The following is a 69,303-nucleotide window of genomic DNA, read 5'->3' as shown; positions in this document are numbered from 1 at the left end:
CAAAATATGAGTGAGAAAAGAAAAAGATATTGTTCTGTACAAGATCACTTGGGCTTTGAGATACAAACATTGCCTCTCCAATGGATGCATAGCATAGAAAACTCCAATGAGGCTTTGGAGTGGTTGTTCCTCAACATAATTAGAGGGAAAAATATCTGCAGAGAGACATAGGAAAATGGAGAATCATAAGAAAATTTGAAACAAAAAATCCAATATTAGCATGTTGTTAAAGCTGTGTTTATGTTACACTGATAATTTGAAGGAAACCTTGGTCGTTGGCCTTGAATGTACAGGTCTCCAAGGGTATACACATGTTGCACTATGGAAACCAGTCCTTCCTTATTAGTATTCTTGAAGCCTTGTAGCCGCCCCTTCCAATGATGTAGCATATTCCCCAGTTGACGCACTCGATGTGGTCCCTTAGAGCTTGGTTGCATGTAGACCCAAGCCCCAACCTTGAATCTTGTTGGAGCCCAAACTCCATTCTCATCTCTTGTGTTATGCAGCACAAGCTCTTCCACCTTCTCCCTAGGTCTTCTCACATTACTGGATGAGGCCATGGTGGTAAGAAAAGAGAAGAAGGAAAAAGAAAAGCTTGTTTTACAACAGAGAAGTGGAGAGGAGAGAAAGTTCAGGGTTTTCAGTGCAGCAATGGAAAGATTAAAAGAGGGTTAGAGTTTGAGAATAAGCTTCCTGAACCTAGAGTAGACTAAAGAGGGATAGAGTTTCTGTAATGGAGAGGGAGGGAGCTTGAGAGAGAGAGAGAGAGAGGGAGATTGAGAGGGAGGGAGCTTGAGAGGGATGGAGTTTCTGCAGCAATGGAGAGCTTAGAAAAGGAAGAAAGAGGGAGAGGGAGCTTGAGACTAAGGGAGCTTGACAAGGAGGGAGAGCTTGAGAGGTATGGAGTTTGTGCAGCAATGGAGAGCTTAGAAGAGGAAGAAAGAGGTTCAAAATGAGATTTCCAAACCTAGAGTATGTTGGGGGGAAGTTTGAGAGGGAAAACACACTTTTGGGAAAAAAATTGACAATTTTTAATTTTTAGGGTTTTTAATCTACGCGTTTCTAGGTGGGGGGACCTCTAAGCTTGGGCCCAAGAGGTAGGGGGACAAGAATAGTAATTAGGCCCCATTAGCAAACCAAAGCCTAGGCCCCCTAGGGTCAAAGAAGTCAAAATGTACACCCAGCCCTCTTCCTATTGGTCCATTCCTAATCAAAAGTTAATCCAAGAGGCCCTCTTTGGGTCCAAAAAATTCCTAATGTAAAGAGAAGATAAATTGAGATGTTAAAAAAGGGCATTTTGTAGAAAGACCATAACCCTAGTTTTGTAAAGCTCAAAGAGCTCTTAGCTGTATCATGGAATGAGAATATCTTTACATTTAATGAAATTTTCTCTTCCTTTTGATACCCGAAAAATGTTCCAACAAGGTATTAAGTGTTTCATTTAATTGAGATATATCTATTTTTAAAATGTCCTAAACAAGTGTTTACATGTTGTCCTTTCACTCGAAAGTAAAATAAGCTGGTAGTTCTACTTCAATTTCATCGAGTCCATTCTAAGTTGGTGAGTTGTGCATTCACATCCCAATGACAAAGTTGTTTGATGCTCGTCATTCATCCACACATCAATGCCAATTATTGGATTATTGTCCATATTTCTAAGGTTTTTATCTAAAGCAACCAATTCTCCATTAACCCTATGAAATCTTTGATAATAGTATAATAAGATAAAGTTTTGACTTTTAATCATATATTTGACGGTAACACTCCTAAGGTCCACTTTATATTCAATTCCATTTGCAACCTTAAAGTCTGAGTCTAGGTCTTTTCAACCTTAAAGTCTGAGTCTAGGTCTTTGCAACCTTCTAGAAACTTTAATATTATATCTGAGTCTAGGTTTTTGCAAACTAGCATTTTGTTCTTGGGAAAGATAGGAAAATTAGCAAACATATCTACAAAAACATATATTGGTATACACACCTTAATTTTAACAAGCTTGCTTGCCTTTCTGCACCTCATGGAAGAGTTTGCATCTAAAGGAATCACTAATGTTAGAGCTAGGAAGTGGCCAGTCTATGGGTTTGAAACTTGGTACTGGTACCTTTTCTAAATAGCCTAAAAACAGATCTAAGTGTACATGGAAAAAATGATCATTAAAAAAAACCACACTCAGCTAGCTGCCTATGCAACCTTCCACTGTATTGTAGTTCTCTTATGGTAGCATGGTAGATGTTAATGACTCTTGTGATGCTTTCAATAGATTGCCATTCCTCACATGAGCTGAGGGGTAAACATCTGAGAAAATGAAACATAAAAGAATCATTAAGTTAGGAGGTTCTAAATTCCATGTGTATAGTCATGATTTGGTGCCTACTACTACTACTACTACTACTACTACTACTACCACACACACACACACACACACACACACACACACACAATTTTAGGCTTGAATAGTTAAAACATTAAAAAAATCCTTTCAGCTTTAGAAATACCTAAATTTAGTTTTTTCATAGTAGCAATATAAATTTACAAAATAAAAACCCACTGCTTGTGTGTGTGTGTGTGTGTGTGTACACACACACCCACATAAATATATATACATAAATCAAAATCAGCTACTTTGCACATCAAATCTTTAGCTCCCCATCAATAACCTTTTTGCTTATATCTGGAGGGAGCTAGTTGGGAAGTGCTTAAGTCACTAAAAAAGTGGTATTACGCGACTTTGTTGTTCTCTCTCTCTCTCTCTCTCTCTCTCTCTCTCTCTCTCTCTCTCACCCCTTACTCTCTCTCATGGGGAGAGGGAGAAGTGAGAGAGAGAAGAGAGTGAGAGGGAGGGTGGAGAGGGAGAAGTGAGAGAGAGACGAGAATCAGAGGGGGGAGAGAGAGAAGAGATCCATGCCTTAATCTCCTCTTGATTGGGTTATTCTTACAAATCCTTAAGCTGTTCATGTTTGCTTAAATTGAAATTTTTGGTTTTGGTGCACATTGTATTTTTTTTAAATTTTCTATGTTGATTTGGGAATTACATTTAGCTTTTCTTGCACATTCTTCTCTTCCTCATCATTGTCAACTCTCTCCATGAGGTGAAGCCCTTTTGCATGCAATGGCTTATGTGTTTTTTTATGTGGGGTTGCATTTCCAAAAGATATTTTTAATCTTTTTCTTCCCTTTGCAACTTGTGATGCAATTTCTTTCTAACTATATGCGACTTTGTTGTGTTGGAGTGAAGGTCTCTCGAGAATAACGAGGTAAGATTCTATGATTGATTACATGCAAAGATGACAAAGTTGATTTTGAGCTTGCAAGCAACAATTTCTACTTCTTCATTATGGAATATGCCAAGAGGCACTACTACCCACTACTCGGCCATGCAATTGTTGAATAGCACTGGTTGTGCCATTTGCTGATGCCAAGCTGATGCACAAAATCTTTTAAGATGGTATCAACCCTTGGACCTTTTTCAATCATAACTCTAGGGATTTCTTGCTTCTAGATGGTCAATATGACTTGTGGTGCTCCAAAATCCCTATCAAAGTCTGTTTCTATCCCATTGCATGACACTACATTATTACCCTATTGCTTCTTTAGTTTGATGTTGCATTCTTTATGCTTTTAAAGAATGTCTAAGAATCTTTTCATTGTGTTACATTCATCAAGTATTCTTGTATCTCTTTTCAAAAAGCATTCCCTTCATTCTTTTGCTTGTAGAGGTTGTATTCTTCAGAGTCCTCCCATCTATAATTCCATTCAACCCTTTTGTAAGCTCTATTTTTTTTATATTGAGTTGACTATGGTGACTCCTCAGTGGTGGTTTGTTTCTCTCTTTTTCCTCAATTATCTTGAGGTGATATACTTGGCTTCTCTCTTTAGTTTGGATGTACTTCTTGGACTTTTGGTGGACTAACTGTGGTGGCTTTGTGCCAAAATTGGCATGGTCTTCCAATGAAACATGTAGCTTCTCTTTATTTTTGCTCTATGTCTTTGGGATTTGTAGGGGCTTCTTCTTTGATTGTGTTTTTGTCTTTGTCTTACTCGGATGCTTTAGCCAAAATGTGGAGTCTCATCTTTGTTTAAGTTTTTGTAAGAGCTCAACCTGTCAGCCATTGTAAGTTATTGTGTGGATTTTTGGTCCTTATTTCTTTAACCAATGCCTTGTTATTCTTTATCAAATTCTTTTTTGGCTTTCTTAATTTGGGTAAACTTTTTATTTTTCTTAGTGACTTTTAAATCCTCGTCGTTGGAAACCTCTTCATCCATTTTGTAGATGTTATCCTTAAGCTATTTGTGTTGCTTAATGAGTTGAAATTGAACTTGTCATCAAAGATGACCTTTCTCTTCTTCTTGGTAGCTTTCTTTCTTTTTGTGTATCTTGCTACTGAGTGTTTTCTTTTCACAATCTTGGCTACTTGCACTAGGTTCTCAAATGTTGGTTCTTCTTACATCATTGCATGTCCCTAATCTGAGGTACTTGAGCTCTAGCATGTCCCTAATCTGAGGTACTTGAGCTCTAGCTATGTTAATATACCCAAGTGATATTCTTATCTAAAATCACATTTTTTAAAAACGTTTTCTTATTTTTTAAGATTTTGTGACGATCATATACTATTTTCTATGAACTTTACATGGTTTTTAGTCGATAAAAATTCTAAAAAAATGTCAAATGTTTTTTTTAAAACTAAAATCACCTAAATATCAGAGACCCCCAAATTTTTTAAAATTTTCCCAAAAAAACACAGGTTCACATCAGAGTTGGTGTGGATAGTGTAAGGCCATCAACCTTTGTCCTTCGTTGTTTCTAGTCAACAATCAGATCTTCTTATAAAAGGTATGGCTGGGAAGCGACCGCTATCTATTGTATCTACATGTAGTAGTCATAATTTATTTTATTCTCTATATTTTTTATCTATTCTTTTGTTTACAAAGATCTCTATTTTCTATTACATGTAATTCTTACATGGTATTAGAGCCTTAGACTGGACAAGGGATTTGTTAGAAATTTTGGAGAGAGAACTCAACTTGCTGCAAACACACCTTTTTATGTTTTCTTGATTCCCAACATGGGATACTAAAGGAAAGCTAGATGGCACTAACTACACTCTATGGAGGTTCAAGATGAAGGCCATCTTGAGTGCATATGAACAATGGGATACTACAATTGATAGGGATCAAAGGCTTGTGCTTACACAAGACCCTAAAAAAGCTGATATAACCATTTAGCCTAAATCGAATGCAGTGTTAACATGGCACTCTATACCAGTGTCAAAGATTCTTTTTCTACATTAGTTCAACATGTCAAAACTATTGGATATCAATGCTCCATCCTACATAGGTACTGGCTCACACTATCTTATGGTACCCCATATGATGATAAGGCATTTACGGAGCACAATTGGTAGGTCCCTATTTAAACATTAGCGGATGGTGGGGCTGATTGTGGTCAGATATGGCTAGAGATAATTCTAGAGAACGCTGGCACACAGCTAGCTAGGTTACAATCATGTCCTCACAATGGAGCTATTAAACCACGACCCCTTGATAAACTCAACACAATTACAAGGGTATGGGGGAATATGTGCCCTAACCAAAATTTTTGAGAAAATATTCCTTGGAATATTCCTACCACATCATATGCCCTAAAAATCATAAACATGAAAGCTACATTAGATGATGATGTTTTTTTGGCTTAGTTTTCCCTAGGCATTTTCCATAATTTTACAGCCCTTATGCTTGAGCATACAGCCTTCGCTCTCTCTTGTTTCTAGTCAGCCATCTAAGCTTCTTATCAAAGCACATGATTGGGAAGTGGCTACTATCTATTATAATCACATACAATAATCAAAATTTCGATTCTCCATGTTCTTTGTGTTAATCTTGTTTACAAAGTTTATGTTTTTTGCAGCGTATAATTCTTACAGAAACTACTGTAAAAGCATGGGAAATTCTCAAGGCCTAACATGAGACAAAAAATAAGACAAGGGAGCAAAACCTTGAGACTCAATTGGCTAATGGGAGGACGTCTGAGATAGAATTAGGGAAAAGTTCATCACAAGAGTGAAGGACTTGATAGATCAGATGGTGGTGATTCGTGTTTCTATTCCAAGTGAAGACCTTGCATGCATTTGGATTCTTCCACCAAAGTATGGTAGTCTCATCCCTACTTTGAATACTTAGGTAAGAGGTCCCTCACTCCCTTTGGAGAGATTTTGTTCCATATTGCAAGAAGAAGAACTACGTCAAAAAACACGCAACGTTAGAGCAGGGAGAGGATGTAGCTTTCTTTGTTGGTTTAAAGAAAGGAAAAGAGTTTGGCCCCTCTTATTCTACAAAAGATAAAAAGAAGAAGTGGATAAAATGCTTCTACTGCAAGAAATCTGGGCACAATTAGAGTGAATTCATGTCAAAAGAAAGGCGTAGATGAGAAGAATGACATGGTGAAGTCCTCTCGACACTAGCCCCCCAACAAGAGTCACATAACAACATTGCTCAAGATTACCCTAAAGCGAGAGTAATTCGCGTAACACTCATTCATCAGTGTGGGCTCGTAAGCGCTGTGAAGAACCTCCCTTTTATCATTTCTTTTCCTCATCCACGAACTTTGGCCCATGGTAGGAGGAGGAGAGGTGCTTGCTGTGTTGGAAGGAGAAAGGGGCCTTGGAAGCACGGGTTGACATGACATGACTGTGAGCAGAAGATGCAGCAGCGCACGGGACACCATAAATAAGAAGAAGAGAAGAGCTGCATGGGCATGACAGCACAAAAGCGGAGGACTGTGGAGCTTGTTGGCGCAGGGCCTCGAGTGATACCCCCTCTTCGTAGACTATAAAATAATGTCTAATTACGTCTGCTTAATCACCTTCTTGTTTTCCGCACACATCTTCCTTATTATATATGGACACACAGAATCAGTCTCACAGATGCGCACAGGCTTTCCTTTCTTTTGTTTTCTGGAATCCTCACCGTGACATCTTACAGAGAAAATTGGGGTTTTCCGGCCTGCATGCGTGCCTACGACGAAAACCGGGTTGCAGTCCAAAATTTTCCCGGCCTGCATATGAGTGCCGCCTCTTTCTATATCGTGCGCATGAACAATAATATGGTTCCCGAGGACCTGAGAGGCTACATGGCGTGATGGCACCACTTCTTTTTGTGCGACGAGAGAATATTCTTCATGGCCAGAGTATGAGACTTGGACCGCACCGACCTTCCTCTCTTGGTTTAGGAGCAAGACATTGGGGGGATTTTTGAAACTTGAGGTTTTCATCAAAGATCACCACCTAGTAGGAGGAAAGAGCCAAATAATTCCTTTGGCTTTGTTGCTCGCTCTTCTCGGCATGTTCTACAAACAAGGACTTCTTCTTGACTTCCTTCACAACATTAGAGCATCTTCTTGGGCAATCGTTGGCAATTGTCAATAGCTTGTTCTCCTCTTCAAGAGTGAGAAGTGAGCTGGAAAACCTTGGAACTAATCTTCGATTAATGTAATCAAAGAAATATGATTAAGCCATACCACACCATTTACAACACAATGAAAGCTGAAAATTAAAGTAGGCGACACTAGGGCCGACACATTAGCAAGGAGTTCTTGCAAGTAAAAGCATTCAAGGCCTCAATAGTCATATTTCCAAGTACACACAAAGTTATAAAAACATATCAAACATGAGTGTTTGTTGATGAAGTTATCACAAGAGTTTATCCTCAAGGCCTAACTAGGGCACCGTTGGTTCTTCAAACGATCTTCAAGGATCCTTACCCTGGCAAACCCTTCTCCCAACCCCAACATTCCCCTTAGCTTGGCAAAAGAAGCTCTTTGGAAACTTGTAGACTGTAACCATGTATATTTTTATGTTAATCTATAGCTTGAAAGTATGGTAGTGTGGGTGTGAATGCATTATGGAATTGAAAGCTGATAGGTTCTTGAAAAGGCACTTGTTTGGCAATGCCTTAGTTAAAATGTATGCCTTTTGTGGCTTTCTTGCAAAGGAAAATGCACCCTATATTGTTTTGAACATTTATAGCTTATAGATGTTTTCTTTTAGCATGAAGGCATTAGGTAAGTCCTATTGAATTTATGAGAAGTGAGTCTTTAGACTTAACACCCCCGGCCCCCCTTGAGAAAAGACACTCTGATTTGACATTAGTACACCTAAAGGCCAAAAATATTAAAATTTTTATATTTTTTCTAAGAAAAACAAGGCTAATGAAACATAGTAAATACGGCTTGACAATAATTATGTACCTCCCAAACCACAAGCCAAAAACCTAAGAATAACCCAAAAATTTGGTATAATCAATCAAGCGCAAACATGCGACATCTTGCCACAAGTGTCTAGACATACTTCAACGGCTACCCTATTTTATTGCCTTGTGGTTTTTAAGAAAGCAAGACAAGCTAAAAGCATACTTTAAGTTTATCATGCTCGATGAAGATGAAGACACAATTCTATTTCCTTCTCTTCTTCACATTGTAGTGCAAAAAACAACTCTTGGGTGGTGCTTGCCTAAAGAAAAAATGAAGCACAAATTAAAGAACAAAAATGGGTGAGTGCTAGCATTGAGATCTATTTAAGGATATGAGGAAGAAGTAGAAGATGGAGAAGAATGCAAAGCCATAGGGTGGGGTGCCGTATTTTATTGCCTTGTGGTTTTTTAAGAAAGCAAGACAAGCTAAAAGCATACCTTAAGAAGATGAAGGCACAGTCCTATTTCCTCTTCTTCACATTGTAGTACAAAAAACAACTCTTGTGTGCTTGCCCAAACAAAAAATGAAACATGGAGTTGTTGTTGGGAGAGCAACTAGAAGTAACAGCCTATATTAGCTTATAGGTTACAGTGCAAATGGTGGAGTGAGCACAAGCAAGCTATGGCATGAAAGGTGTTGTCATCTTAGCCTTATTGTCTTGAAGGAGATGTATAAATCTGGGATGCCAGAAGCATGTGAAGCTTGCATGATGAAAAGATGCAGGGGAGAAGAGAGCTTGATCTTGCAAGCACACACACACACTCACAAAACCCTAAAAAAGAACACACAAGGTGAGAGGCTGAAAATCTTCTTCATCTTCACTCAACACTCAACACACCATATACAAAGATAAGAGTACACACCTATGAGAAGGTACTCAACCAAATACATACTAGGGTTCTCTATAGTGTGAACCCAACTAAATAAGCTGGCGCTATAACTATGCCAGTCTCTAGAATGGTTGTCGCACAGCCTGTCATCCCACTGGCCGCATATCACCCATGATCTCACCAACCATGCCAGTGGTGTAAATGTGGGGCCTATCCCCAAGGCGGGTCATCAGTGTCCACCGTCTCACTAGATGAGCTCGATATCTCAACACTCCTCCTCGAGCTCAACTCCATCTCATGTACACTAAGTGAAGCCCTGAATCTGCGGAGCTTCTCTTTACCCAATGCTTTGGTGAAGATGTCAGCAACCTGATCCAGTGTGGTGCTGACATAAACAAGGTCAACGTCTCCTGCCAAGATCTTCTCTCTGACAAAATGGTAGTGGACCTCTATATGCTTCATGCGAGCAAGCATGAGAAACTGGGTTCCTGGTGGCCAATTGTATACTGCTAATGTTATCATAGAAAATGACAACTTGTCTATCCACTGATAGACCTAAGTAGCTTTCTCAACCAAGCTACCTCACATGCTACCATAGCAGCACCTCTGTACTTGGCCTCTATACTGGATAGAGCAACCGTAGGCTGCTTCTTGCTGCTCCAAGTCACAGCAGCACTCCCCAAAGAGAACATGAAGCCACTAGTAGATCTTCTGAGATATTACCAGCCCAATCAGCATGTGTGTATCCATGTACACATATCTCTGTCCCAGTTTCATAAAATAGTCCACAATGCAAAGTAGACCTCACATACCTCACAGTATGCGTCTCAATGCATCCAAATGCAGCTTTCGAGGAACCTGCATAAACTGACTCACCAACCCAACAGCATAACTCAAATCTGGCATGGTGATCGTCATGTAGATCAAGCTTCCTACTATGCGTCTATACATAGTAGGATCCTCCAAAATCTCTCCTGAATCTGCACTCAACTTGCCATTCTGATCCAATGGCACTGAGATAGGCTTATAGCCTGCCATACCATACTTGGACAACATGTCCAAGCCATACTATCTCTACAGTAATCCAATACCATGTGGTGACCTAATCACCTCAATGTCCAAAAAATATCTGAGCACTCCTAGATCCTTCATCTCAAACTTCTGTCTAAGTAAAATCTTTACATTAAAGATCTCTGCATCATGGTCCCCCGTAATGATCAAGTCATCTACATAGATGACAACAAGCACAACCCCTCTATCACTGTGTCCACATACAGCGAGAAATTTGCATTGGCTACATGAAAGCCAATAGTGACAAGATATTCAGAAATCTTGTCAGACCATGCTCTTGGTGCTTGTTTTAAGCCATACAAGGCTTTCTTCAACCTGAAAACATGCTCGGGGTGACACATCCTCATAACCAGGTGGCTACAACATATACACTTCTTCTTGCAAATCCCCATGAAAGAATGCATTCTTTACATCCATCTGATGATGTAAAGACCATTGCTTTGACGCAGCCACTGCTATCACAACTCTCACTGTTGCCACTTGGCAACTGGGCTGAAAGTTTCCTCATAATCAATGCCATATGTCTGCACATATCCTTTGGCTACCAATCTAGCCTTGTACCTGCTTATGCTTCCATCATCACTGTTATGTTTTACTTTGTACACCCACTTGCATCCAATGGCTTTCTTGCCTTCAGGCAATTGCACTAAATCCCAAGTCTCATTTCCATATAGTGCATCCACTCCTCATCCATAGCTTTCTCCCAACACACATTTCCAACAGCCTCATCAACGCATGTGGGCTCTACAACCTGCACAACTTTTGCCATGTATGCATAGTGATGTGCCACATAACCATCATAGGTAAACCTCTGCACAGGATTCTTCACTCTCCCAGATCTTCGTAGCTTTGCATTCATGGCTTTCATAGCCTTCTTTACACCAGGTGTTCTCATAGCTGGTATCCCAAGCTCCTCATCAAGGCTCATCTCTGAGCCATGAGAATGCCCTTCAGAAATGTCAGGCATACTAAGGGGCTCAACCACTTTCTCTTTACCTTTATGTGATATACTAATCACATTTGCAGGATTGGTATTATGACGCAGCCTGCCACTCCATGGTCTATCAACTGAACCACTAGATGAGGACTCTCTTGGTCTACACAAAGACTGTGATTGCTGACTTGCATTCTGTGCAACCACATTTCCACTCACATCAGCCCCAACAGCTTCTTTTTCAGCAGTATGCCAGCTGCTTATCTCATCAAAAACAACATCCCTGCTTACCCTCAACTCACGTGTAGCAGGGTTATAACACCTGTATCCCTTTTGCTCAAGGGAATACCCAATAAACACACATTTTTTAGCTTTTGGATCTAGCTTAGTTCTCAACTCATTTGGCACATGCACATATGCAATGCATCCAAAGACTTTCAGATGAGACAAATCAGGTTTTCTGCCAGTAAACCTTTCCTCTGGAGTTACATCATATATGGCTGCAGTTGGAGTTCTGTTCATGATGTAAACTGCTGTAAAAACAACACTAGCCCAAAAGCTATACGACAGATTCTTCTCTTCCATCAATGCTTGCGCAATCTCAACAATGTGCCTGTTTTTTCACTCAGCAACTCCATTTTGTTGCGGAGTGTATCTGCATGTAAAATGTCTCCGAATATCATTCTTCTTAAAAAATTCAGAGAACTCATTGGAGAAGTACTCTCCCCCTCCATTTGACCTTAGGCACTTTACATATTTCCATGTTTGCTTTTCAACCATAACTCTGAAATTCTGAAAATGAGTGAACACCTCACCCTTCTCCTTCATGGAAGTATACCCACACTCTCCTTGTGTGGTCATCTTAATAAATGTCACATAGTACCTGTAGCCTCCCATGGACATGGTCTTCGTAGGACTCCATACATCTGAATGCACAACATCTACTGCATTTCTGCTCACATTTCTGTTACGTGGAAATAGATGCTTTGTTTGCTTTCCAAATTGGCATGCGCAGCCCTGTCACAATTCCTTTAGTCTGCATAGACTTCATTCTCTACACATTCACATGTCCAATTCTTTTATGCCAAATGTCTGTGTCTGCAACAATTCCTAAACCATTTGCAAACATCGCAGCACTTACTTTAGGCATGTTTACATTCAATGTAAACATTCTGCCCACTCTGTTGGCTTTTGCAACCAATCTGCACTTTTCTTTAAAGTCTTCAACATAACAACCATCACGGTTAAACCGAACCTACAAACCCTGCTCAATCATCTGGCCAACTGAAACCAGATTCTTTGTTATCTTCGGAACATGAAGTACATCTACAAGGTACTTCACTTTGCCATCCTGCATAGACAATGGCACATCTCCAACATGGGCAATTGGATGAGTAGTGTCATCCCCTGTTTCCACAAAACCTGGTCTTTCAAGGTTTTTCATCTCCTTGAACCACTCCCCATGACTTGTCATGTGGTTCAAAGCACCTGAATCAACATACCATACATCATCTTTATGTGCTGCTTCAACATTTTCAGACATGGCATTCACGACATGCTGCATAACAAACAACCTTTCATTATCCTCATTGTTTCTGCTCGAGGATGCATAGTTGTTTTGCTGCAATTTTTCATTTTACATGTCAGTCTGCTTCTAATAACAATCTGCCTACACATGTCCAGGCTTACCACAATAAAAGCATCCACGTGTATCATTATGCTGCCTTTGCCAATTTCCACAACCTCTTTGACTCCCCCTGCCTCTGAATTGGCCTCTTCCACTTGCATGTTGTTGTTGTTGTGAATTCTGGGACTATTGTTTTGCTGCTGCTGCTGGCCATAATTCTGATTACTGCCCCCTTGGGGGACTTGCATGTGCCCAATCATGGTGTCGTGTACACTGATAGAGAGCCAATACATAACTTTTCTGGCTCCTTGGTTCCAATCCTTGAACTCTTTCACATCTGCAGCAGCAGCAGTCGGATTGATCTCCGATATCTCCGGTGCCTCTTCATGCTCACCTTCTATGTAGTCCTAGTAACCCTTTCCCATCAGGAAATTTATCAACCTGAACCTCCAAGCATGGAAGTTGTTCTTATCAAGCTTCTCAGCAACAATTTGGTTTATGCCATCATTTGACATCTTGCCAGACACTACAAATTTACCAGAAGCAGCACTCTGGTTTGTCCTGCACAAACTGCTGTATTTTCTGCAGCGGTACTGTACTACACTCAAATGTCACAACCAGTGACCTCAATGTGCATACATACACTCAATGGAAACTGTTGACCTCCTTGCAACATACACAGTGTCTGCACAACCAATCTTTCTTCCTGCAGTTCTTAAAACAGAGTTCTGCTGAGAATCGATGACTTACCCGCAGTGCTCGAAATCGCCTGCTTTCTGAAAAACAGAGGTCGTAACACGCTCGAAACGCATTTTTGGCTCGAAAAATGTCGTCTGATAGGATAGTATAGTTTCCCTATAGCTTTACTCCCACGAAGAAAGCTCCTCAACAATCAGAGATCGTTTGCCGGTGCCTCCCATAGAGCTCCCGACAAGGGTGTAGTCGCCAACACAAATAGGGAAGAGTAGTTGAAGCTCTTACCCTCGTACCGCTTCCTGTGCTTCTCTTGCTTGTAGCTCAGCCCTTAGCATGAACTAGGCTCTGATACCATGAAAAGATGCAGGGGAGAAGAGAGCTTGAGCTCTTGCAAGCACACACACACTCACAAAACCCTAAAAGCGAACACACAAGGTGAGAGGCTGAAAATTTTCTTCATATTCACTCAACACACAACATACTCAACACTCATATTCATATTCACTCAACACACAACACACTCAACACACTCAACACTCATATTCATATTCACTCAACACTCTAACACACCATATACAAACATAAGAGTACACACCTATGAGAAGGTACTCAACCAAATACATACTAGGGTTCTCTATAGTGTGAACCCAACTAAATGAGCTGGCGCTATAACTATGCCAGTCTCTAGAATGGCTATCACACATACCAAATGCTTGCACAAAAGAGGTTCACAAGCACTCCTTTTTAAGTAGATTTAAAGCATTCAAAAGAGGTTGCATCTGCATTGGTAGACAATGAGAGCCTTACATAAATCTTGTGGGAGATCTTATCTATTTGTGTAACACTCATCTAGATATATGTTAGGCCACATGTGTTTTAAGTAGGTTTTCCAATAAGCCTTAAGAAAGCTATTAGAAAGAAGGTAAGTGTGTACTGAGGTATGTCAGTGGGACATTGGACTATGTGATTACCTATATGAGGGGTGATGATAGCACCTTGACATGATTTTTGTGACTCGGATTGGGAAGGGGACATAGATGGCAGGAGATCGGTGATGATAGGATATTTTCTTTCACTTTGATCTAGAGTTATCTCATGGATCAGCAAAAAGAAACCTACAATTACTCTTTCTTCTACTGAGGGGCTGAGTACAAAGTAGCATGCTTTGCCTCTTGTGAAGCATTATGGTTGAGAAGGTAGGATTTTGGGAGACATGGGGCCAATTCAGGGCAGCCTACAAAGTTACAATGTGACAATGAGAGTTTCATGGTGATTGCCACAAATCATGTGTTTCATGCTTGCACAAAGCACTTTGAGGTTCAGTATCACTTTGTGCATGAGCTTATCATTGATGGAGAGGTGGATTTGTTCTACTATCCTCCGGAGGAAAATTATGTAGATATCTTCACCTAAGCTCTTAGGAGGAAGGTCTTGGAGTGACATCTTCATCAGCCCAACATTGGGTCGAAATGGTAGTTCACCTTTGGGGTGAACATTGAAGGGGGGGTTGTTGAATATCAATGCTCCACCCTTTGGTAAAAATTGCGTAGATACCGGCTACATAGTCCCCCATATGAGGAGAAAGAATTTATGAGATCGCTTGGTAGGTCTCAGTTTAAACACCAGATGGTGACCAACTATGGCCAGATGGCTAGAGACGATTGTGGAGAAAGCTGGCACATAGCTAGCTAGGCTACATGCAAGTGCAGTGAGTTATCTATGTACCTAGAGCACATGGGTTGTAAAAAGATGTGTTGTTGCGGTGCACAGTTGCACCAATAAGGTACCCCATCCCCCCCCATAGGGTGGCTAAGCCAAGGGGTGCAGGGGACATCACATGCCCCAAGGGGGCTTATCAATGCCCTCAGCCTAAAGGAGAATTATAGCATTCCCTATATAGTTTCCACCTCCCAATCGTTTGACCAGTTGGTTTGAGCAGTTGGTGGTCATTTAATGACCACGTGCCATAAAAGCATGCATGGAAGCTATATTAGGCAACAATGCTTTTTGGCCTATATTCATCACTTCGCCCTTGGTTTTCTGCATAGTTTTTATAGCCCTTATATTTGTGCATACAACCTTTGCTCTATGTTGTTTTGAGTCAGCTATTGAGGCTTCTTACCGAAGCACACAACAAGGAAGTGGCTTGTTATCTATTGTAATCACATACAGTAACAAAAATTATTTTTTATTCTCCATATTCTGTGTATCTCTTATTTACAAAGATTCTATTTTCCACTACCCGTAGCTCTTACAGAACATTCAAAAGAAAAAATTTCGGATTATTTATGCCTTTACCGCTACCTATACCTAATATGCACCTTGGGAGAGCATATCTCAATGAAATTCATTATTGGTTTTCTATCTACTTCTACACACAAAAATATGATATGGAACATAGTAGATAGATTCATTAAACAAGCATATTTTTTACCTTGTAATAAAACTCTAATTGCATCTAAAGCAAAAAATAATAATTTCATTACACAAATCGTCGTCGTGAATCATGGTTTACCTAAAGTTATTGTTTCTAATCGTGACTCAAAGTTATTATTTTTGATAATGACTCAAAGTTTTGTCATGATTTTTGAAAAACATTGTTATTTTATCTTGGTACTCATTCTACTTTTCATTTTGAATCTAATAAATCACAAAATAGCAACATTCTTGATTTATTAAGATCTTATGTTAATACTCAACCATAACTTTGGGATATGTATTTACACTTGTTTCAATTTGCATACAATAATTCACCACATAGCACCATAAGGAAGGAACCTTTTGAAATTGTAGATGGTAAATTGTTGCATGTTCTAGCTTAGACTCAGTCACTCACAAGAGGTCGCTAACTAATTCACCATAGTAGAATTATACAAAACCTATAAAAAAGTTAAAGAATCTATTCAAAAAGCTCAACAAAAATATATTAAAATTGCTAACCGTAAAAGGAAACCTTATTCTTGCAAAGAAGGAGATTCAAACTTTTACATATTAAAAAGTGTTGACTCAAAAAATTTAAAAAATGTTTAGTTATTGCCTTGTTTTTTTGGACCCTTTAAAATCATTCAACAGATAAATAATGCTACATGTAGATTAGATTTACCACCTCATTGGCATATTCTTAATTAATTTCACATTCATTTGCTGAAGCCCTTTAGAGGTATTGCACCTTGTATATGACGATCCACCATTATTAGAACAAGTTAAAGAAGTTTTATAACCACTTAAAATCATTGGTCATTATGAACTCACAACTACTAGAACTAGGAATATTACGTAAAATATTTACTCACTTTCAAAAATCATCCTAAAGAAGATGCCAAATGGATGCCTTAATTTTTCTTTCACACGCATCATCAAATTCATGACTTTTATATAGCCCACGGTTGAGGTCAGTTGCTAACTCAAGAAAGAGGGATGCCACATGATTATATTTTTTATGTCTTATTTTTAAGATACCTAGAGCTTGTGCACATTATAATATCCTTTACTTTTAAAAAATGAGTGAGCATAGTAATGTGTATGCTTTCAATTTTGTTTAGTATGTGTTACAGCAAGATGGCATGTGTATGGGCTATCCTACATGTGTCGTATGAAGTGATGTGTTCTTTTGTACTAGCATTCTCAAATGTAGGAGAAGAGGATTTGAAAGAAGCCCATTATGGAATATTTCTCAAGGGCCTTGCAATCTTAGCAATTTTGGCAGCATGGACATCATTTTCTTTTTGGTTTTTAAGTTTGAATACTCATGGTAGAGCATAGAAACTAAAATATAAGGGACCCATTTCTAACACTCTCAAAATCATGTAATAGTGAGCTTCTTCCTTTTTAGCTCTACTACTCCTATTTTAGTCTCTATTCTTATGCACAAGAGAGTTTTTGAGCTCGAGTGAATCACTGAGAGAGTGAAAGAGTAAGAAGAAGAGTGCCAGATAGCGATAAGCAATAGATGCAAGCTCAGGCTACTGTGCCAAGGCATAAACTACAAGAATTATAAGCATAAATAAACAAAATCTTTTCAAACATGAGAAACATAGAGAATAAGGAGAATTTTTTTAAAATTTTATTGTATGTGATTATAATAGATAGTAGTAAGCCATGTGATTATAATAGATAGTAGTAAGCCATGTGCTTTGGTAAGAAGCTTTGATAGTTGATTAGAAACAATGGAGAGTGAAGGTTGTATGCTAGTACCTATGTAGAAACCTAAGGATGGAGCATTGATATCCAACACCCCCCATCAATGGTCAAAGGTGAACTACCATTTTAGCCTCCTTAACCAAAGAACCTCACAAGAGGCAAAGCACGTTGCTTTTACTTAGTCTCTAGTAGAAGAAAAAGCAATGGTAGGTAGATTCTTTTGCTGATCCATGAAATAGCTCCATATCTAAGTGAAAAACAATATCTTGTCAATGATCTCCTCCCATCTATGTCTCTTGCCCAATTTGAGCCAAAAATCTTGATAGGTGCTATCACTGCCCCTTATGTAGGCAATGCCATAGTCTAAGGTCCCAGTGATGTACCTCAAAACGTGCTTACCTTATTTCTAATGTCTTTCTTGAAAAGACCTACTCAAAAGAAGTGTGGCCTTACAAATATCTAGACAAGAATTACACAAATAGATAAGACATCCCACAAGTTTTATGTACCACTCATTATCTACCGATGCAAATGCATCCTCGCGTGAAAGATTCTGCGCACTCATTTGCATTCAGGCATACCGAATGCTTTAAGCATTCCTTGACCATAATTTTTTTGTGAGATGAAGATCTTGTATGACTCTTACTAGATATGAATACTTAAAACAAAAATGTAAATGTCCAAGATCTATCATCTCAAACTCTGTACATAATGCTTCCTTTGTTTGAACAATATTCTCTTTATGATCTCCAAAAAAAGTTAGATAATCCACATATGTAGCAATTAACATGTACCTTCCATCCTCTTCAAAGATGTACAAACTTGCATTAGAGACTTTGTTTAAGACCAAAACTTAATAAGTACCTGTAAATCTGTTGATTCCATGCACGTGGGGCTCACTTAAGCCCATGTAATGCCTTTTGGACTCTAGAAACTTTGCCTTTTGAATCCGTAACCTCAAACCGAGGTTGTTGTTTTGCATACATCTCCTCCTTAAGCTAACATTCATAAAAACAAACTTCACATCCTTTTGCATGACTGACACCCTTTTTATGTTGCTAGGGCTAATGCAGACTTTAGTCAATCTAGTTGTGGAAGCAAATGTGTCTTTGTAGTCAAACTTCTATCTATGTAAATCCTTTTGCCACAAGTTGTGCTTTGTACTTATCCAATGAACCATCATATTTGTACTTACCATTATACACAATTGGTTCCAATTATCTTGTGTTTCTTTAGATAGTCTATAAGGTCCCAAGTGTGGTTTTTCTCGATGGAAGCATACTTCGTCTACTCGCTTTCATCCATCTAGGATTATCTTTTGCCTCCTCAAGGTTATTGGGCTCTTGCACCTTTCGAAATTCTGCCATAAGCACATAATTCACAATATGCTCTTAAGCTCGTCTTTGCTCCTCTATCCTTTTAAAACGCCATAATTTGGTAGGTGCATCATTAATGGCCAACAACCCCTTGCCATCTAAAAGATTAGTCACCCACTTAGGCAATGGCTTCTTCCTCTAAGGTTCATGAGGCTCATTTTGTTCTTCATCATCTTCTTATTCAACTTCATCTTACCTCCTAATCACCATAGGGGCTGGCTAACCTCATGCTACTAGTTGTGGTCAATCGGCAAGGGTTTCTTGGTTGTCTCTAAAGAAGGACCCTCCTCCATTCGATGTAATTGCTCCACAAACACATCTCAACTTATGATGATCTTCCTTTGAGTAGGGTTGTAGACAGTATCCCTTAGACTCTTCATTGTACCCAAGAATGATACATTTATGGCTCTTTACATCCCACTTGGTTCTAGAAGCATGTGGTACATGTACAAAACAATCACTTCTAAAACAAATTGAGCAAGTAAAGGTTTCTTACCAAAAAAGGATTATAGAGGGGTCATCCCCATCAGTGCTTTTGTGTAGCTAGAATTAAAGATTTATACCGCAATGTTTACTACTTCAATCCAAAAAGAACCTGGAAGATCTTTCCCTATGAGCATACTCCTTGCCATCTCAACAATAATGCGATTCCTGCATTCTACTATGCCATTTTTGGCCCTTAGAGAGTACTCTACAAATTTATTAGAAGTAAACTCTCCACCTCTATCTGATCTAAGTTTCTTCAGGTTCTTTCCACTTTCATTCTCTACCAAGAAATAAAGGGTTCTTCATTGTTCTTGAAGAAATATACCCACATCCTCCTACTGTAGTCGTTGATCAATACCATGAAATAAGAGGAAGCTCCCAGAGCTGTCGTGTTCATCTTTCCATAGAGATTTGTATCAATGAGAAATAGAGGAGCCAATGCTACTTGCCCCATCATGCAAGCTTCACATGCATCTGGCAAAACAATTAAAGCTAGTAGATTTTCCACCATCCCAAATTTATACATCTCCTTCAAGACAACAAGGCTAAAATGACTAAACCTTTCATGTCGTATCTTGTTTGTGCTCACTCGAGCATTTGCATTGTAAGCTGTAAGTTGATAGAAAATATTATTTCTAATTGCCCTCCCAAAAACTACCCCATCAAAATCCAAGATTTTTCACTACTGATGTCGAAGTGAACCTTCAAGTCATAGTCAATAATAAATGCCCAAATTGAAAAATGATTCCTTTTGATATATGGTACATAGAGCATCAACTATACTGAAAATATGTCTAAAGTTAGCACTTAAAATTGATCCCTAGACATGAGAGTGACACACACTAATTATGCCACCAATAGTGCTATCCTTCACACCACTCTCAACTATCACGATATTACTGGCATCTAATGTATTTAGTTGATTTCGTGTCATTTAAGTCCGTGACATCCTCACCCCCTTACAAGATTTATCATGACAAACCAAAGAATGCGCTTGACATAAACTTTACACACAATGTACCTGATCAACTTTTCAATGATATTTACATCTCTAAAGCTTAGCATAATCCTCAATTGCTTCATGTTTCGTCTCACCTCTTACAACAATAGATATGGCATTACAAACCTCATAGTCCACCCACGTTGTGTTCAAATCCTAGGAAATCAACTTGGCGTTTCAAGCATTTAGCATGCCATTGCTCATTCACATGCTACTTTATACAAGGTCTAGACAATAAGACAGACACGTCTGCTCAATTTTCCTTAAGTAAAAGAAACCTCAACTATTTATGATCACAATACTAGGACACCCAAGTTCTCCATGAGCTCAACCAAGTAACATTCTCTCTCTTTCTCTCTCTCTCTCTCTCTCTCTCTCTCACACACACACACACACTTTTTTTTTGTACAAATCTCTCTCTCTCTCTCTCTCTCTCTCTCTCTCTCTCTCACACACACACACACACACACACACACACATACACCCTTGCACTATGCACAAGGAATAAAGGAATTCCTTGAAATCAAACATATCACAAGAGATCTCAAAACATGTTGCTACTCATAACTAGTTTTCATAGGCTGGTACCATCCCAAGATCAATTCAAAGCATAGAACCTTTTGTATCAAAAGAAAATAAGTTCTCATATGTGTGAAGGGAACCTCGTTGCTTTCTCGACCTCTTTTGTCAGAAGGATTGAAATACCTTGCAATAGAAGATTCCAACAGGCACATGCCTCCCGCACTAAAATGTTCACTTTACATATCAAGTTGCACCACCCTATGGTTTAGTAAAAATCACAAAGTTTTAGCTCACTTGGGCCAAGATGTAAATCCAAAGAATCAACATAAGACAAACGTTTTCCCTATCAAAGAGAGGCACACTTCATTTAAGTTGAGGAGAAGTTGTGTACAGTTGAGTCTCATCTGACTCTTACAAATGTGGCTGCAAGAAGCAACATCTGTTTGGACTCAGTCAGAGGTCATTATTGTTTAAACCTAGTGAGAGGTCGACAGTACACTCTTATAAGGTACGCATGTTTATGATTGGTGCCATGCTAGATGTCTGGAAAGCGAAGTCAACTGGTTAAGACCTGATCACCAAGTGGGTGGACTGTGAGGCTTGAAATACAGTAGGTTGTCCTAAAAGTTGGAAGGAAACATAAAGAATTCAAAGCTTATGCTAAGTCTAGAGAATATATACCTAGATGAATCCAGGAACATGCCCAAATCCACCTTATAAGAAAGTGCAATTTAAGTCATCCACAAGACAATAAACCATCAAATCCATCATGCATAGTATGGACTAGATACTACGACATCCCCACTAACGTCATCAGTGCCCAATAGGAAAAGGTCATCAAGTGGATCATGTGTAAAGACCACCTCAGAAGGATGAGGTGTTAAAACCAAGGAGGCTGTAGGCTACTAAAGGCATTAGCTCCCAATAGCATGGTAAAAATTCTTGAGGAACATTAATCCAAAGGAAAGCATTGTGCTTGGGAACAAGTGGTCTAAAGGATAGCATTACTGGCGGCATGATTAGTGTGCAGTGTGCACTGTCACTTAGTCCTCTGGGAGTGAACGTTCACAGCCAAGGAAAGGCTAGGTTCATAAGTGAAGCCAAGCTGGCTAGAGATAAGATCTTTCTAAAATAAATGAATAAACCTAACTACCACACACCAAAACACCTTTTAAGCAATTGAAATAAAATCTCGATAACTGATTTAAGGCCATCAAAATATTTAACGATATGCTTTGGAAAACCTGAATTTCAAGCTAACTAGGTCATTAGTCGGGGCTATAAGAAAGCAATCCAGTTGTGGCTCTTGCCCTTTCCCAAAAATACTCATGTGCAGTAACTCAGTCCGCCCCCCTACGAGGGTATGATACTCGGGCAAGAGCCCACCGTGACAATACCCTCAGAGGGGCGGGCAGAGTTACTGGACAGGAGTACTCCTCTTGCTTGAATGGATCTATTGCTTTCAATTGGCCAATATTTGGAAGGATGATGACCCCTTGTGGTTTTTGGGGGGGTGTGGGGGAAGGACCTGTAGTTTGGAAAAAAAAAACGACAAAATTTTGCAAATTAATGTGCCATTGGAATCATCATGGTATGTCTCTACAAAAGAGTTTTTTGGGGTTGATCCAAAGAGGATTGCGAGTCAGCTCTTCCTCCACCCTCCACACATAAGCCCCTTGGTACCTACACCCCCCTCCCCCTCCCCCTCCCCCCCCCCCTCTCCCTCATCCCTCATTACACACACTAAAGCAACAAGTTGAGGCCAAGGAGCATAGGTGTCCCTCTGGGAGAGGCTAGAGGGGACTTGAACCTACAACCTCTCGATTGTGAGTCCAAGACTTTACCGCTAGACGAACTTGTGGGCGACTTGTGATGTGCGTCCTTTAGCAGCAACATCATGCAAGTCCACTCAAAAAAGATTTTGATGAGAGTTGCTGAGTAGAAGAAACAAAGTGATCCAGTTGAACTTCCTTGAGATGTTCCTTGGTGTTCAATGCTTATCAAAAGGCTTGGCTTGATCTAGTATTGGTTGACCCAAGGTTTTCCCATTGTGATCTCACTTTATCCTACCTATTTGTCTCTAAAAGGCAATGGAAAATCATTTTTCAACTCTTACAATCCCTCATGATATTGATTGGATGTGTATGACATTTTGATATAGCACCCTCTCATTTGCCATCTAGCCTTATTTCTGACAATTCATGTAATACCCCAGGTCCTTTCTCACCGCTTGTCATCCTTGACAAGGTGTTATGTTTGCAGTTTCCACAAAGTTAGATAGTGTTTGTACCATCTTGGTAGATTTCTCTCTTTTTTTGAGAAGTGTGATTGATGCATCAGGCAGTACGAGCTGGGCTCAAACTCAACACACACCACTACCCATGCAATTAAGTGACCAAATTGTGTTCCTCCTCTTAAGCTTTCAAGTTATCATATTCATCTTAAACTTTGTTTGGGCTCAGAACTTAAAAAACTAAAGTTCGCCCCACGGCCACATCAAAACGACCTATGGATGATGACACAGCGGATCCCAGTGGTACAATGGTTATACAGTAGTTGCAGTCCATATAACTTCAAAGCTGGTTCTTCTCTTTTAAGTGATGGTATAGATACATACTAACAAAACAATACCAGATACTTGAGGCACTTGAGTATGTACAATGCTATCTTAGCCATGCTGAGCTGAGCCCATACATCTTTATAATAGAGCTTGTGTGTAAATGTATAGAAACCGTACATAAACTAACACTGTTTCACACATATTTAAGACAGTGGAGGTGATTAACATCCAAAAAAGCAGGTGATGTGATGCACCAAGCTCGACGTTGCCAAGCTGCGCAAGTGAAACACATGACCTTTCCACTCTATGGGAATTCCTAGCCAGGCTTTGTAATTGTTGGCAAGCCTCAAAGACAAAGGAACAACATGACATACCTTATGCTGTGTTGTCAATAGGCATCGTCGCTTTTGTAACGCAGAGAAAAACATCATGAGAACCAGGCCAGCATGGAATCTCCATCTCTCTCTCCACATGCCAGCCCTCAAGCTTGTGCTCCTCCACCCATTGCGCCATGTCGAAGTTGTCTGCGTGCTCGCCAGTCTCACCAACGAAGAAGATGGTGTCACCCGGGAAGCAAAAAAGACATCTCTCTGCAAGGCAAGGCTCTGCATAACTTGACCTCTTGGAAGGCCGCAAGAAGAACAAGGCTTGTCTGCATGCCATGTTGTGCGTGAAAAACTTCTCCTCTTCAATCTGATTGATGCAAGGAAAGCCCTCATTGGCGAACGTGACAGAATAGGGTCCCTCTGTAACAATGACATTCTTGGCTCCAAGATGATGAAGCAAAGCTGCCCAATATAAAGACGAGCATGAGCCTATGTGCGCGATCTTCTTACCAGGAGCCCTATTTACCATGTATTCAAGCAAAGGGCGAATGGGCACGGCAGACGAGATGTATTGCTCTGCGGCAAGCTGGCGTAGCACCAGGCCTGTGGCACCGGCCTCGCTAACGAAGAGTCCCATGTCCTCGTTATGACAATACTCTGCATCAATGGCCCAGGGCAGCCACATGCTTTCAAAGAGGGGATTGAAGAAGTTACTGTCTTCCATAAAGGCATCGGGGTCGGGGCCATAGCCGCGAAAGCTCACCATTTTTGTTGCATGCAATTCCTTCCTGGTCTGTGTTTGCACACTGCACTTATACTCTTGCCAGCTCTCTCCCACCGGATCCATGTAGTAGCGATCTATGGCATCTATCAGAAAGTCCATCCTCTTGTTGGCCTCATACTGAAGTGCCATATCATGTATAGCTGCAATGTGCGTATCATAATCATCATCATCATCATCTTCTTCTTCTTCATCTTCACATGAGCCCTCAGAAAACCTGTGTGCACCTTCATCATCAGAAAACGTGTGTGCGCCTGCATCATCTGAAAAACCATGTGCAACATCATCATCTTCTTCTTCACATGCCCCTCCATGTGCATCATCATCATGCCCGTCCTCATGAAGTGCCCTATCATGCATAGCTTCATTGTACTTATCATAATCTTCTTCTTCTTCTTCTTCGTCTTCATCTTCACATTCACCCTCAGAAAACCCGTGTGCACCTTCATCATCAGAAAACCTGTATGCGCCTGCATCATCTGAAAACACATGTGCACCATCATTATCATCTTCTTGTTCTTCTTCACATGCGCCTTTGTGTGCATCATCATCATCCCCGTTCTCATAAGACTCTGTATCACCTTGGATTCTATGCACATCTTGATCTTCATTGTCATCTTCATCTTCTGTATCATCTCCATCTTCATCAAGCTTTTCTTGATGGACATCCTCATCAGCGTCATGGTTTTCTTCACTTTCGACCAGGTTTACTATGACCCAGTTTTGATCCCCTACTACCACCCACTCATCATCGCTTGTCATCTCCTCCACCTCTGCTTTAGGAACTGCCCCCTCGGTTGCCATAGCCTCCAAATAAGCCCTTGGAGCTGTACAACTTCGAATTCTTTCAAATCAGGCTGGGATGAAGGAAGACAGATAGACAAACTGTGTGTGTGTGTGTGTGTGTGAGAGAGAGAGAGAGAGAGAGAGAGAGAGAGAGAGAGATAAGGAGATTCCTTATTGTGCGTAAAGAAAATGCTCGCTTGACTCGCGTGAGGAACTTTCTCTCCTCTTTCTCTGGGAGGGGTTTTCTTTGTAGTTTCTGAAGTAAATAATTTCATATATTGATAGATTTATATACCTTCTTAAGTGTACTAGTTGTTCAAAAAGACGGCTCTTCCAAGGAGGCATCCTTTCATGCATAGATACCCTCTTCATCAATCACACAAGGATACACACACATATTATCACTAGTACATATTCAGCCATAGTGCCATATCAATTAATTGATAAGGTTAAGGTAGCTAAGGTTGATTAATTAACTGAATACTAAGGTTTATCAAAGCTTTCTCTCTATCAACGTAAACTCTCTCTCCGTCTTACAACGTTCGCTCGGTTACAACGTTCGCTTGTCAACGTAAGCTCTCTCTCGTTCGCTCAAGGTTCATTCAGCGTTCACTCTCTCCGTCACCATTCACGCTCTCTCTCTTGCGTTTGGGGCTTCTGCCCGGCTGATAAACGCGATGTAACCTCCTTTTTAAACCCCCGTAGAAGATTCAAGAATGGTGCATGTCAATGAAGAGTGGGAAGCATCGAGAAGAACAAAATTAAAAAAACCCAAAAAAGCAGGTGTCAACAATAAAAACCCTTTGGAGCCATTTAATTAAGCTAAGGTTTGGTCCTCTCACTAATTAATTAATAGCAAAGAAATATTTTGGTTCCATATTTAGTCCTACTTAGTATATGTTCAAATTAGTGATTTCCATGACACAACATCTTTAGCAAAAAGCTCATGCGTAGTTTCGCAAGAGCACTCACTTGGCATACATATGCATCAAGTGTAGTTTCAAGCACATACTTGTTCCCCCTAGTTAACTATTTTTATGTTGCCATATGCTTTTCAAAACTTTATCAAAGGTCTATCCATACAAAGAGCACTCACTTGGCATTCATATGCATCAAGTGTAGTTTCAAGCACATACTTGTTCCCCCTAGTTAACTATTTTTATGTTGCGATATGCTTTTTAAAACTTTATCAAAGGTCTATCCATACAAAGAGTGGCTTGACCAAGCCACCATAGACCAAAAGAAGATGCTTACATAAAATTATGGGAAACACACAATACACTCACAAATTTGCAATCTCTCTCCCACTTATTATGATTAGTTGTGTAAATGCACACTAAAAATATGTGTAGCCAAAAATACACATGACCAAGAATTGCAATATGATTTTTCCACTTAAAAGTATAAAAATTACCAAATTTGTTAAGAATATTTAAAGCAAATTAACCATTAACCATTAGATAGAAACAAAGCCGCAATATAAATAAATTTTTAGAATTTTATCTTACCGCGTGCAAAGGATGGGGCGATTCTGCTAAAAAGAAGCAACTCAATAGACCTATAAATCCTAAATTTAAAGTGACCATGTTGTCCATGGCCCATATATATACTCACAAGTTGCCAAACATGATAATAACCTTGAAGTGGATTTGCAATGGTCTTTAAAGTCAAATTATAAATACCAAGGATGCAAAGTTGCAAATTATAAATACCATGGTCCTCTCACTAATTAATTAGCAAAGAAATATTTTGGTCTCATATTTAGTCCTACTTAGTATATGTTCAAATTAGTGATTTCCATGAGACAGCATCTTGAGCAAAAAGCTCATGCGTAGTTTCGCAAGAGCACTCATTTGGCATACATAATATGCATCAAGTGTAGTTTCAAGCACATATTTGTTCCCCCTAGTCAACTATTTTTATGCTGCCACATGATTTTCAAAACTTTTGCAAGGGTCTATTCATGTAAAGAGTGGCTTGACCAAGCCACTCATAGTTACATAAAATTGTAGGAAACACACACTACACTCACAAATTTGCTATCTCTTTCCCACTTATTATGTGTAAATGCGCACCAAAAATATGTGTAGCAAAAAAATACACATGACCAAGAATTGCAATACTATTTTTTCACTTAAAAATATAAAAATTACCAAATTTGTTAACAATATTTAAAGCAAATTAACCATTAACCATTAGAAAGAAACAAAGCCACAATAGAAATAATTTAGTAGAATTGTATCTTACCACGTGCAAAGGATGGGGCGATTCTGCTAAAAAGAAGCAACTCAATAGACCTATAAATCCTAAATTTAAAGTGACCATGGTGTCCATGGCCCAAACATTACATATATATATTCACAAGTTGCTCGTAATCTACAAACATGATAATAACCTTGAAGTGGATTTGCAATGATCTTTAAAGTCAAATTATAAATACCAAGGACGCCAAAGTCACAAAAAGTCTAGTCAACATTTAGAAATCCCTGTGTGTGTGTGTGTGTGTGTGTGTGTGTGTGTGTGTAAAGGGACAATCTTAAAAATTTAGATCAAGCAGATTCAATGTTACAACAATTGCCTCTCCTTCAAATAGATCGGTTTACGTTTACATTTTAAATAAAACGTTTCCTTCTACCTTTTTTTAATAAAAAAACTAAATACAATAAGGATCATTCAATTTTTAAGGAGGCATTACTCTTTGAAACATTCGCCAAAGCACCACATAGTGTATAGTAAGGTGATATCCCACCTCCTATATCTTATTGCAGATACTCATCAATACTGAGGGCTTATGGTGATATTCACAAAAATTATATCATGTGTTAAAAATTATAATTTTAGGAATAAGCTTTTCTCATTCATAGGGACAAAAAAGCCCATATATTATTTTGTTTTTTTATTGTCCCTCTTTGGAGATGACATGGTGGACTCAAAAACATTTATATGATATTGTGATAAGCTCCACAGCCAACAACATGCCATCCGTGTAGAGGAGACCTACCCAAATAGGTCACATGAAATAAAATTATCATTGATGTCTCATAGCGTTGAACATGTAAAAGCCACGAAAAGTAAATAAATGATCCTCGCCATTGTTTGTGCGCTCAAAGAGACCATAGCAAACACAGGAACATTTCAAATACTCGTTCAAAAAGCAAACTTCAATCTCTTCTATCATAAAATAGAACATGTATTCTTATACATTCACTGTAACAACTATTAGCTCACTCAATGTTGCAAGATATTAAACTATGCATGTACTTAAGTTAATTCTTACAAGCAAAAAGCAAAAGAAGAAGAAGAAGACACATGCATGGGTACACTCTTCCCCCTACATGCTTGAGGGCTCACTTCTTTCCAAGGAAGTATATTTAAATGTATACAAGATAAACTTGTGAGCCAAAAGTAGACATTCCACTTTGGGCCTTCCCTTTTCACTTTGATAAAAATAGCATCCCACACACATGCTTCAATATTTCACTTATGTATAAAATATTTATATAAAAAAACAAACAAACTATAATGTCCACTGCACTTACCTAAACTTTAATGAAATAATAGTGGCGAGTTGGTGCAGAATAGTGGGATTAAAAATATTAAATAGTCGTTTAAATAATTAAAAGTCAATGGATCGATCACCCTATCCATGTTGAACATTTGCTTACACAATAAAGACAACATTAGTCTCGAGGGATTGTCTCCAATAAAGACGCAAAAAAAAATGGGAGGTTTAGGTAGATAATCAAATTATTTAAAAAAATCAATAAAATTTTAATAATTCTCAGTAATTCCCATTTTTATAAAATAAGCACGCGACAAAATCTGTGTCAAAAGCCAATGAACCACGCGGTGGATCAGCACACGATTGATATATGTACTATCTGACGTGGCAAATTTGTGTCTAACTCTTATTAGCCCTAACAGTCAAACAAAGTCTGCTCTGCTCTGGAATCCATTTGAGCTTTTTTAACAAAACTAGTGGGCAACTCGTGGTGCTTTGCACACTTCTTTTGAGACTTCAAATTCAAATTCTACCCAAACCTCCTCCTTCCCTTCTCTAACCTCCAAATTCTTGCCACATGGCAGCTTTGTGAAACTCTTCCTTAAGAGAATACTAGTTGGGAACCCGTGCTTCGCACGTCTTTTGAGGCTTCCAAAATTAAATTCTACCCAAACCTCCTCAAACCTCCTCCTCCCCTTCCCGAACCTCCAAAATCTTGCCACGTGTGGCAGCTTTGTGAAACTCTTCCTTAAGATAATATATAGAGATAGAGAAGAGATGGTTCTTGTATTTGACTAGATATCGATGAATTTAACCTATTTAGATCATTGTTTGGTCATGGTCAATTATGCACGTCGGTATACGTATCTCAGAAACTTCCTCAAGGAGAGGAGGATCATCTACAATGGTGTGTGTGGCTACATAAAGGACCTTTTAATGGTCACAGTAAACTAATATAAATCTTTAGGCAGGACAAAATCTTTAAACAAAAGGCATCGTCATTGATCTTCTTGATAATCTTGAATGGCCCATAATTTTTAGGTATGTCTAAAGTGTAAGATTATAAAATATCCATGATTGTACAATTTATTGCTTCGATTTGACCACCATTAGACTCTTGGTGAGATGATCTTAGAGCCTAAGTATGAAAATAGAGCAAGCAAAAAATGATTACAAATTAATCATGTGTGGCAAACCATGCCATGTAATAATGTGTTCAATGAAAAGTTTTGCTTGATGTGTAGCTATTTTTTTTTACATGCAATGAAATTAGATTGTTTTCTAAATCTATCAACTAGTGTTCATATCATGTCATTACCAAATGAATTAGTAGGTCAACCAGTTTTGAAGTCCATAGAAATTACTTTCCACTGACCATTAGGGATGGGATGTGCCATGAGTAAACCATATGCTTTGTTGTGATTGGAAGTGGCATGAGTAAACCATATGCTTTGTCATGATGCCATTTAACACACTGGAAAACATTACAAGAAGAAATAAAATTTGTAATATAATGCTTCATATTAGCCCAAAAGAAATATTCTTTACAAAAAGTGGTGAATGTAGAAAGGATGCGTCAATGACTTTTATAAGGGGGTTCATGCATTTCATGCAACATTAAGTCTCTAAAAGGTTGTGTCACACACAAATGTTGCTTGAAAAATACGAAACCATCATTGTATGAAAATTTGTCAAGAGGAATCTAGTTATTATGCAGTAATTTTCATAAAAAAACAATATGAACAATGGAAATATTATTCATAGATGATTTTCTACTTAATGCATCAACTACAACATTAGCCTTGCCTAGTTGATACTAGATCAATGAATAAAAACTTTGTATAAATGATGCCCATTTAATAAGGCTTATCTTAGATTAGGAGTTGGCTAAGCAAATGTTGATTCAAAATGCTTTGTTAATCGGTCTTGATTAAGAATTTTGATCTCATAAGATAATGTTTCCACATCTTGAGAGCGTGCACTATGGCTAAAAGTTCCTTATCATACGCATTACATTTCAACTCCATAGGCTTAAGTTTTTAGCTCTCAAAAGCAAGGGGATGGTCATCTTGCATGAGAATTGCAGCTATGCCTGAAGCACTAGCATTAGTGAAAACTAAAAATAAGGGTTTACTAAAGTTGGGGATTTGTAACAATGGGGCATGTGTGAGTAGGCACTTAAGTCTGTCAAAAGATAGTTGTTGACTCACCCCATTAAAAAACAACTTGTTTCTTCAATAACATGGTGAGGGATAACACAATTGATGATAATTGTTTTATAAAAAACTTGAAAGATGGTTGTTGACTCACCCCATTAAAAAACAACTTGTTTCTTCAATAACATGGTGAGGGATAACACAATTGATGATAATTGTTTTATAAAAAACTTGAAAGATTAGACCTCATGAGGGTTTAGAAGTAAGCCAGTTATTGATTGTTTGGACCTTTTTAGGATAAACCCATATACCATTGGGAAGACACAATGTGACCAAGGTATTTGATTTCTTCTAGAAAAAGAGACTCTTATATAGATTGGCATACAACTCATTTTTTTTCCAAATAAAATAAAATTTATCAATGCTTTTCATGCTTATGTTGTGAATGACTAAAAACAAGGATGTCATCAATGGTGAGGGATAACACAATTGATGATAATTGTTTTATAAAAAACTTTAAAGATTAGACCTCATGAGGGTTTAGAAGTAAGCCAGTTATTGATTGTTTGGACCTTTTTAGGATAAACCCATATACCATTGGGAAGACACAATGTGACCAAGGTATTTGATTTCTTCTAGAAAAAGAGACTCTTATATAGATTGGCATACAACTCATTTTTTTTCCAAATAAAATAAAATTTATCAATGCTTTTCATGCTTATGTTGTGAATGACTAAAAACAAGGATGTCATCAATGGTGAGGGATAACACAATTGATGATAATTGTTTTATAAAAAACTTTAAAGATTAGACCTCATGAGGGTTTAGAAGTAAGCCAGTTATTGATTGTTTGGACCTTTTTAGGATAAACCCATATACCATTGGGAAGACACAATGTGACCAAGGTATTTGATTTCTTCTAGAAAAAGAGACTCTTATATAGATTGGCATACAACTCATTTTTTTTCCAAATAAAATAAAATTTATCAATGCTTTTCATGCTTATGTTGTGAATGACTAAAAACAAGGATGTCATCAATGAAGACAATCACAAAGTCTGTGCTAAAAAGATGTGATATATCATATGACTAAATGTGGCAAGTGCATTGGCGAGTCCAAAAGGCATCATGAGAAACTTGTAATGACCGATTTGGGTGTGAAATGTAGTTTTACAAACATCAAGAACATCCATACGAACTTAGTGATAGCCTGCTCCTAAATCTACTTTGCTAAGGACAGATGCACCTTTCATTTATCTCAAGAAAATCATCATCAATACATGGAATCAGGTAACAGTTATTGACAATAACTTTATTTAATGTGCGATAGTAATTACACATTCTTTAAGTCCTTTTTTTAAAAACAAGTAAGGCAAGCGCGCCAAATGGAGAACTACTCGATCTTATTAAACCCTTATTAAGAAAATCAGTCACTTTGCATTGAGTTTCTTGTTGTTTAATAAGATTTGGTCTATATAGTGCGCTACATCTACTACCAAGCATAATATAGTGCGCTACATGGTGGTTGACTACTACCAAGCATAATCAGTCACTTTGCATTGAATTTCTTGTTGTTTAATAAGATTTGGTCTATATAGTGCGCTACATGGTGGTTGACTACTACCAAGCATAATAGCAATCTTGTGATCTTTGGGACAAGAGGGAGAAGGATGAGGTGGATAGTCATTAACAAAACAATCATTAAAATAAGAAAGAAAAGATTGCTCATGTGTTATGACAGAGTGAAAAGTCCTTTCACCTTTAGTGACATAAATAAGATAGCTTTATCACTCTTGTGTAGTGCTTGACAAGCTTGAGTATGGGAAATAAGAGCGAAAATTTCAAGAGAGGGGTCACTGAGATGAATAGAGAAATAGGCATATTGTCATGCGTTAAATAAATAGTATGAGTGGCATAATCAATAATAGGGTTATACTGATGATGGCAAGGCATACCAAGGATGATATCAATAGAGTTGAGAGGTAATAATTTCATTGATTCCTCATAGGGTTCAATTTAAATTTTAAGACTCTTAACTTCCTTAGAACCTCTACAACATGTGCCTTGGAAAGAAGATTCAACTTTGTAGGAAGAAGTAGAGGTTTGGAGTCTTAACTTTTTAATCAATTTCTTAAAAATATACACTTGCAAGCTTCCATCATCATGTATTAAACAGAAATAGTAGTACCATTGATCTCACCATCCATACAAAACAAAGAATGAAAATTATAAAGAGTAATTGGAGTTTTTCTTTAAACCTCATTTATTTTGTTTTGAAGAGTATCCTCCTCGAACCAATCTGGAGCCATGCCAAAGTCATCATTTGGAGTCTCCTCCTTGATGTAGTTCACCACAATAAAATGATGCCTTTGATTAGGCATCATGGTGTAGCACTTGGTGCGGGTATGACCCACATGTTTACAACAATGATAAAAAAGGATGAGAAGAGGAATTACATGTGCGATTATCATGCACACTATTGTGTGTAGGTTTAGGGAGTGAATTTACATAAGAGGGTCTAGACACATTTGAATTAGGTGTGTAAGAAACTAGGTGCATGTTAGTGTGGGAGCTGTGGAGAATAAGGGTTGTTGAAAAGACAAGCTAATTGATAAAAGAGGATTGCCAACTAGGGTAGAATCTTGTAGTAGAACAAAGAGCCTTGGTGATTATTTGAATCTTCTTTTTGGCATCATGAGCAAAAGATATTGCCTCATAAAGAGAAGATGGTTTAACCATGTTCAATTCAACTTGTTTACCTTCTTTGATACCATCTTTTGGTTGGAGAGAAGTTTTTGGGACATGTTCAAGCATGCAAAGATTGAGGAGCATTTGGCAAAAGCACTCTATATACTTGGGAACTATATTTCTATATGTCCATCCGAAGGTGTTCCATGCACACGTGCAAGAAGATGAAACTGGGGTAGAAAAAAATATTTGACTTTAATCTAAAAATTTGCCCATGTGCAGGGTATAATAATGTTGTTGCATACATATTCCACCAAAGAGCAGCCTTATCACTAAGATGGTTACTGGAACACTTGATTTTGTCTTTTAGAGAATGATTCACTAGTGAAATAATCATCAAATTGGTTGAGCCAAGCTAAGATATTTTCACCGTGCTTTTTATTATCAAACTTGAAAAACATAAAGGATCGACAGCTTATCTTTGATTCTTTGAGGGCTTGTTGATGTTTAAAAGTAGATCAAAGAATCTTTGTGAGGCAAGGACAATGCTTCTTTTAAGGAAACAATTTGGGGTTGTCCTTGATCCTTAGGCCATTTTCGTGCGTTTTTGACTTTTTTTAAAAAAAATTATTGCCTCAAAATCATTCAAAGTTAAAAAAATAGTTTATGGTCGTCAGAATTTCTCTAAAAAACAAGAAAAATTTTCTAAAAATATTTACCTTTATCCAAAAACACATGGATATATTAGCATAAGTAGGGTATAGGTGTAGTAGCTCGAGTACCTCAGATCGAGGCATGGTCGCCCAGTCAGGCTACAAATGCTTAAGGGGTCCTCCCAAAATGGAAAAAAAAGGGCATGGATTGTCCGAAGATAGGCGGCGGTTGTTAGGCTAGCCTTAAGCAATACAGGCTTTGAGTTACTATGGCATTTACATTGTTTAATGGCAAGTTACATCTTTAGAAGTTTGATAGTTTGTTCATTGGTGATGCTTGGAAGAGGGGGATTGTACTTGAAGGGTCCATAGACATTGTTATTATTACCGAATTCAATTTATATCATTATTAACAAGAGAAGCATCCATATTTGAAGAAATGTTTCACGACGAAAGAAAAAGAAATGCATCCTTCAAATGTTTCAAAAATGAAACTTCTATTTGTTGATCATAATACTTTCTAAGTAAAGGCTTTGGGTGAAGCCTTTTGAAAAGAAATAGAAATGCATCCTTCAAATGTTTCAAAAATGAAACTTCTATTTGTTGATCATAATACTTTCTAAGTAAAGGCTTTGGGTGAAGCCTTTTGAAAAGAACTAGTGGCATGACCCGTCCCTGAACGGGAAAGAGTATTCTTGCATGCATAAAAACAAAAGGCTCGTCCTCAGAGGTGAGTAGAGATAAGCCTTATATTTGAAGCCCATTTTGGGCCTCATGGTCCTCACATTGACAACCTATATATATATACACCAGGCTTGCCATATATATCCATGTAGAAGCTCCTAAAGCACTTACATTTCTTTGAATAAAGCACCAAACTTGGCATAAATATACATCTAGCATTCTAACCCAATATAGTGTTGACAATTTGAACACACCTGAGCAAGCATTAAAAGAATCCAAGGGCGATTGGATTATCTCTCCTTGGAAGCCTCTACTCCTCGCCTCCATCTGTCCAAAAAATATATTTAAGATAATAACATTAGCTATTGTGCAAGATTTAATGTATGGTGAGAAAAAAACAAAAAGCTAAAATCTTATAAAAATCATTCAATGGATCAACATTTGAGACGAATGGCATTTCAACAAGCTTGTAGATAGCAAATTGGAATATTCTATAATGTCCAGTGCCTATGCACCAAAAATCTAACTTATTAAGCTTTCCATAATCTACAAACATTACATGTACATGAAGCTGATCCGCAATCTTAGCTGGTAAATTCCAAGGAGCCCAAAATTGTCGTTGTAAGTGTCTTGACCATACAAATCTAGTTATAATGTAGGTTCTAAAAAGTAAAGATATTCCCTGTGCAAAAAATCAATAATAAATTTTATTGACATAAAACACAAAAGCTACATAAAAAGCTAGTTTTCATACCATAATGCACCTGTGCTCTCTATAATAGTTCAATTATTAGAGATGATGTTGCTTGTCCTTCCCAAAATGGGGGTCTACAATTGAACCATGAAAATTAAATAGATTATGGTATACAATGATGACTATATTATAGCGAACATCAAGAAGGATACCTTTGATATCTTGTCCATCACCATAATAGATTATGGTATACAATGATGACTATATTATAGCGAACATCAAGAAGGATACAATGATGACTATATTATAGCGAACATCAAGAAGGATACCTTTGATATCTTGTCCATCACCATAAATAAATGTAAATGATCTCATTTCCACATCCATGCTAAGCAATAGACCTATGATATCAAATCAAGATTTTTGAGGTCAGCCTCTCTCTCTCTCTCTCTCTCTCTCTCTCTCTCTCTCTCTCTCTCTCTATGGAACATTGATTATTTCAAATAAAGCAAGAAAAATAAATAAAGCCATTGTAAATGAAAGTAAGTCCAAAGAAAAACATTTGCTTATCCAAATGTTTTAAAAAAACAAACATAAACTCACCTAGCCCCTGCAGCCATATCAACAATTTAAACCATCCCTTGAGCAATAAATGGGGCACTCCATATTGTGGATCTGTATGGTGGTCAATCTCAACCATTTAATCCATAATGTAAGTAGATTTATATATTTTAATTAAATATTACCGGCGAGGATAGCGCCATTGTGCGATAAATTAAAGGAATTTTGCCATCCAACTCTAATTAAACTTCATGTCTTCGTATCACACTAAAATAGTTATCATTATAAAAGAAACATCAATCAACTTGAAAACTTATGCACACTTAAAAAGATAACATAGATAGCACATGCCACATCTTTGCAAGCATTCTCCATTCAAATGCTTACTTGATATACAAAGATATCTAGGAATGTAGTCTCTGCCATTTGTAGGCTATTGTATCAATAGCTCACTCTCTACCTTTTAGCCATAGATTACATTTACATTCTTCTACATGCCATTTGCATTCTTCTACATGCCATTTGCAATACCTCCTTATAGACAACATTGGCTATGTAGACTTTTTTTGAACCTTCTATGTTACTTTCATGTTCCACAGTATCCTTTACACAGACTTTCACTGCGTTAGATTAGATGATCTAACATGTGACATAATAACAACATACAATAGTCCATGTGTGAATACTTGTGTGGCCAAATAAAGTCCCAACACACTCAACATTTGTCCTTGGGACTTATTTATTGACATACAAAAAGCTAGCCTCACATGCAACTATCTTTTTCTCATGTCAAAAGGCAATTCAAGCATAGTTGGTATGAATGTAGGATTTGCCCTGAAGTCACCACACCAAAGAGCATAATTTTCCCACCAAACACAATATCACTTTGCATAATGTCCTGTCCAATGCTTCATAGGCATACCAGTGTTATCACTGGAGCCTCATCCCAAATGATCAACCTTGCAAGCTTCAACACCTCAGCCAATGGGCTATTACCTTTGATACCACATAGAAGCATTGAGAACCAATGGGATTTTGAAACATGAGTGTGCTGTACGATCATTTGTGTACGATCATTTGAAAGTAACAATGCAGCTATTTCGGACGATGCATATGCCAAAGCAACTTGATTCTCTCCACATAATCGAGATAGCAAGGCATTATAAAGATATGTTTTGCCTAATCCACCTGGTTCATCAAGGAAAAAAACACCACCATTGTTCAAAGCAACAACCTCAAGGATAGTATCAAATACTCTTGATTGACAACTATTTAGACTCCTTTCCATGGATACAGACAAACCAACCTGTTGAACTGAATTAAGCATCATCTCTTCCATCAGCAAACCATTGTTGATAGTAGTAACACTTGATCTATCAAGAATATGCAACCCTTGAAAATCATGTAGCCATTTGCTATATTGTTGTAAGAGCTCTTGCATGTGTAACATAGCTTGGTTCTTTGTATAGAAAGACAAACACCAACATCAACACACCCTTTCTACAAGCCATGAAAAAAATCATCTGAAAGTTTGGTGTAGAATTTGCTTCAAAGTTGTCCGGGGCATATAGGCTCACAAAAAACCAGTATAATGACAAATAGTTGACGTAGTTTGTTAACCCAATTCTAGGGTTAACAAAAAATACTGCCATTATCTTACATCAAGGAGTCATGATAGGTACACTAAAGGGTCCTATATTCAAGATATGAAGTAATAGTGTCCAAAGCTACAACTTGGACGGTGCCCGTAATGGTGTGACAGAGTATTTATGGCCATTCCTACTTCAACAAGAGCGTGTGATATCAAGTTAGGATGAAGTCCTAAGTGATATACTTCATGGATATATTATGAGAGTAGTCATTGCAATAACATTAGGCCTCAGCCTAAAGTGCCCAGACAACCATCATTTAAGTGAGTGTGAACACTTATGGCCATGTATATAAGTGAATTTCTCTCATAATACAAGGGACTCTCCCATTGTGCAATTGAGTCTTTCTCTTGCTAATCCTCTTGCTAATCTCTCTCCCTAATGCTAGTGAGTGTGTTTGAGTGAAGTGAGGTGAGAGGAGGGATGAGTACTCGTAGTGCAGTGCGACGGTGTGATAACACTCGCGGGAGGCGCGGTGGAATTGCAATTGAGTCTTTCTCTTGCTAATCCTCTTGCTAATCTCTCTCCAATGCATGCTAGTGAGTGTGTTTGAGTGAAGTGAGGTGAGAGGAGGGATGAGTACTCGTAGTGTAGTGCGACGGTGTGATAACACTCGCGGGAGGCGCGGTGGAATTGCTTCTCAAGGAGTTGTAGAGCTTGGAGACCTTAAGGGTTACGAGCTCGAACATTCTAAAGATCCTCAACTACAGTTGCGGTTCACCAGGTAATCTCTTTTTGGATGTGTTTCAAGGAGGGTTAGGGTGAGCAATAACATTTTTGGCACCGCTGCCGAGGAACCATCCCTTAGCTTTTTCAATCATTTTTCCTCTAATCTACACATTACCCATTTTCCATTCTCTTGATTAATGGTTTCCCATGAAAAATATATGGATTGGATGGTGATTTGTGTGAGATTTGGTGTAGAATAGCTCTCTTTTTTATTTTTGAGAAAAGAATGCTTTTTGCTTAATTTTTAGATTAATTTGTTGTTTTTGTTATTGTTTTTGTGGTTTTTCATGTTCTTAGGGCTTGCACATAGTTTTTATTAGGCTTAGTTTGCATCCATTGCATCAAACAATGCAATAGAATGTAATTTTTAGTGAATGTTAACTCTCTTTAGTGTTAAACATAGAACTAAGATAATTAATTTTAGTTTAATTGTGTGTTTGTTGTTGAAATTGTTTGGATTAGAGTGTTAGCAAGCATTAGGAGTAGCTTAATATTTCAAAAAAATTAAAACCATCAAAAAATCCTTGAATTTGACTAATTTCTCTTAATGGATTGGTTTTTATCATTAAGGGTGATTAATCTTGCTCAAGAGGTTAAAAAATTAGAAAATATGTTAATTGGAGTCTGAATTGATCATATGAGTAGTCAAAATTAGTGTTTTTGAGTGTTTTGAGAGCATCTAGATGCATCAAAACACCTAATCACATCAATTTTTCATCAATTGGAGAAATTTGACTCTCTTTGCTTAATTTTACCTCAAAAGAGGAGACCATAATTAAGAGTCTAATTAATCCCCTATTTTAGATTAATTTACACAATTATTGATGCACAAATATTAGCATTCCCTTGCTCTATCCAATGATGTGCTCAATTGTGTGAATTAATTAGAGATTAGTGGTTAATTAGAGTCCTTGATTAGTGTAAAAGAGGAAAAGATTAGTGAAATAATTAATTTTAGATTAATTCTTAATCACTTTTTTATATAACTCATTAAAGCTAATGAGCATTCAATGAGTAGATGCTCATGAGTTGTCAAATTGTCCATTTTGGGGGTCATTTATGAAGGGTGTAAGAGGTGTCATTAAAAGGTAGACTTTTTTGATTCTCGCTTATCTTTTTGGGAAAATGCCCATATCCCTTTCATTTTAAATTCAAAAAATATCCCCCCCAAAAAGGAAAATTCGTATTTCCCACTAAACTTAAAAAAAAACCAAATTTAATATTCCGTGAAGTCCGGTTCACGGCGTGAACCATTTCAACTTCATGCAACTTGAGTTCACGCCCAAAAGGTTCACGTCCTCAGGAACCGCACAAAAAATAATTTGAATTTAATAGTTTCGTGAAGTCCGGTTCACGACGTGAACCTTTTTGTGCAACTTTACGGGACTTAAGTTCACGTCCAAACTCGGGAACCATGCAAAAAGAAAGAATTTAATAGTTTCGTGAAGTCCTGTCATGGCATGCCAAAAAGTTCACGTCCAAAAGGTTCACGTCCTTGGGGACCACGCAAAAAAAAAAAACTGAATTTAATAGTTCCGTGAAGTCCGGTTCATGGCGTGAGGCATTTTCTACAACTTCACAGAACTTGAGTTCACGCCCAAAAGGTTCACGTCCTCGAGAACCGTGTAAATTTTTTTTAAAAAAATAATAGTTCCGTGAAGTCCGGTTCACGACGTGAACCATTTTCTAGAACTTCACGGAACTTGAGTTCACGCCCAAAAGGTTCACGTCCTCGGGAACCACAAAAAAAAATTGAATTTTCTAGTTCCGTTATAAGTCCGGTTCACGGTGTGTGAACCATTTTTTGCAACATGGAACTTGAGTTCACGCCTCCAAAAGGTTCACGTCCTCGCGAACCGCGTTAAAAAAAAAACAACGAATTTAATAGTTCCATGAAGTTCGATTTATGGCATGAATCATTTTCTACAACTTCACGGAACTTGAGTTCACACCAAAAAGGTTCACGTCCTCAGGAACCGCGCGCAAAAAAATAAATAAATTGAATTTAATAGTTCCGTGAAGTTTGGTTCATGGCGTGAACCATTTTCTGTAACTTCACGAAACTTGAGTTCACGGCCAAAAGGTTCACGTCCTTGGGAACCGTGCAAAAAAAAAAATTCAAAATTAATAGTTCTGTGAAGTCCATCGGCATGAAAAGGGATCCGTTGGCAAAGAAAAAAGACTCTAGAAAACACCCCTGTTTGGAGGTGTTACCGTATCTTCTAAACGGTATATCTGATGAAGGCGCTCTAGGGCTCATCATCGAAAAGCTGACATCGAGCTCTTTGACTTTGGACATGGTCGTTGAAGTCAAAATCGATCATTTTGGCCTCCAACTAGCAGCCTCAAAATTCAACCCGGATATCGAGGCAAAAAAAGCCCAAAAACCACGAAAATCGCAAAAATAGCACGAAAACGACGATGAGCTATATTCGGGCTATTTTTTGAAGATCTAAACGCCAAAATCACGGATGACTTAGGGAAACAAAGTTGTAGTACTCAAAAAATACTAGAAGTCTCTCATACAGAGTTTTTCAAAATTCCTTTTGGAACACCCTTAAAAACGTGCTTCTCATGAAATTTTTTCATCTTGAGACAGTGATGGAAAATAGGTTTTAGGACCTCACAAGACCTTGTGAGGCCCAAGACGAGTTGCTTCAATGCAACTTGCCTCACAAAATACAACTCTTAACATCTTAAGTGTACAAAACGGGCAATTGTCCACGGTGCCCTTGAATGTACTTACACGTTTACAAGCCAAGGCACAAGGAACAGTAAAAAATAATACAAAAGACAATACCTTAATATGGGTAGAAGAACATGCTTTAAAGCAGAACCCAAAAGAGAAAACAAAACCTTCTAAACCCAAGAAAGATAAGGGACTACAAACTATCGAAACCAAGGTCAAACTAAAAGGTAGGGAAAAGGAGCCTGTAAAGGACATAAACCCAAAAGGGGGACATAATTCCAAAAGAGCCAAAACCTATATAGGATGTAGAAGCATCCACCTCAAAGACCACCACACAAACCACAAAACCCATATGTGCGACACAGGATACAAAAGCCCAAAAGAAAATTCGATCTCGTCGCATAGGTAAACATAATGAAAAATTGACAATCCAAAGAAAGTCAGAAAATGAAACAAGTTCTAGTACGTCACTAAGTGAGGATGAAACAAGTTCTGACTCTTCACTCAGTGCACCACATAGACCAATCAAGAAACTAGAACCCACCTGACCACCCCAAACGGACAATAGTGATCACATGACATATGCAGAACGCAAAAAGCAAGCTTAGGAGAGCATGATTAGCTTGGTGGAATGTCTTACACGGTCATCGGTTGTGATTGAGCCTCATAATGCCAATCCTAAAAAAGAAACCAAAAAACAAAGCCCAGATGAGTACCGCTTCCCCTTTCAAGAGGAAGACATACTCTTTACTACAGAAGAGTCATTTGAGACAGATTGCACAAACTATACACTTGAGAAAGCACGTGAGGAATTTGATAATTCCCTTACAAGATTAAAACAATCTCTTAGAACCTCATTTGGTGGAATTCTCTTCTCTTATGGTGAAGCCAGCATAATATTCGCACGTGCACCATTAAGAGCTCAACCTAAGTTATACCAAGACATAAAGAACTCCATAGAATAGGACTGTGAGGATTTACAAGTTTCCAAACAGACCTCAATAAGAATTGTCAGAGGGCCAAGTGTGCCAGTGTATACACATTGGGCACTCTTGAAAAAGCTGAAAGCCAAACAAGGAATGAAAGTGAATGGGAATATGAAAAAGAAACAGGATCTAAAGCTGAAACAAAAATTGAAACATCCATGGTTTCTTTGGAAGATTCTATCATGGTATGGTTAGATTTCCCTACAGGTAAATGATCTTAAACCCAAACATGCATTGATTAGCCCTCGAGCTAGTCATAACATCATGACAATAGACACTTGGGTGTCATTGTTGGGACAACCTAAACTCATCCCTATAGACATTAGTGTTCTAGGTTACTTTAGATACACTACTCAAACAATCGATATGGTGGCGATATGGAATTCACATTCCATGTTACCCTAGATTCCCTTGAGTATGATGTCATCCTTGTGGAACTTGGATAGGTGAATCGTTGTATTCAATAGATACACTACTCAAACAATCGATATGGTGGCGATATGGAATTCACATTCCATGTTACCCTAGATTCTCTTGAGTATGATGTCATCCTTGGTGGAACTTGGATAGGTGAATCGTTGTATTCAATAGATGAATCCATGCAAACAATCACCTTGAACACTCTTGTAGGCAATGTACAATTGCTATTACAGGAGGAAGAAACCTTGCAGGAGCTGGAACTTCCAACATATCTTACTGAAAAGATCCCTAGGATTTTGGTTGGATTGGAAATTTCAAATAAAATCACCACAGCTCAAGCACAGCTTTATCCAACACGAGAACACAATCTTGTGACCCTCGAGCTATGGGATTTGTTAGGTCAACCAACACTCACAGCCCATCCAGAAAGAATAAACTTTACACAAGACTTGAACATGCCATGTTTGGGGTACTTTGAAACATACAATGTATATTGAAAAACTAACCCCCTTACTTGCAAGTTTTTTGTGGTTGAGTATGTGTTGGAAGAAGATTTGATCTTGTGGGACGTAAATGGACTATTGTTGCCCAAGTACCACTGTGCTTTGCTATCGATAGAGTCATCATGATGGTCAACAATAAAAAGTTGACAATACCATACTACAAGGAAGAGGATCCAACTTTAATGGATATCTATGATGCTGAACGCAAAAGGATACAAGCCTCTTCGACAAAAGCCCCTCTACACAATGATCTACCATTTGCGTCAACGACTGACTCCGATAAAGCATCTACTCCTTCAACCCTATCCTCACCTACGAAGTTCGATGCCAAAACCTTGCAAATCAAGAGCTATTCCTGAAGAAGTTCCCACAGTCCAACCATCTATCTCTAACAAGGAACTCAAAGTAAAGACCCCGAAACCTATGCATCTTCATCACAAACCTCACCAAAGGAGACAATCACATGCTCAAAGTCCTCGTCGCATCGACAGCCACTCCACAAGAGACTCTAGCCTCATCATCCTCAACAATGCCCATGAGTCTCAAATCTGTAGCCTTAGCATCAACCAAAGTCAAGGAGGGCCCCAAACCTTCCACATCAACCCAAAAGGAAACTCCACCAAGACAACCACAATCACGGTATCTTAATAGTATCAAGATGTGGGTGGAGAAGCAACTACTTATAACTCAAGACTACTATGAAGCTGCCAATCAAATTTGGGTGCCTCGATAGTCAAAGCCTCTTCCTCAACGCAGCACTCGGAGGCCAAGGAAAAATAAAAGTACTCCACAACACAGTCCACAAAAGCCTATGCGAGTTCCTCTAAAACTCCACCAAGTCATCAAGTGTGGGTACTAACAACACTACTGCAGGCATAAGGGTACTACCAAAGAAATACCAAAGCTTGGGTCCCCAAGTGTATCACAAAGTCCCCTAAGCTTGCATAAAGAAGGAAGCCTCAGCACCAAGCACATCAGCACCAGTTTTTAATGTTCATCAAGGATGGGTGCCTGTGCATGTGCTTCAACAACAAGAATACTATGATGGTAATTCCATCATATGGTGCCAAAATCGAACAATGTGAAGAAAACCTCACCACCGACTTCAACCCCAATAGCAGTTTGACAAGAATGGAGGCCCAAGCAACAACAAGCAAATCACTCAACCACTCTCGTGCATTCAGCACCACCAACACAAGAGCTTGTGTGTTCAAGTAAACAATCAGCAGTCTTACCTACTGCCTCAACAACATTTGAGCAAAAAATTCAAGAATCAATACCCATGTCTGCAATGGAGACTTATGAGCTCATCAAGGACAAAATGACAATGCTCTTGTCGCCCCTCTGAATGTGAGAAATAAGTGCATAAGAAGCTATTGCTCGCAAATCATGACCTAGCTGACCCATAAAATCAATTAAAGTAAAAAAAACTATCGAGGTCAAAACCTGCAACTTCACGAGGTCAAAACCTGCGATCTCACAGCCAAAACTTTCATGGAATTCCATCTCACGGAACTACACTTCATGGAATTCCATCTCACGGAACTACACTTCACGGAATTACCTCTCACGAAATTCCATCTCACAACTAGAACTTTCACGGAATTCCATCTCACGGAATTACACTTCACAAAATTCCATCTCACAGCCTGAACTTTCACAGAATTCCATCTCATGGCCTGCACTACGGGATTAGGCCATCTCATGGAATATCCATTCAGGGCCAAAAAACCTGCAATCTCACAAGTTCAAGTTTCTCACGAATTATAATCTCATGACTTAAAAACCTGCACTTTCACGATTTAAGCCTCATCACGGATTAAGCCATATCACGCATTAACACTTTCTCGACAATCTTCAATAGCCATTACATATTTGTTAAGCTTATTGCTTACTATTCTTTTGGCTAAATTAATGTAGCAGCTGGTCCATAAGTACATATCCATACTCATGCACTGGAGATCATTTGCACCACCATCGACAACTTCTAGGTACCTCTGGATGGGGAGGCCATGGTGGGCGAAAGCCTGGTCAATGGTACAACCCATTGCCTGGAATTTTCCTTCAAATTGCAAACCTCTCGAAATGATACTACCATCTTCACAAATCAATGATCTTCAATCCTTCCTGAAGATATCTATATTAGCCTTTCAAGTCGATGTAATTCTTTCAATCCTCACCAACAAGTGGCTAATTCAACACAGAGCAGTTCAATAAGAGTCTATATGACTCAATTCTTGTCCTTCATGTAAATCTACTTCATAAGAGTACTTAAATATACATAAAAGCATAAAAAGTACATGGGTAGAAGAAGACAGGGATAGGTCCTACTCAACTACATTTGACAAGAATCTTGCCACAAAGGGACATCATCAAAAGCCAATTACTTCAAATGATGAATGTCACCTTCAATGAATCAAATGAGGAACTAAGAATCCCTATCTCATTCTGATGAGTCTACGTTCCTCCGGATCCTTCCCTCTCTTCTCTCCCATTATTAACATCTCTTAGTGTCCCCATTAACAAAAATCACATATAACCTTGTCGATGATTTTCCAAAATAAATTGAGCCAAAAAAAAAACAAAGGCTCACACAAATATAAAAATGCAATCATTCGCACCCCACCCCCCAACCCCTTTGGAATTCCCAATACACCACTAACCTCTTCATTCATTAACTAGCTTTTCTTATTCCTCCCGAAGGAACAAAGACCATTAAACATCACTCAACATCAAAGCCATCGACAAATCTTGTTTATTCTCCCCACACAAAGGTCTTCAACGCAATCACGAGGACGCAATCGCCATCAAGAAGGGGGGGAGATGTTAACCCAATTCTAGGGTTAGCAAGAACTACCGCCATTATCTTACATCAAGGAGTCATGAAACGTACACCAAAGGGTCATACATTCAAGATATGAAGCAATAGTGTTCAAAGCTACAACTTGGATGGGCACCCATAATGGTGTGACAGAGTATTTATGGCAATTTCCGCTTCAAGAGCGTGTGGTAGCAAGTTAGGATGAAGTCCTAAGTGATATAATTCATGGATATATTATGAGAGTAATCATTGTAATAGCATTAGGCCTCTTATGAGCCTAAAGTGACCGGTTGGCCATAGCTTAAGTGAGTGTGAGCCTAAAGTGCTCGGTTGGCCATAGCTTAAGTGAGTGTGAACACTTATGGCCATGTATATAAGTGAATTTCTCTCATAATACAAGGGACTTTCCCATTGTGCAATTGAGTCTTGCTCTTACTAATCCTCTTGCTAATCTCTCTCCCTAATGCATGCTAGTGAGTGTGTTTGAGTGAAGTGAGGTGAGAGGAGGGACGACGAGTACCCATAGTGTAACGTGACGGTGTGACAGCGCTCATGGGAGGCGTGGTGGAACTGCTTCTCAAGGAGTTGTAGAGCTTGGAGACCTCAAGGGTTACAAGTTCAGCCATTCGAAAGATCCTCACGACAGTTGCGGTTCACTAGGTAATCTCTTTTTGGATGTGTTTTAAGGAGGGTTAGGGTGAGCCATAACATAGTTAGAATCCTGTTTTCTGAAATGCAAATTTTTGAAGACACATACACCACTTCTTTTCACTCTCCAGAATTACTATGGCTTTACATGCATCCTTAAAGCAAGGATACAATTTTCCACTCACAGTTTGTACATTCTTAAAAGATTTACAGCCTTTACACACTGTGAGTAACATGCCTGGGTAGTATTGCTCACCTATACTCAGGCTAACATTATATATATTTCCAGTCATATTCCCCCTTTTTCTTTTAGTCCATGATCGAAGAGCTGAATTCCAAACCCACTTGCAAGGGAAATCAACATATAGTAAGCTATTTGTATCTGCATGCAACTCATTGGCTCTGAACCATTTGCATCTGCATGCAACTCATTGGCTTTGAACCATTTAGTGAGAGTAGTTCTTTGGTTTCTCTCACAACTAATTACATCATGTAGATCAGAGCCAATGAGTTGCATCTGCATGCAACTCATTGGCTTTGAACCATTTAGTGTGAGTAGTTCTTTGGTTTCTCTCACAGCTAATTACATCATGTAGATCATCATGCTCATTGAATATCACATTATTTTGCATCAGAAGATGAATATGAAACCTTTGTATATCAAGCTTTTCATCATGTAAATCATATTGAATTACGTGCCAGCATGCCTCAGATGCACATGTACCGTGCATCCAGATATTGACTAAGCTTATCAATAACCCCATGTGTATCTTGTAACTCCATAGTATCTCTATCATGTCCTTTATATACATACTTATACAAATACTTCATTGATGTAATAGTAGAGGATACTTCTATGTTAATATGCACTTTGTATCTCATAGAGAGAAAAGGATTTTATGGAACAACCCATTGACTATCCACCCTACGATCCTTTACTTGGATGAAACTACCATCATCTCATCGCATGTAAGTTGGATACCCACTGTCATCAACAATAGTAGTCTCAAAAAACTTCCGAGGATAACGATGTTTGCAACTCCCATTAACCATGCAAGGAGAGCACATATTTAGTTCCCCACATGGTCCATGAATATTATAATAAATTATGTTATGCAACTCAGGAAACATCACCTTATCTAGAAGTTCAGCACATACCAACATATCATAATGCAATCTCAGTCGGTTTACATTCACTTTCCAATATCAATAATATATGTGTATGTGGCAAATGTCTTTTTTAAAATTCAATAATAGAAACAAATCCCACCACCCTTCCAAATAATGCTTTTTCACCAATAAGTGCATCATATCCTTATGCTTCTCATAGAAGACCCGTGTCGTCAAGTCAATCTTGGGCAGTCTGACCCGGCAGTAAAGCATTGCTTATTTCATCCCACTTAGAATTGCAAATAAAGGTAATAAAGAGGTCAGGCTTACCCATCTTCCTAACAGTTGCCATTGAATCCTGATACAATTGATGCATATATTTGAGACCCCTCCAATATATGTAGATGGTAGAAATATCTTGCGTCCAGCAATGCCTCCAGAGATTCTATTGACCCCATCGCTTGTATATTAACCATATCTACAAGCCCTTGGTATACTTCAGCATGCAATTCTTTCTGGTTATTACGTATCCATACTAATCTTGATTCTTCCATGCTACTATATGCATCAACGATGTACTGTTGCAAAAGTTGGCTACCACGCAGAAGGCAGTCATTTGTATCTTCCCTTATCTGTAATATAGATGCATTGAGTTACAGTCTTTAACTTCTCATTTAAACCTTGTCTATTCCTACCATAAAGTGGAATTCCAAGATGCCAACCATCCTCTCCTAGAGGAAACAGAAGAACATATAATAGAGGCATATATGAATGATGCAAGTTAGATATTCTTTTTATAGAACTTGTGCAATAAATTATTTGAATATCTCTATGACCTACATGAAAATCATCTCCAACATTTCTCTCATTGTACGAAGTGCACAGGCGTACGGATTATGTTCATACATCATTGTTTGTAACCTTTGAAGCACGATATGATTTAAAGAAGGCATTCCATGAAGTCTATTCTCCAATTCATGCTCCATATCATATGCATATAATTGGGCAAATTGAGGAGCCGCATCTTGTGTTTCATCAGGTATTACAGAACTAACATGATGATATGTAGTACCATGGAATAAAAAAATTAAATACTCCTTCCCCCTAGTGAATTGATTATCCAAGTGAGCACTGAGTGAAACAAATGCCAAGGGATTTTTATAAGAGCATATATTCTTTATATATTCCTTACTTGCATTATCATTACCAAGTAATAACTCAACCAATGTAGAAGGAGGATTTCCCAAAGGTAGTAAAGAGTTATTCCCACTTGCACAACAGTGTTTGCCCACATATTGTCCAAGCTTCCTTGACACCTCACATTTCCAAATTAGTGCACCACAAAAATAGCACTTATAATCAAGGGCTCCTAAAATGAGTGAAGAGTATATTCTCCAAAACATACCACCATAGTTACTGGGTGCTTAACATTCCAAGGAAATGAAAACACATGCCTTATAGAGTGACATTGGGATTTTATACCTTTCACATCGCCAACAACACAGCAAACAGGTTGAATATTATCAATAGAACCAATATCATCTATAGGTAGCTCAGTTAAATCAAAAGAAACAAGGTATTGTGCCATATCTCTATGTGCGTGAACATTCCTGATGTTCATTGATAGGTTCTTGAAGTACTGTAGCATTGGGAGTTGCTCTGTTACTCAAATCTAAGTGGATTCTACCATAGAATTCTCTATGCTCCTCCTCATCTTCAACCCTTCCAAATGTTTTGATTTTATTTTCGTTAAAGTACTTTGTTAAATTAGCAAAAATTTATTTTCGAATGCAAGTCCTTGTCCGTGAACAATTACGACGAGACACGCGTGTTGTTTCAAAAATTCGAAGCCGACGAACTTGGCTTGAACTTAGGTATATGCAACTCCTAACCATCTTCAACTTCCTTCGAAAAACAAAATAACAAATACTAAGAAGAGCGGGAGAACAAAATAGAAAGAGAGATGTAAATAATTTTAAAAAATAGAAAATTCATAAATATCACCCGGAGAGCCAGATCTGGAAAGTTGCAATAAAATTTGTCCCTTGAGCAAAAGCATCATTATTGTCACAAAAATACCCTAGTTTCCAACATACGGCTCATAATAGCATTGAGTCCTGTAACAAATATATTTAGACTCAATACCTCCAAGCCTAATTTACATACTTGCTCTTTTTAGAGAATAGACTTGTTCTTTACATTCCATATTACATCCACCTAGACGTTCCCCAATTTCAACATGCATATTTTCCATGAAAGAGATCATGTCTAGTTGGTTAGTCTTCCACTACTATCAATAACACGATGGCAACGAGGTATCTGCATATATATGGTGTTGGTATACAGTTGGGTTATTAGGGTTATGTTAAATGTTGGCAAAGATAAAAAGAGATGTTTGTAGATCCTTAAGATATTCATTTTGGATTTCAGTAAATGGAGATCTAGAATGATAACAATGGCTCCAATGCCATAGTGACAATCTACAAATGATGCTTCTGATGTCGAAGTAGCTTTTTGTACCCCACTTGAGTTGATGAATGTTCGATCTACGAAACACCTTTCTCGATCAAACACTCCATCTGGACAGCCAAGCTCCAATCGACTACAAACTATTACAGACATATACAAGCACACTGAGAAAAATTAGGTTGCTTGCAACAAGGACTACTTAGATGCTCTTTGGGATAAGATCCGTGGAAGTGGCAGCTAAAGGGGAGATACACTAAGAGATGAGTTGACTCATCACAATGATAACTCTTGGCAATACATATAATTGTCTCTCTAAAAGTCTAGTATTACCAAAACCATAAAGCCTAAGTTCTTTACTTTTAAGAACATTTCTCTGTTATTCTAAGGCTGCTATAGTTTGTATATTCTCTAAAGCCCATATATTCTCTCTCTAGAACTCTCTCTAGAATCTCAAAGACAGTGGTCTTATAAAGGAAAAGTTTAGAGCTTAGACAGCTAAGCATATCAATATTATAAAGTGTATTTATGTGCACACACTAAAGTATTAGACGTGGCAAAGATCGTAATTGCATAAACATTTGCCATAAAAATCATCAATATTAAAACACTCATTAGATAGAAAGAGATATAGAAAGTATTTTAATGTGCAATCTCTTCTCTCTCTCTCTCTCTCTCTCTCTCTCTCTCTCTCTCTCTGCTAACCAAACATATAAACATAAAAAAACTCTTTATCTATGCATCACATATTAACTGCAAACAAACAAATAGATTGTTATTGCTCACCCTAACTCCCCTTGATACAAGCTCTACAACTCCTTGAGAAGCAATTCCACCGTGCCTCTCGCGAGCGTTGTCATTGCACTACAGGTACTCATCCGGGTACTCATCCCTCCTCTCACCTCACCTCACTCACTCACCTCACCTCACCTCACCTCACTCACTCACACTCACTAGCATACATTAGGGAGAGAGATTAGCAAGAGCAAGACTCAATTGCACAATGGGAGAGTATGTTGTATTATGAGAGAAATTCACTTATATACATGGCCAGAAGTGTTCACACTCTTAAATTGTGGCCAGCTAGGCACTTTAGGCTCATAAGAGGCCTAATGCTATTACAATGACTACTATCATAATATATCCATGAAGTACATCACTTAGGACTTCATCCTAACCTCTTACCACACGCTCTCAAAGTGGGAATTGCCATAAATACTCCATTACACCATTATGGGCACCCGTCCCAGTTGTAGCTTTGGATACCATTGCTTCATATCTTGAATGTATGACCCTTTGGTGTATCTACTGTGACTCCGTGATGTAAGATAATGGCGGTAGCTCTTGTTAACCCTAGGAATGGGTTACCATAGATAGAGACAAAAAAGCGCAACAATAAAACTAGCCTCAAGTTGGAGAGAGAATGGTATTCGAAACCACCAACTTTGATGCTATCGTCCTTGTACTTGCCTCTACACAAACACACATAGACACCAAAATAATTAACACTTATGGTCTCTCTATTTTCCTCACCCTGTCCTCGCTACGTTTCACACCAAATACATAAAAAAAGGCGAGTAACTATATGTATATTACATGTGTGTGTGTGTGTGTGTGAGAGAGAGAGAGGGAGAGAGAGAGAGAGAAAGAGAGAGAGTATAAAGAGAGAAGATACATCCATCAATAATCTTAAAGATTATTACATTATCTTTACTGATTTCCTTAATGGAATGCACTTCACTATTTTCCTAAAAATGAAGCGCTTTTCCTCGGAGCTCCTATATCTGCTACCCACAATGTAAATGTAAAAGCCATCTAGTAATCCCAATGCCTCTTTGATTAAGAGGAGCTTGAGATTGTCATCTAGCCTATAGGGGTCTAAGACTATATAAATACAGTGTGGATTGGAATCATCCCATCCATAAAATCCAAGAACTTCCCATTTTCGGCTAGGTTGGTATCCAAAAAAACCCAATTGTGGCATCTCCTCAAAGAAGATCGTATTTGACAATTTATTATTGTCATTGGTTAACTTTAAAATGTCTAATGCCATGTTCTGCATAAAACATAGTCAAACTATACATTAATAACAATCATGATCTTTTTTATAGTTAACGACACAAAGAGAGCAAAAGAAAAGAATGAGAGAGATAAACATAGTATTTTATTTAAAAAAATATATAAACTATTCAAATACCAAAAGTGACCTGCTAGCAGCAATGGTCGTAGAGGAAGAACACAATCATATTTATTTTCGAATGAACTTATGCTTTGTTTGGGATACATTTAATAACTATATCAAATACTTGCCGTACTTGATCTCTATCAAGCAACAGAGATATTATAGTCTATTTTATAAAGATCAATCAAGCCTAGGCTTTCTTTAATATTAATTAGCACAATATTTTCATGTATTTTTTTAAATCAAAATGTATAATAATTTTAAAAACTTCGTTCCATCCAACATCTTGAACCCAAACTAGCTTGGACTATGAAAAAAGCGACGCTCAAATTCTTTAGCCAAATTCACCCTTTCCTCAAAGGAAAGAGTACTCCTTATGTGCTTTAAAAAAATGCAAGTCACCTCTTCCATCTTTCTCGAACATACATACATACATACAAGTAAGTTAATGCATGGCTATTATGTGCATGTGTGTATAAATCATAATTGTAACTACTATATGCGTGTGCGTGGGTGTAAAAATCATAATTGTATCTACTATGTGTGTGTACATGTGTGTTTCAATTTGTACATTTGGGTGTTTACCCTTTTGTGTGTGTACATGTGTGTTTGAATTAATACATGTAAGTCATTTTTTTCTTAATGGGTGTGTGTGTGTGTGTTTGAATTAATACATGTGTGTTTGAATTAATACATGTAAGTCCTTATTTTTTTCTTGATGGGTGTGTGTGTGTGTGTGTGTGTGTGTGTGTGTGTGTGTGTGAGAGAGAGAGAGAGAGAGAGAGAGAATAGTTCTTCATTATTTACAACATGTGAGTCCTTATCCTTTTCTTAGTGGATGTGGGTGTGGGTGTGGGGGTGTGAGTGTGTGTGTGTGTGTGTGTGTGTGTGTGTGTGTGTGAGTGAGAGAGAGAGAGAGAGAGAGAGAGAGAGAGAGAGAGAGAGAGGCAACACTTCTTCATTATTTACAACATCGTAATTCATCGAATCAGAAAGTAAAATGTATCTCACTCCTCCTAGTGTAAGTGCAACTTGGATTCTTTTAAATCTACTATAATATAGTAAAATGTGTCTCACTCCCCCTAGGTATAAGTATAACTTGGATTCTTATAAACCTACTATACAAAACATATGGCATAATGTTTACTACAAAGGCATAAAATGTGCTCCGCCCAGGCCCTGTACATTCCATGAGATGATCCTCATGGATGACCTGCTGAGGTGGATGCTGTCTCAAAATGATATATATATATATATATATATATATATAGAGAGAGAGAGAGAGAGAGGGATGGCTCACTAGCCGCACACAACACACATGTTTATGCTCGCAAGCCTGAACAGAAATGTAGTTACAAACTCGCTCAAAGTTACAAATGCGCTCAAAGGCCTAAATAGAAACGAAGGCATAAGTTTCAAATTTAGGCACATTGAAGGAGGAGGCGGCTCTCAGACTGGATGCAGAGGGGTTGCCCTGCAACCTACGGGTGACAAAGGGGAGAGGGGGTGGTGCTGCAACCTGTGGGTGACATAGGGGAGATTGAAGGAGGCGACTACATGGAAAGGTCACCTAAAACACATAGAGGAGAGGCAACGATAGCAGTGCGGGTCAGGCCACGTGGATACTTCAAAAAATTTTGCCACATAGAGAGGAAAGGCTTAAATTATTAGCTAAAGCCTTTAGCTAAAGGCTTAAATTATTAGCTAAAGCCTTTAGCTAAAGGCTTTTAAAAGAAAGTTTTTTTAAAAAAAAGTGAATAAAGAAGATGACACATGAATGGGAACAATCTTCCCCCTACTTGCTTGAAGGCTCATGGCTTTCTAAGAAATTATATTTAAATGTATTCAAGATAAACTTGTGAGACAAAAATGTACAAGAAATTATATTTAAATGTATTCAAGATAAACTTCCTAAGAAATAATATTTAAATGTATTCAAGATAAACTTGTGAGACAAAAATATGCATTCCACTTCGAGCCTTCAGGTTTCACTTTGATAAAAATCATCCAACTCACTTATGCTTAAATATTTCACTTATGTACAAAAAAAAATGTAATGGCATTCTAACAAACTGTAATGTCTTGTGCACTTGTCTAAATTTTGGTGCAAAATAGTGGTGCCATAAATATTAAATAGTCACTAAAAAAAATTCCCATAAACCATGATCACCCTATCCATGTTGATCATTTGCTCACATAATGAAGAATCTCTTGTCAAAATGCAAAGCCGATGGTTTTAAATATTAATAAAGCTCTAATAAATTCTCTATATTTTCCATCTCAATAAACTTTACAGCAATGTTAAGAACCTCAACCAACATGATAGGGGCTCTTTATATTTGTGGATCTATACACAGAGTTTATTTTAACCTCAAATGTGCTATCACAAATGTATTAAGAACCTATGTATAAATTGGATAAATGTTACCAGCAATAATAATGGTGTTGATGTTGTTCCTCTTCTTTGCCTTCTTGTGCAACGGGGAAATCATGGCACCTAAATCCCTTAGTTTGCTCTAGTAGATGAACCTTTCTCCTGCATGTATCAATTGATCTTTCAGCTAGATGTGCTGAGTAGGAGAACTGGTAAAGACAAAGTCCAGCCTCTTTAACAACAGTCTCTATAGCATTTCAGACCTCAGCATAGACCACAACTCTAGAGAGCAACCTATACTTTCTCCCAAAATCAGATGTTTCCATCCCAAAGACAGGCCATTCCATGTCCTAATGCAATTGGCTACAGAGTCAAACCATATTTTGGCTTGAGGACAGTGGATGAAGATGTGTAAGTTGTCCTCCACCCTTACCCTTTCTTCTAAGGTAGAAATTATGAACTCAGGAATGCTAAAACTATTCAAGTCTCACACTTCAACTCACATCTCCTTCTTTGTCACCCTCTTTCTTATTGTCTGCATCTCAATGCTTGCACATTCATGTATTTTTTTTTCTTGTGAGTGCTATTGATTATGTGCAAAAGAAGCTCTATTGAGCGTGAAAATCTTGGCTATTGATAATGCCTACAAAAAGAGCTCCCATATATCCTTCTCTCTACTCAATTTTGCACTCTATAAGGTAAATTATAGTTATCTTGACTCCTTGAGTAGTTAGTCTACCTAAATATTGTTGAAAGTGATGCTTCCTAGCTCTTCTAGGCTATTCATTAGTGATCCCTAAGTCTACAAGTGATTGTGGTATTTTTCTTTCTCATTTGACAAACTCATGGTGTTCACATTTCTACATGCCATAATGACTGTCAAATGAGGCACATGTGTATGCCAGACAACAAGGATGAAGCCTAACCCATGGGGATGAATAGATAAAATGTCAAAGTAATAGATGGATGGGAGGAAGATGCTATCATAGGTAGGGTCACTATGTTCCCTTAGAAACATATGCAAGGTATTTGAGTATAACTTTTCATGTGTGAATACCTGGGTAGCCTTGAGAGGGGAGGGGAGGTCAACCAATGTATATAGAACATAGCATCTTAGTTAATGGAAGGGTATGTTTTTATTAGGTGGACTAACATGGTGTAGACATGCAAGAGGGGATGTTAAAAATATTTATTTAGTGTAAAATATGTAATTAGATTTACATAAGGGGGTTAGAAATGCAAAATGAAGACATGTATACATAAAATAAGAGTGTAACATATTAATAAAAAAAGGAAAAAATAAAAAATAGGGTTATTTTAAATATGTGTTAGCACTATTGTAAAGTGTTGGTTTGGAACTGTGTGTCCGAACTCTGATTTTTTGTAGACAAGCAGTGTGTTTTGCGTATGCACATGTTATAAATATTGCAAGTGAGATTGGGTGTATGTATATGTATTCTAGTCACATGTTGTGATGATAGATCGATTGTGCAAAAATATCGCTACAAATTTCACAGAAAGTTTTTGCTCTATTGCAAGTTGCATACAAAAATTGTCTATTTGCAAATTTTTGGTTATTGTGTAAGCAAATACGTCTATTTGCAAATTTTTAGTTATTGTAAGCAAATACGTCTAACGAAATCAATTAAAGTGTCAATGAGAAGCTGGACAAAAATAGCTTCCATGCATGGAAGTTTAGAATAACCAATTTTTAATTTTTAGATGTGCCACATGTGGTGCTACTAGATGTTCTTGTTGGAGAGCTCGAATGCAATCTCTTGCTTCTCCTATCTAGTATTATGTCTAGACCATGGTCAATTGTTCCTTGTGGCATGCAAGAAGGTTACAAGGCCTTGTATTAAATTATGATCTCATTTAACAAGGCCTTCTATTAAATTATGATCTCGTTTAATAAACTTTTACATGAAAAACTGAATGGAAAAGGTAAGTCCAACCGATAAGCCACATCACTAAGCTTCTTCACAATCTTCCAAGGTCCACGAAATCTTGGTGAAAGATTTGGGCATCTGCCAGGCGACAAAGATGTTGAATTAGAGGGTACTTGGAGAAATACTAGTCCTCCTTCCTTGAAAGAAGATCTTTTGTTATCAGCGTAAGATTTGGGATGAATCGTAGCTCACTGAAATCTTTTATTTAGAAATTCTCAACATTTGTTGCACCTTAGTGGTTGTTTATCTCGATAATGAATAACCATAATTGAGATTTAAAAAAATGAGAATCCGGTCAACCCAATGAGAATCCGGTCAACCCAATGAGAATCCTTTGTATAAACAAATCAGCCATTTATGGAGGTTACACCATCTTGGACCATCTTAGTCAAGCAATCTACCACAACAAGAATCACATCCTTGTCTCTTTTAATGCTAGGTAATCCCATTATAAAATCCATGGAAATGCTTTACCATTTATATTTCGAAACTTGTAAGGGTTGCAACAACCCAGGTGTGTTACGTCCTTTTGCTTTAGTCACTTGACATTTAAAGCACTCTATCACATACTTGTGAACATCTCTCATGAGATTCAACCACCAAAAAATTTGCTTGACTAGCATGATGGTCTTGTCTATACTAGGACGTCTTGCATAAGGACTATCATTTATCACACATGTTCTAAGTTCTCTTGCACAAGGAACATAAACCTTGCCTCTCCATTTAAGAAACCCATTCTCAACTAAGAAATTCAAAAACGGTCTTGCTTGTGGTCATGCTGATGGATCAGATGGAACTATCTCATCAACATTCTTATTAGAATCATCTAGGCCACCCTTGGACCACACTATATGAAAATAAGGGCTCTCTTTGTGCTTCTTTAATTTCATTCAGCACAGTGCTATCTAGCACTATAAAACTTATATTATAAACTATTCTAGACAATGCATCAGTGAATGACAACATTGTCACAACCCTTTTTATATGCATATGGAACTCCTGCATTAACTCGGCCCACCTAGCTTGGCGACCCCTAAGATCGGGTTGGTTACAAACATATTCAAGGTATGATGTGATCAGTATAACCTACAAATTAAGCTCCATAATAATGTTGATGCCACACCTTAAGGGCGTGCACTATAGAAAATAGTTCTAGTTCATGTACATGCTAATTTTGTTGGGTAGGAGAAAGCTTCTTACTTTCAAAGGCTATAAGGTCGATCATCTTGGTTCAACAGTGCTACTAGCATTTAGTCTTAAGAACAAATGGTTTTTTAGGGCCCACTATTTTAAGAAGTGGGGCTATTGAAACAAGCCCTTTCAAAGAGTCAAAACTCCTTTACTGTGCACAAGCCCAATCAAAAGGGACTCAGTCTTGCAATAAATCAGTCAAAGGTGTTGTTATGTATGAGTAAGACTCAATATACTTCCTATAGAACCTATATATCAGTCATAGGTGCTATCAATTCGAGTGTAGGTTTATATGAGTAAGACTTAATATACTTCCTATAGAACCCACATAAACCAAATAACATCTCAAGATTATGACATTCCCTAGCACAAGACAAGCTAAACTTATTGGTACCTTCTTGGGATCCATTCTCACCCCCTAAGCTGACACTATATGTCCTAAATATTCAATTTTTGCAAGACATAAAAATGCCATTTCTACATTAGCATAAATTTGTTCCTCTCTTAATGCTTGAAAGATGTGGTTCATGCTCATGTAGTGTTTTATTATAAACTAAAACATCAACAATTAAATCTACCACAAACTCACCCCTAAACGGTCTAAGAAAGTCATTCATTAACATCATGAAAGAAGCAAGAGTATTAGTTAAACCAAAAGGCATAACTAAAAATCCATAATGACCAAAATGAGTTCGAAAAACTATTTTATGTACATCTTGTTCTTGTACTTAAACCTGAAGATAGCCACTTTTAAGATCTATTTTATGTACATCTTGTTCTTGTACTTAAACCTGAAGATAGCCACTTTTAAGATCTATTTCACTAAATATTTTATGTACATCTTGTTCTTGTACTTAAACCTGAAGATAGCCACTTTTAAGATCTATTTTACTAAATATTGTGGCTTCTTGTTGTAAGGCATCAATAAGAAGATCATCAATCCTAGGCATATGATAATGATGTTTTATGGTTATCTGTTCAATGCTCTATAATCCATGCACATTTTGAATGAAACATCTTTCTTCTTTACCAAAAGAACTAGCAAAGCAAAAGGTGAAAAGCTTGGTTGAATAAGAACCTTCTCCAAAGATTTATGGACCACCTTCATTACTTCATTCTCCTCCTTTAAACTTATGCAAAGAGGAGTGCTTAGAGTGTAAGTTAGAGAGTGTTGAGTGTGAGAATAAGAGCTTATTATTTTGAACCCTTCATAGAAGGATGTATGCATGGTTGTTATAGATGTACATGTCTGGTATTTTGATAGTGGTGCTAGTAAGCACATTACTTCTCCTCACAGTTTTTCTCATCACTTGAATCTTCTCCACAAGGAAACACTGTTACATATGTGCAAGGAAACACTGTTACATATGTGCAAAAAACTCCTCATATCATGTAAAAGGAGTTGGGAAAATTGTTCTCACTACTACAAATGGTGGAACAATCATGCTCTCAAATATATTATATGCACCATGGATCAAGAAGAACTTGTTATATGTCTCTGCCATTACTAAGGTTGGCTTAGTAGTTCAGTTTGTGGATGACATATGTATTGTTTATGATTGCAGTGATGGCAATACAACTGTTGTTTTTGGTACTTTGTCTCATGGCCTTTACAGGCTAGATGCATATGGATGACAAAAGCATGTTGTATGTATAGTTTCTGCCACAAAGGCAATGGGTGATGCTAAGTTGTGGCATGCACGCTTTGGTCACTTAAACTCCGGAAGTTTGCTTCATTTGCATAAGCATGACATGGTGTTTGAGCTGCCACATCTTGAAGCCCCTATCAAACATGTTTGTGAGGGCCGTATTCTTGGAAAAATACAGTAGGCATCATTTCCCAAAGATGGTTCAACTAGAGCTATCCAAAAAATTACAGCTTATACATAGTGATGTATATGGTCCTATGGGGACACCATCTATTGGGGGCTACCTCTATTTTGTCACATGTATTGATGATTATTGCTATGGTTGAAAATGTTTCTACATGTAAGATTGGTATCCTGCGAACTAATCCGGGGGGGAGGGGGGATATGTACCAATCCGGGGGGGAGGGGGGATATGTACCAATCTTAGGGGTGTCAATGGCAGTGTTGTCTTGCATGCTACCCATGTTCTACGCACAAAGAAATGGGGCTTTAGATGCTTTATGATTTCAAATGAAATGCCTTAATGCCCAACGCATGGGCAAGCCTAAGGCATACATGTGCATAAGGCATGCCATAGCCTTATGCATGGGCAAGCCTAGGTGGCCTTATGGCATAAGACATGTGCATGTATGCCTAGACTTGCCCATGCGTTGGATTTTTCCATGCATAATGTGAAAGGTCTATTTAGCATAGGCAAGCACAGGTGCACATGTGCATAAGGCATGACCTTGCCAAGGACATGCCATATGCCATATAACTAGGCATAACGCCTTCTCATGAGATCAATTGACCTACCCAACTCCCAGCACTTCACATGTAGGACTATGCATGGGCCACAAGGCCTTTTTGACTTACAACACGAATTGAAAAAGAGGTTTGAGGATTGGGCCGTTACCTCAAAGTAATAGGCATGGTATGGACTTGAAGATGCAAGTTGGAGTAGAATTTGTTTGCGCGTAGAGTAGAAATTACACTCGTGCAAAACAAAAACAAGAAAAAAAATAGATCACAGTGAGAGAAGCAAAGAGAGTGAAACGAGACAAGAAAGAGGAGTTTTACCTACAAATTTGAGAAAAAAAGCTTGTACTTGCGTGCATTCACACACACAAATATGCACTCATTAGAAACCAATTTCCAAGGAGGCTTACTCGTCTCGCAAGTAAAATTTATGTCGAGTCAGAGAGGGTTCTTTAGAATTGGCGATTAGAGGAGACCTTGAAGGTTTTTTGCAATGGCTGGCGAGTGTGTATCATTGCATGGTAAGGGATTTTGGGAATGTGGCCGGCGGCACTCGAGTTGGGGTAGTGGGGTGCATGGACGACGTACATCGTGCATGCAATGTTTTCGTAGGTAAGCATGGCAGAGTGGATGCAGGATATTGGGGAGTTAGGGGATCAAGATGCCCATAGCTGGGGTGACTGGGGCACTGAAGACTCTGATGAAATGAAGAGGGCTCGTGAGGAAGTAGTGGAGACTCAAGAGAAGAAGAGGACGCAATCAGATTCGGTAGTACATAGATTACATCCCAATCCCTCTTTAGTACACTTGTCGGTTCCAAAGGTATGTACCAAGGTTTTTGTCAACCTGGTAAAGAAGTAGGTGAATTTGTTTTCCTTTTACAGTGTTATATTATTCTTCTCTGGTAGCCCCCCCTCAAAAGCTGAGCTTGGCAGATGGCTTGATGAAGTTTTGCATGAAAAGGTGGTGCTTCAGACATTTTACCTGGGGAAAGGATTCTTTAATGTCCTTTTCTCTGATCTATTTTCCAAAGCTCCTCTGTTTATGGGCCCCAAGTTGGTGCATGCAAGAGCCTGTTTTAAATGTGGTGATCTTGGTCATATAGCAAGATTCTGTGATGCTCATTCCCAAGGTAAAGAGAGGGAAGATAGTGAGGAGGTCAGGGATCTAGGGGGTGAGAAGGAATTGGATAGTGTAGAAATGGAAGTTAACAAGGGCAAAGAAGACAAGGGGAAAGGGGTACAGGATCCACAGGGAAGTGTGCCTACATAAAGGGGTTGGACTAAAGTTACTGAAAAACCCAGATGGAAAACCAGTCTTAGAGAAGCTAAAGAAGAAGCTAGAAGACCACGAAATAAATCTCCTGAGAAGGGGAAGGGTACGGTTAGCACTCCTAGGGATTACAGTCCCTTGATATACTCTAATCCTTTCAGCCCTTTGGGGGGAACGAATAGTGAGACTTCTTCCATGGAAAAATTCAGGTGGAGACAGTTGGAAGATGGTTCAAAACCCTGCTTTTGATGATGAAGATAGTCAAGAGGTGGAGATGGTCCCTGAAACAGTTCTTCAATGAATAACAAGGTTGAGATGAGGGGATGCACATGGAATGTAAAAGGCATTAAGGATAAGAAGAAAAATGCAACTTTTTGGAGTCTAGTTAAAGAATGGAAGCTGTCCTTTGTCGTCTATCCAGGAACATAATCTCTTTGGTGGAAAAGGGATTAGAAGGGAGAGATACAAGGATTGGGTAGTTTACTATGGGGGAACTGACAAGGGATATATCCATGAATCCCTGCCTGATTGCTAACCACCCCAACGGTACAGCTTTGGTAGCAGAATGTCAGGTTGAGGGTGAGAGATTTTGGGGTTGTCCGGGCTCCGAGCCTTGTCCAAAGCCCATATCGAAGGAAGCGCAGCTGGGCAAAAGGGGACAGCGCAAGCTCATAATTACAAAGAAAGGGGAGGGTTATGGGACTGGCTATGTGGTCTTAATATGCAATGCCCCTGGATTCTAATAGGGGACTTTAATATGGTGGAGGTACCAGTTGACAGATGTGGAGGAAGCACCATCCTAATGGGGCAGGAGAAAAAGAAATGGGGAGAACTTAGAGGAAAGTTGGGTCTGGTGGATGGTTGGAGTCTAGGGGAATGGGGATTTGATCCTAGCCATACACACTTCTGTTAGAAGTCATCTCCTGTCTATTTGTATACACCAGGGCCTCTGTTGTGGGTGTGCCCGCCCGTATATCATTTTTCCACACTCCCCGTATTTTTTCCCTATTTTTCCCATTTTTTCCTAGTGGCTGGAGGGCTGCCACGTGATGCCAGGAGCACTCTGGAGCTGGCCGACTGCATCTGTAGCAGTCATGGGCTGTCTGAGTGTTGGCCAACTTGTTCTGTGCAGACGTGGGGCACCAGATGCTGGCCGACTGCTATTTTTCAGCAGTCGTGGGTTTTGTCCAGTCGTGGGCCTCTTTTAGAGCAGGCCGACTGCCCTCATGGGCTTGTATATATTGCCCCCCATCCTCCTCCACTTTCTCATTCAGTTATCTCCGGGATCTTGTGTATAGAGAAGAGTTTACACACATCTCTCTGTGTTTCTCGTGCTGATTATTTTCTGCAGTCTACTTGCTCTTGTCTACCCAAGTTTGGATATCATTTCCGTTGCATATTCTGACATGGTATCAGAGCCCTAGGCTCTAGCAGATCTTGGGCGTTTTTCTGAGCAAGAGGGGGAGCAACAGGTTGCTGATCGGTGGACTGTTTCGGGCTGAACGGGAAGTGAAGGTGCAAGAGGAAGGCGGGCAGAGGGGCTGGACAGCCACTTGCATATATTCTGATTTTCAGATTTTTCCCACCCACCCACCCTTTCAGGTTACTCTCCGAGATGGCGGATTTACTTGAGATGGCAGAGAAGCACGTGAAGATTCCGACTCTTCCCACGTTCCCAGTGGATCGGCAGTTGGACGGGTCCAATTATGGCATCTGGAAGGTCATGATGGAGTCAGTTCTAGAGTCATATGATCTTGCTGATTTTATTATCAAAGGGGTGCCAAGGCCGGAAGCTGAGGAAGGGGAGGTTTTATCGACGAGGAAGGACCGAGAGGCACAGGCACAAATGTGGGACCGTGTCAACGCCAGGGTTCGGTCGTTTATATTCCTCAATTGCACACCACAGGTGATCAACCATGTGAAGCACATGACGCTGGCGAGAGGCATATGGGAGCACTTGGCTTCTTTGTACAACAGGGTGTCACCCATGAAGCGGATATCCTTGGAAGTGCAGATGCGGGTTATGAACCCTGCAAAGTCTTCGACGATGCGGGAACACATTAACAAGCTGCAGGCCCTTCAGCAAGAAGTCCTTCAAGCTGGGAAAGAGATATCATCCGAAGATATGGCCATCACGTTACTTTCCCACTTGCCTGGTCAGTATTCTGCTTTCTATTCCTCGTTGATCACGAGTGGCAGGCTCAGCACCATTACTTGGGAGGAGCTTGTGCCAATGGTCTTGGACCAGGAGGAACGTTTCACGAACCCTCCACACGGCGGAGGTTCGGAGGCCTTAACTGGCCAACGGTCGAAAGGCCGTAATACCAACAAGGGCAAAGGGAAGGCTTCACCAGATAAGTCTTCCGGGAAGAAGCCTGATCCAGAACGAGAGAAGCTGAAGGCCAAAAGATCGTGTAATGATTGTGGCGAGAAAGGCCACTACTGGAGGAAGTGCCCTAAGCGGACAGGGAAGAGTGATGAGTCCTCAGCCTCAGCTACGAAGACTCTGGCATTTGTGCACTTGGAGATGGTGGACTCCGATGATTCATCGTCTTCGAGCGAGGAGGCAGTTGGCTTCACCGCAATGGATACTCGGGAATGGATTCTCGACAGTGGTGCTTCCAGGCACATGACTCCATCCCGTGACTTCTTCCTGGATCTGAAGCGGCAGTCAGGTCATATCTTTATTGGCGATAACTCCACTATTCCGATTCATAGTGAGGGCCGGATGGAGATCATTCCCGACGGCAAGGGGGGCAAGCATGCTTCCCGTGTTCTTTACGTCCCTGCTCTGGGCTTTCATCTTTTGTCAGTGCATGAGGTATGCAAGACTGGCTTTCGGGTGGAATTTGAGGAGCATTCAGTTGCTCTAAGGATCGTGAGACAGGCAAAGTTGTTTGGGAAGGCGGTGTGGAGAACGGTATCTACAAACTCTCTATACTCTCCTCACTGACAGGCTCTCAGGTCGGAGATTTGTGGCACTTTCGTTTTGGCCACTTAAATGTGGATGCTTTGCGGCGCGCCTTCCGGGACCAGATGGTGGTTGGCTTGCCAGATGTTGGTAGGAGGCAAGGACGCTGCAGTTCTTGCATACGTGGTAAGCAGCACAGGGAATCCTTTCCGAAGCAGGCTTCCAGGCGGGCTTCGAAACCTTTGGAGTTGATTCACACTGACTTGTGTGGACCACAGCAGATACCATCCTTGGGAGGATCTCTCTACTTCATGCTGCTTGTTGATGATTGTACCAGATTCACGTGGGTCTACTTTCTTTCACAGAAGGACCAGGCTTTTGCTCGGTTCAAGGATTGGCACGTGATGGTGGAGAAAGAGTCTGGATTTCAGGTCAAGACTCTCAGGGCTGACAAAGGAGGGGAATTCTCCTCGACTGTATTCTTTCGGTTTTGTGCAGATCATGGCATCAAGAGGGAATTGGCCAATACCAGATCGCCTTCGGAGAATGGAGTTGTTGAACGTAAGAACAGGACTGTGGTGGAGATGGCGAGGACCATGCTGGAGCATCGAGATCTTCCTCGTCCACTTTGGGGTGAGGCTGTGGCGACAGCTGTCCATACCATTAACCGCTCTCCGACGACTTCTGTACCCCATATGACTCCATTTGAGGCATATTTTGGCAGGAAACCCGATGTCTCGCACTTCCGTGTCTTTGGGAGTGACGCGTATGTACATATTCCGAAGAAGCAGAGGGGGAAGCTTGACTCCAAGTCCCGCAAGCTGGTATTTGTGGGGTATAACTCTCTTTCCAAGAGATACAGGTTGTATGATCCAGAGAGGAACGAGATTGTTGTCAGTCGGGATGTGGTCTTTGACGAGCATGTTCCAGCATCCACTGTCGAGGAGCCGCCACTTCTTGGAGATCCAGAGTCTGATGATGATTCCCAGTCTACCACTCCAGTTGATCCACCTCAGTCATCACAGGAGGTTGAGCCCACAGCTGGAGTTGAGCCCCCGCGACCACAGGAGGCTCCACGATCTGTTCGAGTACCTAGGTGGTTGATGGACACCCTTCGGGAGTCAGGTGTCACGGAGCTACCCTCCGAGTGGACCACAGAGGACGGCCCTCGAAGATCACATCGAGTTCGCGATAAAAGCAACACGGCGGAGCTTCTTCAGGTGAACTATGCAGCCCTCCAGCCACTAGGAAAAAATGGGAAAAATAGGGAAAAAATACGGGGAGTGTGGAAAAATGATATACGGGCGGGCACACCCACAACAGAGGCCCTGGTGTATACAAATAGACAGGAGATGACTTCTAACACCCCCTCTCAGCTCCTGGCTGTGTAACCAACCCCAGGGAGCTGGAGTGCCGCCTGAGCGTAGCCTGAGGTAGAGACTTCGTGAAGAGGTCCGCCGCATTGTCCTTCGTCGAACAATAAAGTAGCAAGATGTCACCCGCCAAGATCTTCTCACGAACAAAGTGATACTGTATCTCTATATGCTTGGTCCGGGCATGGAAAACCGGGTTCCGAGCAATAGCTATACAACTCTGGTTATCACACTGGTGGATGACTGTGGGCTCCCTCTGTGGAAACCCCATCTCGCCAAGCAGCCTCCGCAGCCATACAACCTCACAAGCAGCACCACAAGCAGCCCGATACTCTGCCTCTGTCGAAGAAAGAGCAATAGTCGGCTGCTTCTTGCTGCTCCAAGAAACCGCTCCTGAGCCGAGGGTAAAAGTGTATCCTGAAGTAGATCTCCTCGTGTCTGGATCTCCTCGTGTCTGGATCTCCTCCCCAATCTGAGTCACTCCAACCTTGGAGCTTGACTCCATTCCCTCCTGTGTAAAAGAGTCCCAGATCCTTCGTACTCTGCAGATACCGCAAGATCCGCAATCCTGCGTCCCAATGAGTCTTCAATGGCGTCTGCATAAAAGAGCTCAACAGCCCCACGGAGAAGCTCAAGTCCAATTTGGTGTTCAGCAACCAGATCAATGAACCAACCAACTTCCGGTACTGCGAGGCATCAACTGGCTCACAAGGATCTGTATAACGGTTAACTTTGTGTTCGGGTCCATCGGCGAAGTAATAGGCTTGCAGTTCCCCATCCCAAAGGCCTCAAGCAACTCATGAACATACCGCTGCTGAGAGACGAAAAACCCCCTCTGGGTCTGCCAGATCTCCAATCCCAAGAAGAAGTGGAGTAAGCCTAAGTCGGTCATCTCAAACTTCTTTGACAAGGCAGCCTTCGTCACTCCAATATGCTCCACATGACCGCCGGTGAGAATGAGATCATCCACATAAAGGATGATGAGTGTGACCATGCCGCGTTCCCGAAAGAGATACAGGTTCGGATCTGCAACCGATCTCTGGAATCCAGTCCGAATAAAGAAGGAATCAATCTTCTGATTCCAAGCCCGCGGAGCCTGCTTAAGACCATACAAGGCCTTACGTAACCTGTAAACCATCCCTTCCGATCCTGGAACAATGAAGCCATGCAGGTGGAACTTGACGCCATCGAGAAGAACAACACTTGGGAGTTGGTACCGAGGCCGTCGAAGCGGTCAGTCATTGGTGTCAAAAAGGTCTTTAAGACCAAGTACGCGGCTGATGGGTCGGTGGACAAACACAAAGCCAGGCTCGTGGCTAAGGGTTATGCTCAGCGGCCAGGCATCGACTACGAGGATACCTTTGCACCGACAGCGCGGATGACCACGATTCGGACCGTTCTTGCCCTTGCTTCTTCTCAGAGGTGGCTCGTGTACCAAATGGATGTAAAATCGGCGTTCCTTAATGGTGACCTGCAGGAGGAGGTGTACGTTGAGCAGCCTCCAGGCTTCATTGTTCTAGGATCGGAAGGGATGGTTTACAGGTTACGTAAGGCCTTGTATGGTCTTAAGCAGGCTCCGCGGGCTTGGAATCAGAAGATTGATTCCTTCTTTATTCGGACTGGATTCCAGAGATCGGTTGCAGATCCGAACCTGTATCTCTTTCGGGAACGCGGCATGGTCACACTCATCATCCTTTATGTGGATGATCTCATTCTCACCGGCGGTCATGTGGAGCACATTGGAGTGACGAAGGCTGCCTTGTCAAAGGAGTTTGAGATGACCGACTTAGGCTTACTCCACTTCTTCTTGGGATTGGAGATCTGGCAGACCCAGAGGGGGTTTTTCGTCTCTCAGCAGCGGTATGTTCATGAGTTGCTTGAGGCCTTTGGGATGGGGAACTGCAAGCCTATTACTTCGCCGATGGACCCGAACACAAAGTTAACCGTTACAGATCCTTGTGAGCCAGTTGATGCCTCGCAGTACCGGAAGTTGGTTGGTTCATTGATCTGGTTGCTGAACACCAGATTGGACTTGAGCTTCTCCGTGGGGCTGTTGAGCTCTTTTATGCAGACGCCATTGAAGACTCATTGGGACGCAGGATTGCGGATCTTGCGGTATCTGCAGAGTATGAAGGATCTGGGACTCTTTTACACAGGAGGGAATGGAGTCAAGCTCCAAGGTTGGAGTGACTCAGATTGGGGAGGAGATCCAGACACGAGGAGATCTACTTCAGGATTAACACTTTTACCCTCGGCTCAGGAGCGGTTTCTTGGAGCAGCAAGAAGCAGCCGACTATTGCTCTTTCTTCGACAGAGGCAGAGTATCGGGCTGCTTGTGGTGCTGCTTGTGAGGTTGTATGGCTGCGGAGGCTGCTTGGCGAGATGGGGTTTCCACAGAGGGAGCCCACAGTCATCCAGTGTGATAACCAGAGTTGTATAGCTATTGCTCGGAACCCGGTTTTCCATGCCCAGACCAAGCATATAGAGATACAGTATCACTTTGTTCGTGAGAAGATCTTGGCGGGTGACATCTTGCTACTTTATTGTTCGACGGAGGACAATGTGGCGGACCTCTTCACGAAGTCTCTACCTCAGGCTACGCTCAGGCGGCACTCCAGCTCCCTGGGGTTCGTTACACAGCCAGGAGCTGAGAGGGGGTGTTAGAAGTCATCTCCTGTCTATTTGTATACACCAGGGCCTCTGTTGTGGGTGTGCCCGCCCGTATATCATTTTTCCACACTCCCCGTATTTTTTCCCTATTTTTCCCATTTTTTCGTAGTGGCTGGAGGGCTGCCAGGTGATGCCAGGAGCACTCTAGAGCTGGCCGACTGCATCTGTAGCAGTCATGGGCTGTCTGAGTGCTGGCCGACTTGTTCTGTGCAGACGTGGGGCACCAGATGCTGGCCGACTGCTATTTTTCAGTAGTCGTGGGTTTTGTCCAGTCGTGGGCCTCTTTTAGAGCAGGCCGCCGACTGCCCTCATGGGCTTGTATATATTGCCCCCCATCCTCCTCCACTTTCTCATTCAGTTATCTCCGGGATCTTGTGTATAGAGAAGAGTTTACACACATCTCTCTGTGTTTCTTGTGCTGATTATTTTCTGCAGTCTACTTGCTCTTGTCTACCCAAGTTTGGATATCATTTCCGCTGCATATTCTGACAACTTCAGCCTACAACACTTTGGTTCTTCTTCTAGAATGGATAGGGTCTTTTTTAGCCATTGGGTGCCCCATACCTTAGAGATTAAGATTGATAACTCTTCTGCTCTCTCAGATCATATGCCATTAAAGTGGAGGTGGCATGTTAGAGATGGGGAAGATGAGAAACTGA

At 39.5% G+C, this 69,303-nt stretch overlaps 1 protein-coding gene across 1 annotated transcript; it reads right to left on the bottom strand.

Moving 5' to 3' along the window:
• Positions 1-20,896: 20,896 nt before the first annotated feature.
• LOC147622464 (uncharacterized) lies at positions 20,897-25,643 on the bottom strand. Its single transcript, XM_086822040.1, has 2 exons — positions 23,859-25,643; positions 20,897-21,182 (listed from the first exon to the last, which is right to left on the bottom strand). Exon 1 carries the CDS (start codon positions 25,393-25,395, stop codon positions 23,860-23,862), a length of 1,536 nt encoding a protein of 511 aa, XP_086678166.1. The 5' UTR covers positions 25,396-25,643; the 3' UTR covers positions 20,897-21,182; position 23,859.
• Positions 25,644-69,303: the final 43,660 nt, after the last annotated feature.

This window comes from Cibotium barometz, chromosome 28 (genome assembly GCF_041138505.1).
Source record: "Cibotium barometz isolate CiBa-2024 chromosome 28, ASM4113850v1, whole genome shotgun sequence".
Taxonomy (NCBI): Eukaryota; Viridiplantae; Streptophyta; class Polypodiopsida; order Cyatheales; family Cibotiaceae; genus Cibotium; species Cibotium barometz.
This window is presented reverse-complemented; position numbering and strand designations above follow the sequence as displayed.

What these genes read in the sequence shown, in the direction of transcription:
- LOC147622464 (XM_086822040.1), bottom strand. Translation starts at nt 25,395, where the DNA reads ATGGCAACCGAGGGGGCAGTTCCTAAAGCAGAGGTGGAGGAGATGACA.